Source organism: Micromys minutus (genome assembly GCF_963924665.1).
Source record: "Micromys minutus genome assembly, chromosome: X".
NCBI lineage: Eukaryota > Metazoa > Chordata > Mammalia > Rodentia > Muridae > Micromys > Micromys minutus.
Window position 1 is genome coordinate 14,522,071 of NC_137970.1, and position 68,644 is coordinate 14,590,714.

The 68,644-nt window shown below is 46.4% G+C and overlaps 4 protein-coding genes across 5 annotated transcripts; 3 read left to right on the forward strand and 1 right to left on the reverse strand.

The window, feature by feature from the left end:
- Positions 1-6,733: 6,733 nt before the first annotated feature.
- On the forward strand, positions 6,734-9,999 carry GATA1 (GATA binding protein 1; the record flags this gene model as incomplete). Its single annotated transcript, XM_080911024.1, has 5 exons — positions 6,734-6,953; positions 7,398-7,775; positions 7,877-8,022; positions 9,079-9,204; positions 9,628-9,999. The coding sequence occupies 5 exons, from the start codon at positions 6,734-6,736 to the stop codon at positions 9,997-9,999; spliced, it is 1,242 nt and encodes a 413-aa protein (XP_080767150.1).
- Positions 10,000-23,529: 13,530 nt separating this feature from the next.
- On the forward strand, positions 23,530-45,151 carry HDAC6 (histone deacetylase 6). Of its 2 annotated transcripts, XM_080910718.1 has the most exons (30): positions 23,530-23,645; positions 24,063-24,171; positions 24,260-24,388; positions 24,541-24,629; positions 26,511-26,595; positions 26,696-26,736; positions 27,704-27,800; positions 27,956-28,053; positions 29,212-29,316; positions 29,437-29,505; positions 35,411-35,537; positions 35,826-35,891; positions 35,985-36,044; positions 36,122-36,211; positions 37,253-37,359; positions 37,450-37,517; positions 37,726-37,894; positions 37,981-38,109; positions 38,269-38,437; positions 38,649-38,782; positions 39,375-39,443; positions 39,564-39,756; positions 41,273-41,422; positions 43,118-43,292; positions 43,405-43,587; positions 43,762-43,874; positions 43,959-44,060; positions 44,201-44,347; positions 44,431-44,559; positions 44,804-45,151. In XM_080910718.1, exons 2-30 carry the CDS (start codon positions 24,082-24,084, stop codon positions 44,870-44,872), a joined length of 3,252 nt encoding a protein of 1,083 aa, XP_080766844.1. In that variant the 5' UTR covers positions 23,530-23,645; positions 24,063-24,081; the 3' UTR covers positions 44,873-45,151. The 2 variants fall into 2 exon arrangements, with proteins under 2 accessions (XP_080766844.1, XP_080766843.1); XM_080910717.1 differs by having other exon boundaries at positions 43,405-43,874.
- Positions 45,152-50,117: 4,966 nt separating this feature from the next.
- Positions 50,118-50,801, forward strand: ERAS (ES cell expressed Ras; the record flags this gene model as incomplete). The annotated part of the gene is made up of 1 exon (XM_080909887.1): positions 50,118-50,801. One exon carries the CDS (start codon positions 50,118-50,120, stop codon positions 50,799-50,801), a length of 684 nt encoding a protein of 227 aa, XP_080766013.1.
- A 1,466-nt stretch (positions 50,802-52,267) lies between these two features.
- PCSK1N (proprotein convertase subtilisin/kexin type 1 inhibitor) lies at positions 52,268-55,516 on the reverse strand (the record flags this gene model as incomplete). The annotated part of the gene is made up of 3 exons (XM_080909655.1): positions 52,268-52,493; positions 52,855-53,321; positions 55,403-55,516. The coding sequence occupies 3 exons, from the start codon at positions 55,514-55,516 to the stop codon at positions 52,298-52,300; spliced, it is 777 nt and encodes a 258-aa protein (XP_080765781.1). The 3' UTR covers positions 52,268-52,297.
- Between the last annotated feature and the right edge of the window lie 13,128 nt (positions 55,517-68,644).

The following is a 68,644-nucleotide window of genomic DNA, read 5'->3' on the forward strand; positions in this document are numbered from 1 at the left end:
CAGAGGCCTTGGAGAGTCTCACTTCTGTGGCCCAACTCCAGTCTGGCAGGGGACAGTGGCGACAGACCACAAAGACTTGATGAGAATGTAATAAAATCATGCTTGGACAAAAAGAACTTAGCATAGCACCTGCGTGCTGCCAACACTGGTCTATCAGTAGGTTTCTGCAGGTAAACACTAGGCTGAATCAGGAGCTGGGGATGTAGCGTAGTTGGCAAAGCACATGCTTAGTGCATATATGCAAGGCCCTGAGTTATATTCCTGGCATAGGGTAAGGATGGGAATTGGTGCTTGCTATTCTGAGTTAGTAGGAAGAATTAGGGTTAAGGCTGTGGATATATAGCTTGCTAGTAAAGCTCTTACCTCGAATTCAAGAAGTATTAGGTTCTATTCCTAGCACTACAAAAATAATAGGAGTCTCAGACTAGAATTCAGATAGTGTTAGCTAACCACTGCTATTAGTATTAGAATCAGCATTAAAGCTCATTATATCAGCGTACAGTCAATATTAGCACCAGTAGACATCTCAGATTCATGTGGGTCCTCAATAAAAAATAGAATATTTGATATACTAAGGACTCAGATTCAGTCAGTTGGACCACTTAACATGGATTCAAAGACATGAACTGTCCCCAATACGGAAGGTAGTTGTCATTATTACCCCATGGCAGAAGGGAAAAATGGGAACTCATATATGACCCCATCTAGGTCTCCCCACGAGTAGCCGGGTGGCTTGTTGGAGAACTGTGGGCTAGCTGCCGGTCCGGAATCTGTGTCTTTACAAAGGAAAGCGGCGCATAGCCACTGTCACACAATTTAAACAAGCCTCCCATTTTTTTTTACTATTCTTTCATTTATTTCACTGTGGCTACTCATTTGTTTCATCAGATAAATAGCAACTGCGTGTACAATGTGTCTCTGAAGTTTGTTACTGGGCTCCTGATAGAGGAGAGGATAAATACCTCCTCACGGCTCTCTTGTGGCTCCCGTGCCAGTGTACAGTTTAGTAAGGAGACCAGTGTGAAGGTGACTACAATCACGTGTGCAAAGGTTTTCACTCATTGCGTGCAGCTCTGCTACAGCAATGTATGGGATTTTAATGAGGATGAAATTAATTAGATACTAATGATGAGGAAGAGCTGTCACAGCCCTGGAGGCCAGACATTTTGCATTCAAGAACCTGGAAGTCCAGTCTGATGTGGTTGCTGGTTCGTGTCTCTCTTCAGTGAGTGGACAGGCCTCCCATTTTTAAAGCCCACGGGGACAAGAGCTCTCAGAGAAACAAGATGAGATCGAGTCATCTGGAACAGGCTGGTAGGAGGGCTGGCCAACTGTACAAACTCAGAACTTCCTCCCTGCCTTTCCTTCAGTGGCTCTCAGTCTCCCAACTGTAGAACAGAAATGGTTAGGAGAGGCCTAGCTTATAGATTTCCAGGGCTATTGACAGGAAGTCTTATGAGGATCCAAGTACAGTGCTGTGTGTGTGTGTGTGTGTGTGTGTGTGTGTGTGTGTGTGATCATTTTATGCAGGAGCAGTGCTCACAATCTACTGTTGAAGGTTTGTTTGACTGAGGCACCAGTGGGCCAAGAGAAAAAGGTAGGGATGGGTCGTAAGCATCCAGTGACTAGGGTTGGAGGGGTATCGCTTCAATGCAGCTGACAGACATCCTCACACCGATGGCACCAGGCGGGAACACACACACAGACATGCACAGAGCTCACTCTCAGAAGCTGGCTCTGAGTCTCTCTCCCTCTCTACACTGTTTCTGTCTCCTTCATGCCTCTACCTGTGCCCTAGGTCTTTTGTCATTTCTCGGGTTTTCCTTCATCTGTCCATCTCTGCTTCATATTGTTTCTTTTACCTTTCCATGTTCATCTTAACATCTCAGTCTCTCTCTCTCTCTCCCCCTCACTCTCTCTCTTTCCCTTCCTCCTTCCCTCCCTCCCTCCTAGGTGTCATCCCTCTGCCTCCTACTTCTTCGTCTCTGCCTCCTCCCCACTATCTCTTTGTGTATTATCTTTGCTCCTGCCTCAGTCTTTTACTTAACCATCTGATCCCAATCCTCTGGGACTCACAGGGGAGTCCACTCTGGGTGTCACCTCAGTTTCCCTCCTCTAACAGATGGCAGGCAAGAAGTTGAGGCACTGTCCCTGTGTGCATACCCCACCCTGCCCCCCAACCCCAAGACAGCCTGTTACTGCGGCACCAACAGCCACAGTCGCCTCCATCTGATAAGACTTATCTGCTGCCCCAGAGCAGGCCAGAGCTGGCGTAAGCCCCAGCACAAGCACTAAGCATGTACACGTACCCTACTCCACCAGTCCTGGCCTAGTACCCCAGACTGGTTCATGGAGGTGGCCCATAGGCTCTGGTTGAAATGATCCCAAAAACTCTTGAGCCTCATTCTTCTCACCTGCAAAATGGGTACAGCTATAGCACCCCCCTTCTCCCAACATTCAGGAGGGCTCACACATTTACAGGTTGAGCCCGCACATAGCTTGGTACACAGTAGGCACTTTCCTCGCTGAAAAACCTAATAGAGCATGAGACTTATATCTTGACTAAGAGCTCATATGACTTGACCTGGACACTGGACTCCATAGAAGCCAAAGGCAAGGGGGATCCCACAATCTACAGAATAGACAGGAGGGTGGAGCAACTAGTACCTAAGAGGTCCTCACAAGGAGGCGGCACACCCCCTCCCCTGCACTGCCCCACCCACTGGGGCACCAGCCACTCCCTGGGGAGGAAAGAGGAGGGAGGGCGGGCTGGCAGGAGGGAGGGAGGAAGGGAGACTCAAAGGCCAAGGCCAGTGAGGACTCCCGTTGGGATCACACTGAGCTCACCACACCACTAAGGTGGCTGAACCCTCTGCGCCAACAATTCCAGGTCAGTCTCCATTCCCAAAGAACCTCCAGCAAGGCAATACCCAGCCTGCTCCCCAAGCCTGCTCCAGGCTTCCTGACCCAACGCTTGCCCCGAAAACATGGGTCGTCCTCCAATTCTTCCACAGCTTCCCAGACTTCTGTTTCCAATCTCCATCTCTCCTCACTTCTATCTGCCCAAATTTCTTCCCATTCTCCCATTCCTTCTTAGATAACTATGTCTTCTGACTGCTCACCTCTCCATCCTCCCAGGCCTACCTTCTCTAAGAAATCACATGCCTTCACCCTTCACCCCCACTATCTTATCTCAAATTGGAATTTTACTAATTGAAACTTGTCTATACCTCTCTGTTCTTCCTGCCCCCCTCAAAAACAAACAAACAACAACAAAAAAAAAACCCACCCTCACTTTGGCCCAAGAGTTGTATTTTTGCTCCCAAATTGAATACTTCTCTTTCTACCCCATTCTTTCTGGCTGGCCACCCCCATCTCTGATGTGTTAAACCCTAACTTTAGTCCCCATCCCCATTATGGCCTGTCACACCTCATGCTCCCTGCCTCTTCTCTCTGACCTCCCCAACTGTCTCCTTCCCCCTACCTATTGGCCAAAATGTGTTCGCTACTTTAGATACTAAGTTTGTTCCCCACAACTATTCTGTCACCATGTCACCCCTTCCCCATCTTCCCTAGGGCCTACTACCCCATTCTTTCCACACTTTCTCTACCCCAACTCTTGGCTTAACTTCTTCCACTCTTCCTGTGTTCCCAGAATTTGTCTCTAGATAACAGTGACAGTCCTGTCTGCCAATATCCATCTCTCTCCTAAAACCAATTGTTGCCCAGGGGAAAAAAACAAACAAAAAAAAAAACCCCAAAACTTCTCTCTCAAATTTTATCATGACCCCCAGAGCCCATTTCTAACCTTTAAGCTATATCTTTAACTTGGCAGCTGACTCTCAGACTTCACCTCTGGTTCCCTAACTTCATCTATTTTCCTAACTCATTTCTGAACCCAAAATGTATCTTGGAATTTCTAAGCCCAATTTTTTTCTCTACTTCTTAAACCCAGTTATTTCCTTCCCTTAAACTTCATAGCCATATACCCAAACTTCTGAATCTCAAACTACCTCTAATTAACCCTAAGTATCTCATCTGCTACCTAGGTCCTGCCTCTACTCCTTTGGCCCCATGGGAGCCTTGCTGAGGGCTGGGTAGGGCTGTTACCTGGGGTGAGGGGCTGGGCCCAGGGAGAGTTGTAGGTGCAGCAGCTGTGCCTCCTGGTTAGGGCAGCACTTTCTCTACTGAGGCAGCTGATAAGCAGCTTTCATATCCCCCAGCCTTGAGATAAACTTTATCTCTGTCGGGAGAGTGATAACTGAGGTGGAGGGTGGGCCCTTGCTTCAGGAGGGGTGGGCAGCTCTGCACCCACCAAAGGTGAGAAGTCCAGGGGCAGGCCATGAGGTTGGAGGGAGAACCTGAGGGTAGGCGAGAAGATGAGGACTTGGTGATAGGAAGCCAACATGAGACATAGTGAGGCACAGAGAGAAGAGGTGCAAAGAGAGAACTGGGGAGCAAGAGACAGAGGCACTGAGAGAGAAAGTAAGAGGCATAAAACATGTGAAGATAAAACAGATTCAAGAGAGAGGTGAGGGAGAAAGATAGGTAGATAGAGATAGATAGATAGATAGATAGATAGATAGATAGATAGATAACAGAATGATCACATGAGAAGGAGAAGACCATGGGCAGAAGAAAACAAAGAGGAGGCAGAAACAGAAAGGCAAGAAGGAAAAATAGGGGAGAATGAATCATGGGAAAACATGAAGAATTCGAGAGGAAAGGGGGAAAAGTAAACTGAGGGTTGAGAGGGAGAGCAGACACTGTCCAAAGAGGTGAGGATTCTCAGCTCAAAAGGTGATGGTGGACACAATCGGGAGATGTCTTATCCCCAGCACGGTCCCCAACCCTGGGCCCTCCTGGTGTTCTACTCTCACCCTTCCCTACAAGTAGGGCTATCAACCCGTCAGGGCAGAGGCACTGCCCCTGCTGCCAGGCTGTGTGTAAAAGGCACACCAAGGGATATAGGAATAGTAAGAATTCATGGCTCAGGAAAAGAAATAGGAGCAAGAGGTACTGGGAGACAGGAAGAGATACAGACTTGGAAAGATTGAGAGCCGTTCAGGAATACAGAGCCTAGGAAAAATACATAGTCTAGGAGAAAGCAAGAGAAACACAGAAGGCAAGCTGAGAAAGACACATAAATCTAAACAAATATGAATACATTTGGGAAGATATTAGAGAAAGATAGACATGGATGGCCAAAGAAGGCAGGCGTGGGGGAGAGGCGTGACACAAATTCATAAAAGCACAGAAAGAGAGGGCAAGACGCCCTAGACATCTAGGGAGGAGGCTCCAAGGAGAAATTACTTGCTGAATAAGAGTCTGGTGTCCAGCATCCATACTGGCATATGGTAGTGCTTATATGTGCTTTCAGCATAGTTTGGGGGACATGGGAGGTGGATGGTGAGGACCAACACCCAAGTTTGTCCTCTGACCTCCCTCCCTATCTATCTATCTATCTATCTATCTATCTATCTATCTATCTATCTATCTATCTACCTACCTACCTACCTACGTATCTATTGAGACTGCATAAGCACACAAAGATAAAATCTTTGTTTTCAAAGGTAAATTCTAGAAGCATAGAAAGGTAGGAAAAATAGTCAGCCCTAAAAGGAAACAGGGAGGGAGAGACCCAGGGAGACAGAGCTAAAGAAACAGCCATGCAGTATAGACAGAGGGAAAGATCAGCCATCAGCTCTTCAGGTATCTCCAATATGGCAGGTGGGGAAACTGAGGTCTGGGAGTGGTGAGACTTGAAGGTTCCTGAAAACAGAGCCTTCTCCCCACCCACCTGTCACTCTTCTCGGAGGAAGCCAGTAGCTTTGGGGTGATTTCAAAAGTTGGGCGGGGATGGCAGAGATAAGCTTGACCCCCCCCCCCCCCATAGAGCAGGGAGGAACTAATGGGGCCCTCAGTCTGCAGACACAACTGAGGTGGGGGAGGGGATAAAGCCGGAAACCACGGGGTTTCTGAGAAAGTCAGATGGCAAGATACAACAGATAGGGATGAAGTTGGGGAGCACAGAAGGGTGAACCCCAACCTCCTAAGGGAGCTGTCAAGGGCTCCAGGGGATCTTGGTCCTGCATTCTGCCTCTACAGAAGGAGAGAAAGGGAAAGAGAGAGAATAAAAAGAGGAAATAGAGGAGCAGGCCTTGGAAAATGGGAGAAAGAGAAGTGAAGGCTCGCCAGAGGAGGAGAGAGGAAGGTTAGAAGGAAAGTAAAAGAGGAAGGAAAGAGGAGACACAGAAAGAGGAAGAGAAATAAAGTACATCAAAAGGAGGGACAGGAGGAAAGAGGCGCAAGGGAAGAACAGAGAGGAAGGGAATACAGACAGTGGACATAGGAGGGGGAAGGAAAAAGAAGGGAGGAAGAGGACAGGGAGATGAGGGAGATGGGAGGAGGAATGGGAGAGGAAAAAGAGGGACTGGGGGGAAGCAAACTGAAGGAGTAATTGAGGGTGTGGGGAAGACAGACAAGTAAGGGATTAAGAGGATGGGAAAGAGCTCGGGAAGATGGACAGAAAAGGATGATGGAAAGAGAGACAGGAGAGATGGCAGCTGAGGGAGAGAGAAAATGAAAGCCGAGGAAAAGAATCTGAGATCCAGAAGATCTGAGATCAGACAGAGTCTCAGGTGACAGACGAAGAGGAAGAGGAAGGATGAAGAGGAGGATTTCTGTGTCTCACAACCCTTTCCGTCCTCACAGGTTAAACCCCAGTGTCCCCATGGATTTTCCTGGCCTAGGGGCCCTGGGGACCTCAGAACCCTTGCCCCAGTTTGTGGATTCTGCCCTGGTGTCCTCAACATCAGATTCAGCGGGTTTCTTTTCCTCTGGGCCTGAGGGGTTGGATGCAGCATCTTCCTCCACTTCCCCAAGTGCAGCCACAGCAGCAGCCACTGCACTGGCCTACTACAGAGAAGCTGAGGCCTACAGACACTCCCCAGGTAACTGCTGCCATGCCACTGGCTGGAAGCGGTCAGGGTTGCCATAGCGAAGGTTAGCTAGTTCACAGTTCTATGAGATCGGCTTGGGAAGAGTTAGAAGCTGTGTGGATGGATGTGCTGCCCATTTGTCCTGGGAACCAGTCCTCTCGGTCCGCCAAACTGGACCGAGCACACTGAGCATCCAGGCTGGACGTGTGTAGGAAGCTGCCTTATTTGCCATTTGCCCTGTAGCCTTCCACGCTCAATAGATCAAAAAGGGATGGAGGGGATTGTCCTTGCTATAGTGACCAGAGGCACACAGAACTCAGGAGTTACCCAGCAACCAGAGACTGTCGTAGGAAGACTGGAAAAACTAGCCACCGTGTTGAGACTGATGAATACCATTTCACTGTAAACCTTAGGTTTATTGCTGTTTTCTTTTCCCTCTCTGTACCCCTCCAACAGTCTTTCAGGTGTACCCACTGCTCAACAGTATGGAGGGCATCCCAGGGGGCTCACCTTATGCTAGCTGGGCCTATAGCAAGACGGCGCTCTACCCCGCCTCAAGTGTGTGTCCCAGCCATGAGGATGCCCCTTCCCAGGCCCTAGAAGACCCAGATGGGAAGAGCAGCAACACATTCTTGGAAACCCTGAAGACGGAGCGGCTAAGTCCAGACCTCTTGACCCTGGGGACCGCACTGCCTACATCACTCCCTGTCGCTAGCAGTGCTTATGGGGGAGCTGACTTTCCCAGTCCTTTCTTCTCTCCCACTGGGAGCCCTCTCAGCTCGGCAGCCTATTCTTCCCCCAAGTTTCATGGAAGCCTACCATTGGCCCCTTGTGGTGAGGCTCTCAGAAAAGGGACCAGGAGGAGGTTGAGTTGGGCTAGGTGGCTTGAGACAAAGCTAAGTTGAGCCTTGCTTCCTTTTCTCCCCATCTCCCAGAGGCCAGAGAGTGTGTGAACTGTGGAGCAACAGCCACTCCACTGTGGCGGAGGGACAGGACAGGTCACTACCTGTGCAATGCCTGTGGCTTATATCACAAGATGAATGGTCAGAACCGGCCTCTCATCCGGCCCAAGAAGCGAATGGTAAGACCTAGACCACAGGTTTGTCTGATAGGACAGGAGACTTGTTCCTGCCCAAGATAAGAACCCATATTCTCCCGTCCTACAAGAATCCCATCCAACTCATACTTGTCTCTGCACATAGCATACTTGCCCTCATCCATAGGGGACCATCCATCCCTTTCCTATGCAGGAATTCTGCTAACTACCTAGAACTCCCATCTGAGGTTTCAAACAGAAACCCTGTTCTCAATTTGCCTGAAAACTTTTACCTTCACTCTTAACAGAGGGGTGTTTACTTACGGTTCACATTGTAATCTTCCGGGATCCCTTTTTCCAGAAGTGATGACTTCGTTGAACTGGGCAACAAGAGTTTGTTCATTCTTTGTGTTTGGGTTGGAGCCCAAGGCCCCATGAATACTAGGCAGGCACTACAGCATCACACCCCTAGCTCCAGGAACTTTTATAGCTTCCAAAAAGATTCTTGTGATTTGTTTTTTTGTTTTGCTTTGTTGTCTGATTTGTTCGTTGGTTTGTTGGTTGGTTGGTTTGGTTTTTGTTTGAAATGGGGCCTTGTTATATAGTCCTGGGTGGTCTGGAACTATGTATACTGTACTGGTTTTTAATTTGTTATGGTCCTCCTCCTGTCTGTCTCTTGGTTATACCCATGTCTTCCTCCAAAGTATTCTGATATGTGGTCAAAGTCAAAAACTAGAGGTAGAAGAAGTCTCACATAGATTATAAAATGAACTCCTTGCTGGGCAGTGGTGGTACATGCCTTTAATCCCAGCACTTGGGAGGCAGAGGTAGGTGGATGTCTTATGAGCTTGAGGCCAGCCTGGTCTACAGAGCAAGTTCCAGGACAGCCAGAGCTACACAGTGAAACCCTGTCTCGTTAGATATATAGATATATACACACATAGATACGCAGATGGATGGATGAATAAACTTCTTATCCCAGATAGAAACCCTTGCCTTCAATATGACTGTCAACCCCTTCAGCTCTTTTCTCAGGCTGTAAGGCCCTGTCCCTGACTTCTACCTGCTCCAGCACTAATCTCCTGTTCTTTTGTCCCTCAGATTGTCAGCAAACGGGCAGGTACCCAATGCACTAACTGTCAAACGACTACCACAACACTCTGGCGGAGGAATGCCAGCGGAGAACCAGTGTGCAATGCCTGTGGCCTCTACTATAAGCTCCACCAGGTGTGCTATCCTCCAGGTTGCTTCCTGTCCTCACAGCGAGCTCCCGGCTCCTCGGCCTTTGCTTCCTCTCTTCGTTCCTCTTTCTCTTCTCAGAACTGGTATATTGTCTGCTCCTCGCCCTTTCCACAACTTCCACCTCAAGCTTCCTCCCATCCGTCCTCTCTCTCCTCCTTGCCCCTTCCACCACCTTTCAACTCCCATGGTCTAAGCCTTGGCTACCTCTTACCAGTGTACGGGGATGTTCTGAGCTGAGATCAGGGCCACTCAACCCCAGGTTTCACTTCCCCAGCCCACGCTGGGTATTTAACTCTAGCCATTGAACCAATTCCCCATTCTTAAAGTGGTGTTAAGAGGCTGTTCCTAGTCCAGATATATCTGTACAAAGGGCCAGAGCTGGTAACCCTGCGGTCTCCCTTTCTACAGGTGAACCGTCCACTGACCATGAGAAAAGATGGAATCCAGACGAGGAACCGAAAGGCATCTGGAAAAGGAAAAAAGAAGCGGGGGTCAAGTCTGGCAGGAGCAGGAGCGGCTGAAGGACCAGCTGGTGGCTTCATGGTGGTAGCTGGTAGCAGCAATAATGGGAATTGTGGGGAGGTGGCCTCAGGCTTGGCATTGGGCACTGCAGGTACTGCCCATCTTTACCAGGGCCTGGGACCTGTGGTGCTGTCAGGGCCTGTCAGCCATCTCATGCCTTTCCCTGGCCCTCTGCTGGGATCGCCTACGGCCTCCTTCCCCACAGGTCCTGTCCCGACCAGTGCCAGCACCACTGTAGTATCTCCACTCAGTTCTTGAAGATACACAAAATGGCCTTGTGGCAGAGGAGACACCCCTCCTCCACCTTTTCTTTTTCATTCTTTCTTTTTTTTTTTTTTTTGAGACAGGATCTTCTGTAGCTCAGGCTGCCTATGAACTATGTAGCTAAGGATGACCCCAAATTTCCCATTCTCCTGCCTCTACCTCCCGAATACTGAGATTAAAGGCATGCATTGTCATACCTGACATTTTCCTTTGTTTCAGTTTTGGTTTTTTGTTTTGAGACAGGGTTTCACTATGCAGCCTAGGCTGGCTTTTAATTCCCTATGTAGTCCAGGCTAAGCCCCAAGTTGAGATCCTCCTACCTCAGTTCCTGAGTGCTGGGATTACAGGCATCTGCAACCATGCCTGGTTCTTTCTCCTCTTCGAGCCACCAGCCTTTACAGCCCAATCATCTCCTTGCCCTGTACTCTCAAAGATGTAAACTAAAACCACCGAAAACCTGAACCTGAAGACATGCGCTGGTATTTGGCTAAATAAATGTCAGTGTCGAGTGAGTATGGAGTGGTTTCCATGGTTCTTGGGTGACAGCATCCAAGTGACATATATGACTACTGGACGAGGTTGCAGGTATAATACTTCACAACCAAAAATCATGACGCATAAATGGAATCATGTATTTTAAGTCTTGTGGACGGCATCCAGGTGGCTCCGTATGTCACTGTAAGATGGTGTATGACTGGCTAATTGTGGATGAGGTGGTGTGCGACAGCAAGGGTGTCACCAAGCTGTAGGTTAACAGCATGTGGAGCTGTTTGTACAATAACAGGTGAGGAGACATGTAAGGTTGTACAGGACTCCGGGCCATCGTTGACACAGTGTGACAACACAAACTTGACAGAAAATCTGATGACTAAGCACCTTTAAAACACTGAGCAAGAACTAAAGCGGGATTGTCATGAATTCAAGGACTACATAGTGAAATACACACACACACACACACACACACACAGAGAGAGAGAGAGAGAGAAAGAGAGAGAGAGAGAGAGAGAGAGAGAGAGAGAGAGAGGGAGGGAGGGAGATCTGATCTCAAAAATAAAAATAAATCACAATAATTTACATTCCTTTCAGAGACTGTCCAGAATGGCTATGGACCTATAAAAGTCATATATATGCCCCAAAAGAAGCTCAGCCCTCAGCTCTCACACCTTGCAGATACCCCTTATCTGAATAGCAAGTCTACTCAGAACTGCTGGTACATAGTTTCCTGGCCTTATTTTGATAAGAGATCCCAGGTTCATACCCTCTTATAGGAACAGCTGCCCTGACTGGTGCTGGAAGCACAGGCTAGCCATGAGACCCCATGGAACTAGGTCTCTTGTTTGCTCTTGTAAACTCTCTCTCCCTCCCTTTCTCCTTCTCTCTTCTTCTCTCCCTCCCTTTCTCCTTCTCTCTCTTTATCTCCCTCCCTCTCTTTCTTCAATCTCCATAGTTCCCTCCCTCCCTCCCTGTCTCCTTTCTTCCTCTCCCTCTGTCCATCCCTCTAACCATCTTTCCTTCTCTTTCTCTCCTCTGGTCACATGCAGCCCAGGTTGCCCTCAGACTTGGCATGCAGTTTAAGCTTCTGTCTAGTTGTTTTGTTTTTCTCAATTTTTCTGAGTCAGGGTTTCACTCTATGTCACCCAGTCTGGCTTTCTGCTCAGTAAGTATCCCAAATTCTAGCCTGGAACTCATGGTAATCCTCCTGCCTCAGCCTTGCAGGTGCTGGGGACTTTGAGCATGAGCCACTGTGCCTGGAAATTCTCAAATTCACAGGAACCCATCCTGATCTGGATAGGAGCAGCGGTCCCTACCTTCTCCCATTTAGGAATCTCTGACCGCAGGACGGAAGGATTCGCTGTACCACTCACCCATGAAGGGGATGCCTTTCCAGACCCCAGGGAGCCTCAAATCTCTCTGATTATGTTCAGACTTCAGGCAGGGACATCCCTGCCATACCACTAGGCTGCCTTTCTGCCCTCCATGAAGTATTCTAAATATAACCCACTTGTGATAAACTGATTTCTGACTTTTACAGATCTGACTTTTCTCTACAGAAATTTCCAGGAGCTCTGATCGTGTAGAGGCCATTGCTTTCATTGTCAGCAATAAGTCCTGAATTTCCAACTTTACTGTACTGCAGGAACCTAGGATCCAACGTATAACACAGACTTTGGTTTAGAACTTGTTTCAAAAAGTCCTTTCTTAATTGGGCATAGTGATGCTTGACTGTGATCCCAGCACTCAGGTGGCAGAGGCAGGCAGATCTCTATAGATACAAAGTCAGCCTAGTCTAGGCCATCTAAGGCTACATAGTGAGACCCTGTCTCAAAACAAAAAGGCTAGAGAGATGGCTCAGCAGTCCAGAAGACTCAGGTTTGATTCCCAGCACCCACGAGCACCTTTAACACCATTTCCAGGCCACTTGAGACCCTCTTCAGATCTTCAATACCAGGCATGCACATAGAGCTCAGACATACAGGCAGGCAAAACACTATGCACATAAAATGAGTTAATTTGTTGATTGCAAAAAGCCAGCTTGGTCTATATAGCAAGATCCTATCAGAAATACTAGCAGACATACCTGCCAGTCTTTTTTTTTTTTTTTTTTTTTTTTTTTTAGTTGCTGTCAATAAAAAATTTACTTATTTTTTTTAAAATCCAAATGCTGGCATTGTCCAGAATTTTTTAAAATTCTTTTTTAAAGATTTATTATATATGAGTACACTGTAGCTGTCTTCAGACACACCAGAAGAGGGCATCAGATCCCATTACAGATGGTTGTGAGCCACCATGTGGTTGCTGGGATTTGAACTCAGGACCACTAGAAGAGCAGCAAGTGCTCCTAACCACTGAGCCATCTCTCCAGCCCATCCAGAAAAAAATTAACAGGTTTATTTATAATTGTTATAAAGTTGAACCGTTGAAATGTCATTGAAACATTCTGCTTACATTAATGCTTTACATCTTGCATTTATATTAAAAATTCACACACAAATGAACGTGGAGAAACTGCCAATACCCGATTCTGTCCCCTGTGTTTCCACTCGCAATCATATACTTGGGGACCTTTGACCCCATGGAAAAAATATCTAGCATTCAGAACTACTGATAACAGGAAGAAGAGGAAAATTTTTATTATAAAGTGTGTCCCCTCATAGTGGACTCTTAAGCACGTTCTCTGCGTATACGGCACACTAACTGGATATCTTTTGGCATAACTCTTACACGTTTGGCACAGATAGCACCCAGGTTGGTATCTTCAAAAAGGCCAACCAGACAGGCCTCACTTGCCTCCTGCAAAGCACCAATGGCTGCGCTCTGGAAGCGCAGATCTGTTTTGAAGTCCTGAGCAATTTCTCGCACCAGAGCTGAAAGGGGAGCTTGCAAATCAGAAGTTCGGTGGACTTCCGATAGCGTCTGATTTCGCTAAGTGCCACAGTGCCAGGCCTGTAACGATGAGGTTTCTTCACCCCTCCAGCAGAGGGCGCACTCTTGAGAGCGGCTTTTTGTAGCCAGTTGTTTCCTGGGTGCTTTACCACACCTGTGGATTTGCGGGCAGTCTGCTTTGTACAAGTCATGGTATGGGCACCTCCTTACTTACACTCAGCAAGGGAGAGGCGGCGCTGGTTTTAGAGAGTGGCGGTGGCACAGCAAAGGCTGCGAACACCGAACCCTGCCAGTCTTAAGCACCAAAGCTTCACCTGGCATAAGACCTTCTGCCTACTGCATGGCTACTGTGTGATAATGCCACACAAGGCTCCCTGTCCTGACCTATACATGGAGCCAGACCTTCCAGCTGTCTCAGGACATCTGACCAGAGTATGTAGAAAATACATTTTCTGAACCTCAACAGAAACTTTTTCCAAAAGAAACTCTTCACTCTTTTACAGAAATCTGTGCTCTCATATTTTCTAGAAACTTGACTCTCTCTAGAAATGGTCCCCTATCAAGAATGGAGCTCACTGAAAGAGCACTTGCTAAGAATGTGCAAGGTCATGGGCTGCATTTATGCTGTGGTAAAGAAAAGCCACAGGACTAGTTAGCAGTGTTAATTACTAGAATCAATTGTATTTAAGCAAGAGGCCTTTCAAAGGCCTGGGTGTGTATCTCAGTTGACAGAGTGCCTAAGTGTTCAGTCCTCAGCACCACACCTACACACACAAGCACAGAAAGGCATCGTGGCAAATGCCTGCAATTCCAGCACTTGGATACAGAAGAGGCAAGAGGATCAGAAACAGGAACTTTGAGTTTTCTGAAGCAAGCCTGGCCATGGCCTTATCCCGAAAGGCTTGCTTTAATCTGTATGGGGCTCCACTGTCTTGTTTCATTTTTCATTTTGAAAGACTTTCTTTGTGTCCTGGAACTCACTCTGTAGACCAGGGTGGCCTCAAACTCAGAGATCTGTCTGCTTTGCCTCCTGAGTGCTGGGATTAAAGGCGTGTGTCACCACTGCCATAGTCCCGTGGGCCCATTGTTTTGAATCAACAAAAGAAACACAGCCTTGAAAGTAACCACAGTCCAAACTCTGTACAGGACAGTATGATTCCCAGCCGGCACCTTCACCCGGAGCTGTAGAGAAACTGTTTGCCTTTGAACTCAATAGGAACATTCAGTCAAACTTTTAGAGGGATCTAAGGAGTGAATGAATATGAAAACACCAAAACTGTCTTGTTCTTGTTAAATAATCCATATTCTAAGCTGGGTATAATGGCACACACTTGAAGTCCAAACCACTTGGCTTCTGGGTTTTGTTGTTATTGTCTCGAATGTCCTGGGGTCTCGTATGTCCTAGGTGAAATACTAGTAGTAACTACATCTCCAAGTATAAAATGTCTTTTCTTTTCTCCCCCCTCTCTTCCTCCCTCTCTCTCCTATTCTTTCTTCTAGTATATGCTAAGTAAATTACATGCTAAACCATATCCCTAATAAATGTTCTAGCTACTCAGGAGGCTGAGGCAGAAGGATCCCTGAGGCTAAAAATTTAAGGCTAGCCTGGACAACATGGTGACATTTCACTTCTTTTAAAACAAAACCATGGCTGAGGTACATCAGTTAGTTAACTGCTTGACTTACAAAGACCAGGACCTCAATTTGATCCCCAGAACTCCGGTAAAACAGGCCATCCAACGGAAGCATACTTACAATCCCAGTACGGATGGAAACACGGAAACCCCTGGAGCTTCCTGGCAAACACACTTAGCCTACTTGGGAAGTTCCCAGCCAGTGAGAGAGACTCATAAAAATGTGCTGTGTCAAACAATGCCTGAGGTTGTGCTCTGGGCTTTGCACACATGGGAATTCACCTCTACTCGCAGTAATACACATACACAGACACATAGGAATGCATGCCAGGAAAAAAAGACACAAGTCACAATCTGAGTTGCCATAAACATGTGTCTAGAACCTGCATTAGAACCTTCAGCTTGACACACACAGGATTTTGTAATCAGTTTACCTCCAGGAACTTAGTTCCAACACCGTACAGAAACACCTGGATTTTAAAAAACAATTCTTGTCCGACGAATCTTTGGGATATTTTTACACCAGCCTGTCCCTGTGGGTTGTAAGAAATGCCTATGTTGTGAACTATTTTGTGTCGGGCATAAAGGTTTTTAAATGCAGAAGAGTTCAAGCAAGAGCACTGTTTGCCTTGTGGTACCATGGACGGTCCATGGAAGCAAATGTCAGCGCGCAGTAGTATGTTTTTAGAAGCATCCCCTGGATTAATAACATATGAACAGATATTAACAGAAACATGCACAAATTTCATTCTCCTAAAAGGGTCCATAACCCTCTGGGTTAAAGTCTTCATGTGACACCTGGATTATTATATGGTAACCCTTTGGCTTAACCAACCACTGAAAGCCACTCTTCTGACTTTAAAAGGAATGATCTTATATCTTAGTATGTATAGAAAAATCGTTTTTTCATATTCTTTCCTCTTCCTCAAATTCATCTTTGTTTGTCTGTTTTTCTCTAGACAAGGTTTTTCTATGAAACAGCTCTGGCTGTTCTGGAACTCACTGTAGACCAGGCTAGCCTTGAACTGGTCTCTGCCTGAGTGCTTGGATTAAAGGAGTGCACCCCCCCAACATGGCTCTAATTTACCAGCTAATATAGTCATTCTCCTGAGACCAGACAGGAAACACATACTTGAGCCTATAGAGAAATTCTTCCCTTTGCAGTGAAAGAATTCCTGTCCCAGGGTTGAGGGCAAAGCATGCTTGAATGTCTAGCATGCTTGAATCCCTGGGTCCTATCCCTGCATAAAAGAAAACAAACATCAGTCACTGTGATTTTATATCAATAGAATCATTTTTAAAGATTGACTTGGAATTCTGTGCAGACGGTCATCTAACACTTCCAGGTCTGGGCCACCAAAGCTTCTTATGAGAGCTTCTGCCTTCTGCTTCCCTACCCACCAAATTAACAGTGAAAACTCCAAGTATATTGATGAAAGTAGCCATAGAAGGAAATTTGTCTGGGTCTGTGAATTACCAGCAGTCAACATTCTCTTTGGGTTTTATATGTGAAAGAAATATTTACTTGTTGTACTGGCTGCTTTTTCCCTGTAATTTATATAATTTTAAACACATTACATCCCAATTACATCCTAGCTCCCTCCTCTCCTCCTAGCCCCACCCTTGGAAATTCCTCCCCCTGGTTTTGTGTCATATTAACATTGGCGTTGAAGAAAACTAGAGTTATCACAGAGAAAGGAGCCTCAGTTGAGGAAATGCCTCCATGAGACCCAATTTCTCAATTAGTGATCAAGAGGGAGGACCCAGCCCATTGTGGGTGGTGCCATCCCTGGGCTGGTAGACCTGGGTTCTATAAGACAGCAGGCTGAGCAATCCAGGGAAAGCAAGCCAGTAAGTGAAATCCCTCCATGGCCTCTGCATCAGCTCCTGCCTCCAGGTTCCAGCTCTGTTTGAAATCCTCTTCTGACTTCCTCTAATGATGGATTAAGATTTGGAAATATCAGCCAAATAATCTCTCCTTCCCCAGCTTGATTTTTGGTCATGGTGCTTCATCTCAGCAATAGAAACCCCAAGACACTTATCAAGTCCTTGAGTTTCTTTTAGCAACTAGCATAGCATAATACTTATCCCAATTAATACCAATACCTTGATCAGAAACTGCACAAACCCCACTCCCCTTTTTAAAGATTTATTTATTTATTATATATAAATACATAAGTATACTGCATCTGTCTTCAGACACACCAGAAGAGGGCATCAGATCCCATTACAGGTGGTTGTGAGCCACCATGTGGTTGCTGGGATTTGAACTCAGGACCTCTAGAAAGAGCAGTCAGTGCTCTTAACCACTGAGCCATCTCTCTAGCCCCCTACTCTTATTTTTAAGATCAAGCTAACCTTGATCTTATAATGTAGCGAAGGATGACCTTGAACCTTCTGCCTCTACCTCTCAAGGGATTCCAGGCATATAAAGCTTCAGCTTTTGAAAATTCTAGGCAAGCACTCTATCAACTGAGGTACATCCCCTGAGCCCAATGTCTCTGATCACAACCATGAAATCTATACAGACATACTGAAGGTAACCTGGAAATTGATCACCTGAGTTCTTTCTAGAACATGGAGCTAAAGATGGCTCACACACTAAAGTACCTGTGATAAAAGCATGAAATTTTGAGTTGGATCTCCAGAACTTATATTTGTTTAAAGCCAGGGTCTAGGGGGGAAGGCTTAGTGGGTAAAGGTACCAGTTACAGATCCTTAATGATCTGAAGTCAATCCCCGAGACCCATGGATAAATTGTCTCCTGACTTCTACAAGTGTGACGTGGCACACTCATAAATGCATACATGCACAGGCATACATAAACAAAAATGACTGGAATGCCATTTTAAAAAACCAGTACAGCATGTGCCCATAATCTCCACACCAGGGAGACAAAACTAGGAAGATTTCCGAGGCCTGCTGGCCAGCCTATCTAGAGAAGTCAGAAAGCTCAAATTCAGACTCTGTCTTGCCAGGGGCTAGTGGAGCATACCTTTAATCCTAGCTCTTGGGAAGCAGATGAATGCAGATCTCTGAATTCAAATCCAGCCTGGTCTACAGAAAGATCTAGGTGTTCCAAGACAGTAAGCACTCCATAGAAAGACCTCAATGAGAAAAAAAAAAGACTCAGAAATAAGGTGGAGAGGGTGGGGGACTGGAGAGACAGCTTCATGGTTAAGAGTACTTGCTGCAAAACCCTAAGGGGCCTGGGTTCACATACAAGCACTCATATGACACAGGGGTCTGGTCTCATGAATGCCTGTAACCTGAGTGCTGAGGTAAGGTATGGGGCTTGCTGATGCTAGCCTATTTATGCATATGGGTATGTGTATGTGTATATGTGTGTATGATATTATATATACATATATATATATAATATATATATCTTCCAGATTCAGGGAGAACCCCTGTCTCAAAGGAATAAAGTAGACTATGTGACATATAACAACTGTACCAACACACTACACTCAGAGATACACACAGAGAAAAGCAGTTTGAAAAAAGTAAGGTAGAGACTGAAGGCACCCAAAGTTGACTTCTTGGCCTCCTCCACATGCATACGCATGTGCACACACACACATGAAATGTCATTCTGAATTTTCAAAGGAGCCAATACCATGGACTTGTCTTCTGCAGAACATATGCACAGAAGCCTGTTTGACTCAGTAAAATAGAGAGTGCAAGAAGACTCCCTGACTTTGTTCTTCTCAGTGGCATGTTTGACTCCATGAAGAATAGCAGATTAATGTGATCCTATCCATAAGTCCCTGTCCTCACAAAAGGAATACCTGTCCTCAAGGAGAAGTGGTACTTTTGCTATCTGAGTTAGGATTACTTTTGCTGTGATGAAACACCATGACCAAAGGCAACTTGGGGAGCAGAGGGTTTATTTCGCTCACAGTTCCATATCATCATCAAAAGCAGTGAGGGCAGAACTCACACACACAGTGCAGGAACCTGAAACAGGAGCTGATGCAGAGGCTATGGAAGGAATGGTGCTGTTCATCATGGTTTGCTCAGTCTGCTTTCAGGTTGTACCCAGAACCACTAGCTCGGGGATGGCACCACCTACAAGGAGCTGATCCCTCCCCATCAATCATTAATTAAGAAAATGTCCTACAAGGTTCCCTACAGCCTGCTTTTTTATTTACTTTGTTTATATAAGTGCTCTATCTGCATGATAATTAATACCTTATAGGCTTGCCTACAACCTGCTTTTTTTAAAATTTAATTTATGTATATGGGTGCTCTATCTGCATGATATGCCCTCATTATACCCAGAAGAGGGCATCAGATATCATTACAGATGGTTGTGAGCCACCATGTGGTTGCTGGGAATTGAACTCAGGACCTCTGGAAGAGCAGTCAGTGCTCTTAACCTCTGAGCCATCTCTCCAGACCTGTTAGTCTCTTCTTAATCACCATTTCTTTCTGATCTCCAGCTGAGCAGCACTGAATATCCCAGCAAGGCAAAGGGTTCATTTAAGCGGTTTTTCTCTCTTGTTAAATCTTAAGCCCCAACTGACCAGAACCATAGAATATTAATTCAAAATAACAAATGGCCCCAGGAGTGTCTTTAAACTTCTGTCACTTCACAAGCCAGATCTCTATCCTTGGCATTGTCCTCAAAGTCTCATCTTCCAACCTTTTACAGAACAGCTCATCAAACATTGAACACCCTTCTCAAAATGACATGGTCAAGGTTGGCACAGCAATGCCCCACTCCTAAGACCAACTTGTCTGAATTAGGGTTACTGTTGTTGTGAGGAAACACCATGACCAAAGGCAACCTGGGGAGGAAAGAGTTTATTTCTCTCACAGTTACACATTCATCATCAAAAGCAGGGAGGACAGGAACTTATAGGGCAGGAACCTGGAGGCAGGAGCTATGCAGAGGCCATGGAGGGGTGCTGTTTACTGGTTTGTTCAGCCTGCTTTTTTTTTTATAGAACCCAGGACCACCAGCCAAGGAGTGGCTCAGTCCACAATGGGCTGGGGTCTCCTCATCAATAACTAATTAAGAAGATGCCTTCAGAGAGGCCTGCAATGCCAGCCAGAACAACAATCCATTGCCTATCCCATTATCAGAATGGCTTCATTTAGCACCAGATGAGAGCAGATACTGAGACCTGCAGGCAAACATTAGGCGGCTCTAAAAACCCCAAGGAAGAGGGGGAGGAGGGGTTGTAGGAGCCAGAGGAGTTAAGGACACCATGAGAACACTTCCCACAAAATCAACTAAGCAGGGCTCATAGGGACTCAGAGACACTGAACCAACAACCAGGGAGCCTGCAACAAGAACTGTAGTAAAGAGGCACAGCATTAGGAAGTTGAGAACCAACTGCTCAGTAATTTTTATGTCGCAGTGACCCCCCCCAACCATAAAATTGTTTTAGTTGCTACTTCATAACTGTAACTTTGCTACTGTCATGAATGGTAACGTAAATATTTTTGGAGCTAGAGGTTTGTCAAGGGTGTCACAACCCACAGGTTGAGAAGCACTGTTTGAAACTGTTGAACTAGAGAGATGGTTCAGTGCTTGATTCCCAGCATCCACATCAAAAGATTCATAAACACTTGTAACTCCGCCTCCTGGAGGATCCGATGTTCTTTCTTGGCCTCCTTAGGCTCTGACATACACACAGGCAAAATACATAAAATATACTGGGCATGGTGGCACAGGCCTTTAATCCAGCACCTGGGAGACAGGAGCAGGTGGATCTCCGAGTTTGAGGCCAGCCTGGTCTACAGAGTGAGTTCCAGAACAGGTGGGACTACATGTGTTAGGAAAAGGATGAGGAGAATGGGGAGGGTATGGCCCATGGAGGTGTGGCGAGGCCTGGGGACAAGGGAGATGCCTCTGGGGGGCCCATGTTGGGAATCCCTTTCCCCTAAGGGACCAGCCACACGAAGGTATAGTATAGAATAGAGTTTATTCAGGTCATGGAAGAGTTAAGAGGGTAGTAGAGGCAGAGAGAGAGAGAAGAGAGGAGTAGAGGCTGGCCATGAGTACGTGGAGGGAGAGGGGGGAAGGGAAAGGGAAGAGGAGAGGTAAGGGGGGGAGAACAAGACTTCAAGAGGCCAAGAGAGAGAGGGGAGGTGGCAAGCAGCCCCTTTTATAGTGGCAGGTCACTGGGGTGAATCATGCCTGGCTACTGCCAGGTAACTGAGGGGTGGGGTTTTCAGAATCCCAACATTCCCCCCCTTTTGGTTTAATTAAAAAAGAAAAATTAGAGGTGATGGTGGACCAGGAATAGGGTCGTTGTGATCTCTGACTGCTTCACAATTGTTTGGGGGCGACGTTTCTGAAGTCTAGAAAAGTGGGAGTAGGGATGTTTGTTCAGTCTTAGAGTTGGCTGTTTCCTTGCTGTCCAGGGTCAGTGGAGCCATCTGAGAATAGGTCAGAAGGAACAGGTCCAGTAGAAGTAGCTGTGTCTGCGAGAGAATATTGAAGCATCTGGAGGTTGCTTCTCTGGAGCTGTTCTAGATGTAGTAAGTGCCTGGACTTGCAAGATGCTAGAACACACATATGTATACATTATAGGTAGAGATTAAGTACATTTGGAAGAAAGAAAAACTTTGCAGGAGCAGTCCTAGTGCTGCCATTCCTCCCCTTTTCTTATCGTAAAAAGGAGAAAAAAAGGTAAGGGGGAGGCCGATGGTGAACGGGGAATAGGGGCAGTGAGAGGTCTCATTGGCTACTTCCTGCTGTCTTGGGGCATCAGAGAGACTCTGTCTCAAAGAATTTTTAAAAAGTTAACAAATATAATTTTAAAAAACGAATGGTTGTTGCTTTTTGTTTTCAGAAAGATTAATTAACTGGGCACAGTGGTGCCCAGCTACTTGGAAAGCTGAGACTAGAAGTTCGAGGCAGTCTGGACGTGAAAGCTGGGTCCTTTTTAAAAGAAAGGAAGGAAGGAAGGAAGTGTATCATAAAGATTAAATGTGGCTGCAAAGCCTAAACTATTTGCAATGTGAGCTTTAGTAATGTTTTCTGAGCTCAGTTGTATAGGAAACTTTTTTGAGTGTACAGGGAAATGTGACTTCAGTGTCTCCAATGATCTTCAATCTCTTGTTTGGCAGAAGTCACCCTCCCAGAATGTCTTTATGTATTATTATTTTCTTCAGTGTGTGTAGATTTAGATAGCCCTTCAGGAAAACGTGTGCTGAGAACATGCAGGGCTGAAAGTGGCATTTGCAAAAAGTTCAGAGGGTCTGGCTACTGGGTTACAGGACTGTCAATCTATTTGCTAGTCAGTGATGGAGAACCCTAGATGGTTTCTTTCTGGTCTCAGCCTACAGGTCCTTAGGAAATAATGTCCTTGAGAGGGGGAGATCAGGACAACTCAGCCACCTGTGGGACTGATACTCAGATACTTACTGGACGTCTCAAAGAGTCACGGGGACAAAATTTCCTTTCTCAGTCCACCATATGATATTATTTGAATACTCGGTGGAGGGGTACAGGTAGTTGAGCTCGCACTCAAGAGAAACAGATCTTTGAAAGGCCATTCTGGCCTTGGTACTAGCATCTCAATTTTTCAGGTAAGGAAACAGGATAGAGCTATGACCTGTCAAGATCTAAATCTAAGTCTACAGAGCAGTCTTAACAATGTGAACTACCTCACAATGTGAACCACTCATGCCCTACCCCTGCCCCACCTCGCAGAGACTTCTTCCAGTCCCTTACTCCTTTCCGCGACAGAATGTTAATAGCTAACATTTGAGGATGCTTCTTGCATACCATCGGAGTGACTACTAGCTCAGAAAATTATCAACATTTACCATCGCACTCATTTTGGCTGCCACAAGCCAAAGTCTATTATTAGCGTTTATCTCAAACTAGTCATCCGCAGGCGCGAGCTACGTCATCGCCAAATGCAGCTTGGAGAAGACGTCTCTTCCGAACACCCTAGCTTCTTGGATTTGCTCTCGAATCACTACACAACTGATGCGGATCCGTAGGTCTCCTAGGATGACTAGCCTGGAATTGAGAATGGCAGCCGTAGCCATCAAAACCTCGGCAGCGGTGGATGCGGGGGTGGGGAGTGGGGAGGGTGTTAGCGCTAGGGGCAGATCCGGGTCTCGAACCCGAGAGTTCAACACCACGCAGGCGCAGTATGACCAGTTCCACGGGCACGCTCGCGAGAGGTGTGGTTTGCACCCGAAGCGTTGTGGGCGGACTAGATCCGTGCTGAGGGCTGGACGTGGGCGGGGAAATTAAAACGCTCAGCCCAATGGAAAAAAGGGATCAGGTGCCCGGGGCCACACAGGTCGCCGGGAATTTGGCGGCGGGAGACAAGGGCGGAGTTTGAAAAGGAGGCAGCGCTTTTTCAAGTAGGGACGAAAGGGTTGGCCAGCGTCGATAGCTGGGCGGGATTTGGGCGGAGTCTTGGAACCGGCTGAGGGAGCTTGGTTAAACGTTAGGCGGCTGGGAAGGGGGTGGGGTCTGGGGATTCTGCTCGAAAGGGGCAGTCCTCTGAGCCTCGGGGCAAGGGGAAAAGCTCGGGGCGAGATCTGCGGGAGTGAGGTGCGGTTCGGCCTTACAGGAGGTGGAGTTGAGTGAGTCTTTAAGGGTGTTGCCGAGGCTGCGGCAGCCTGGTCTGGCGGACTAGAAAGGTGGGTGATTTATCTGGGGAGATAGGCTTAAGCGGGCAGGTTGTAGAAGCCAAGCGTTCCGGGCGCTGATTAGAGGTATGAAAGGATGTGGGAAGTGGAGGTGTGGGGGGCGGTGATTAGATAGGGCAGGCCTTAGAAGAGCCTGATTGAGCCTGGGGTAACCTCGTTTAGTGAATAGGCAAAATGAGGAAAGAGAATCGGGTGAAAACAGCGAGGTCCGTGGGGAACGGACAGGACCAGGTTTCCTCTAGCAGAAGATGGCCTTGGGGGGCGGGGTTTAGAAGACTCGGGAATGGAACGGGGTGAAGGCTTAGATCTAGCTTAGGGGGCGGGGTCTGGGAAGGGGCAGAGATGTGGGGTCCTCTGGACACTCCAGCTGCCCCACTACCAACTACACCTTTGCTACAACCGTTCCAGGAGCGAAGGCTCTTCAGCCATGACCTCCACCGGCCAAGATTCTTCTACCAGGCATCGAAAGAGTAGGCTCAGTTCCCAGTCGCCCCTTCAGGACTCCAGCGCCACCTTGGTGAGGCCCCAGACCGGCTCTTCTGGGAAGGTGGGGGGCGAAGCCATCCATCCATGTCCAGACTCTGATTTTTCTCTCTGATTGGCAGAAGCGTGGTGGTAAGAAGAGTGCTGTACCCCACTCCAGCCCCAACCTAGCAGAGGTAAAGAAGAAAGGCAAAATGAAGAAGCTCAGCCAACCAGCTGAAGAAGACCTAATCGTGGGGCTTCAAGGGCTGGTGAGAGGCCTGGCTGCAGTTTGGCCTTCTTTACCAAACAAAACAGTGATTCTCCCAGCCCCAACACCCCCCCTCCAGTCCTGGATGGTATGCGGTGTTTTCTCTGATTGGAGCCCTGATTGAAACTGTTTTTCTTTTCTTCTCCCCCGCAGGATCTGAACCCTGAGACAAGAGTTCCAGTTGGTACTGGATTGGTTTTTGATGAACAGCTAAATGACTTCCACTGCCTTTGGGATGACAGGTGAGGCTGGGACCTCCACAATTGTCCCTAAACTATAAAGTTTACACAACTGCCCTCTCTTCCCACAAACAAGAGTGGATCTTTTCTTATTCTAGCCCGTAGTCTGATTGAAAGCAGGTGATTTAGGAAGGTGGGGATCCTTCTTGAAAGAGTTCTTTTTTAAGCCAATAAATGGTTACAAGTGTCTACTGTGTGCCAAGAATTGGTGATATATGTGTTTCAATCAACATAGAAAAGTCCCTTCTCAACTGACCAGGGAGCACGAGGGGAGATTAAACAGCCAGCAGCAGTATAAACTGTTCAATGAAGACAAAATGATTGGGAAATCCATGTGGCTTTGCTTTGAGACAGAATCTGGCTCTGTAGCCTGGGCTATCCTGGAACCCACTATGTAGTCTACGTCAGCCTCAAACCTTTGATGAGCCTCCTGTCTTAGTCACTTGAGGGCCGAGATTTACAGGCACGAGCTACTACACTTGGCTGGAAGTGATTGGTAGAGGCTCTGGCCTAGCTAGCACAAGCCTTCCTTGGGAATGAGAGACATTTATGCTGAAATATACCTCTCATGTGTTCTACAACTCAAAAAATCTGTATATTCTTTTTGGCTCTATCTTCAAAAAAAATATAGATAGATAGATAGATAGATAGATATTTGATATAGATATAGTCACTGTCTGACTTCTTTCCACTGGTCCCGTGCTACCAGCCCCCACATTGAAGCCTAAAAAAATACATTTGAGACTATGTTTCCTTTCTTAAAATACTTCAAGGCCAGAGCATTGTTCTTAAGGTAAAGCTGGAATTCTTTCTCCTGGCCTCTAAGGTTTCACGTGATTTGGCTCCCTGTCCCCCTTTGTGACCTGTTCAGCCAGACCTCTCCTGTGTGCTTCAGTTCACTTCACCCACACTGGCCCTGGCTGCCTTCTCTTCTTTCAGTACGCCAGGCACCCTCTAGCCTTGGGTCTTTACCCTTGACTGATTCCTCTTTCAACTTTCACAACTATGGAGAATCACAGAAGCCTTTGACGGGCCACTACCTTTCTCACATCTGATCTTAGCTATTTTACTAGCCTCCACCATTGTCTGTTAATCATTACACTGGGATTTACAAATATAGTAGCTGTCTCCCATCTCCCCGTATCCTGACCTAAAACTAACTCAGGATGTCAAGAGGCTTTCTTTATGGTACATTTGTTGAGGATACAGCAGTAAACAAAGCTGCCTTCAAAAGCAGTCAAGAGGTGACCTCTACAGTGTTAAGAGCAGTGGGCCTCAGGTGGGAGGGAGAATAAAGTTTGAGTGACAGGGGTGCTTCCTTCTGGATACAATAGCTAAGAGAGGTCATGCTAACATTTGAGTAAAGATACAGTGGGTGGGGGGAGGCTAAAGGACTTAGCCATGAGTCATCACTGAGAAGAGTGTTCCAGGCCTGAAAGACAGTTGAAGTCCTCAGGCCTGGCTGAAGGAAATGTGGTTTAATTGAAGGCCAAGGAGCAGAGCTGGGGAAACAAGGTGAAAGAGGAAGGGCGTGGTAAGGAAGAGCCAGAATAGGGATGGGGCCAGATTTGTGTTTTAGGGCCTTCTAGGTGTGATGAAAAATTTGGTTTCTGACAGCTCTGACTGGAGCATCCTGGGAAGGCTTGAGTGGTAGTATGGGGGACAGTAGTCTAAGACTTCACTGGTGCTGATGTTGCAGCTAAGGGATGAGGGGCTATGGGAGGGTGGGTGGGAGATGGGACAAGAGCAGACATGCTACCTAGTGTTTTTGCCTATCTGTGTGTGTGTGTGTGTGTGTGTGTAAGTGTGTGTAAGAGAGAGAGAGAGAGAGAGAGAGAGAGAGAGAGAGAGAGAGAGAGAGATATTCCACCTCCACCTCTCCAGCTTTCCTGAAAATCCTGAGCGGCTCCATGCCATCAAAGAGCAGCTGATCCTGGAGGGCCTCCTGGGCCGCTGTGTGTCCTTTCAGGTGAATCCTCCACAGCCTTCGGATGGTGGGTGGGGGACTGGACTGGCACGACCTAGGCATGGCCCATGATCTAACCCCTTTTCTCCTTGTGCCTCCCCAGGCCCGGTTTGCTGAGAAGGAGGAGCTGATGTTGGTTCACAGGTGAAAACTTAGGAACTTGCTTGGTAGGGCAGGGTGGAGGTACCCAGACCCGACTAGGACAGACCAAATGCTTTGGGAAAGAATCCCATAGACTCTGGCCAGCCTTGGGCAAGTCCTTGAGCCTCTCTGAATCTGTCCTTGCTTTAAAAAAAAGATGATACATGCCTATAATCTATCATTTCGGATATAAAGTCAAGAGAAATCAGAAAATCAGGTTTAACTTGGGTTTATGAGACCCTGTCTAAAAAAGGCCTCCCAGCCTCTAAAGAAAAGAAATCTGGGGGCTGGGGAGATGGCTCAGTGGTTAAAAGCACTGACTGCTCTTCTAGAGGTCCTGAGTTCAATTCCCAGTAACCACATGGTGGCTCACAGCCATCTGTAATGAGATCTGATGCCCTATTCTGGTGTGTATGAAGACAGCTACAGTGTACTCACATGTATAAAATAAATCTAAAAAAAAAAAAAAATCTAAGTCCTTCATGAGGGTCAATGTGAGTATCAGGTACCTGACAGCATCTTAAGCCTGTGAAGGGCTAGTGTTATTAGAATCTGGTTACTTAACTGATGGTAGTTCTCGCAAGAATGGCCAGGAGGGTCCTGGGGACTATAGAGACTCAAAGGAAGGGGCCTGGTACAGTGTGGCTCACAGGAAAACTAGTTTGGCAGAGAGAATATCTGAGCTGAGTTCTGATAGGCAAAAAAGTCCAGCGAAAAGAAGGCCTGAGGAAAGAAGATTCAACTGAACTGTAACCAGAGGCCTTGAGGTACAAGTTGGTGGCTGTCGCAGGGAACTAAATATATAACTGGAGATGGGGAAGGCTGAGGAAGAAAGAGGGATTGTAGCCCAAATCCCAGTTGAACCCCTAGGTTGACTGGAGGCCTGATTTGAAGAGAAGTCTGGTTTGTAGAAGGTATGGCTGGGGAGGGACCAGGGCTGTAAAAGCTCTTCTCTATCTTGTGTCCCCAGCCTGGAATACATTGATCTGATGGAGACAACCCAGTACATGAATGAAGGAGAACTCCGAGTCCTAGCAGGCACCTATGATTCAGTTTACCTGCATCCGGTATGGAAAGAACTGTGGGGTCAGGGTGTGGCAGCAACTCTGGGGTATCTCATATCCATGCCAACCTCACTGTGGGAACGAGAAGCTAACCAGATAGGGCAATGCTTTCTCTCTCTCTCTCTAACTCTTTCTCTCTGGTTTTTCATGGTCTCCAGAACTCATATTCATGTGCCTGCCTGGCTACAGGCTCTGTCCTCAGGCTGGTAGATGCAGTCATGGGGACTGAGATTCGGAATGGCATGGCCCTTATCAGGTAGGACTCTCAAACATTTGGCTTCTTACATTTTTTTCCAAAAGTATTTCCTCATAGTGGTGCATGGATGTGCATGTCTGTGATACCAGTATTTTGGTGGTGGATGTTAAAGGAGTTCAGGGCTAGCCTCAGCTATGTATATATTTGAGGCCAGCCTGGGCTATATAAAAAAAAGTCCTCCAAATGTAAAATGTGTTAACTCAGGTACTGTATCTTCATGTTGTTCAATAAAATTCTCTCTGCTTTTTGTTGATGGGCTCCTGAAAGAGTAATCTCACAGATAGTTTTACTCAATTAGTAACAAGTACCACCGTTCACTGATTCAGGGGGCTATATTTCTTTTCTAATTTGAACTTCTTGAAATTCAGATGTGCCCAACAATGCGTGACATCTCAAGCTTCAGCCCGTGGCATTTTCTGTTTCATTGTTGCCCATGGAAGGTCAGAACATTTTGCCACAGCTGACTGCCTAGAATTGATAAAAATGTAGAAGATAGCTTTTGTCCTCCTCAGTCGCTTCTTAACCACCATGGGCAGTGAACACATGACACACTTCCTTCTATACCGTGCTTAAAAAAATCAAAACCTCGGACACCTTTGAAAGCTGTCTCTTACAGTGTTTGGGTTATACTTGAATGAGATACCATTGTGCAAACATACTTTTAGTCACCTCCATGCTGGTGGGAATTTTGGTTTCTTCTGTCTTTGCTGCTTCAAATACCATAGCGAACACCATCAGCACATTTCTAAAGATAGCACTTTTTTTTTTTACACAGATCTCAGCTAAGCCCATGTCATAACATGACTGGGTATGAAAGAGTATGCACGGATAGCTTCTTTTATTTTATTTTATTTTATTTTATTTTATTTTATTTTTTCGAGCCTAGAGCTCGCTGTACATTCTAGGCAGAGGCCTTGAACTATAGATTGCCCTGCTTCAATTTCTTTCTTTGAGTGTCAGTATTGTAGGCATGTGCCACAGTGTCAAATGGCTGTGCGGGTAGTTTTTGATGATTGTGTTGGCTGGGGTGATGCAGCTTCAAAAGCCACATTTACTCAGTTGTTGGCAGACTTACAGAATTTCTACAGAAGAACTGGGGACATGGGAGAGTCTGTCTCTGTAGAGGAAGGCTCCCAAGTCCTTCCCTTTCCTGCTTAGGCCTCCTGGACACCATGCTCAGCGCAGCCTTATGGATGGATATTGCATGTTCAACCATCTGGCTGTGGCTGCCCGCTATGCGCAAAAGAAGCACCGCATTCAGAGGTCAGTAGCAAATGACAGATGGAATGTGGGTAGCGTGGAATTGAGGGGATGGGGGGATGCTGTGGTTCAGGTTGTTCTGTATTACACTTAGCACAGTGCTCCCTTCTCTCCCGCTCACAGGATTCTCATCGTGGACTGGGATGTGCACCATGGTCAAGGAACACAGTTCATCTTCGACCAGGACCCCAGGTACATCCCGTGTCCCACCCTAAGTGCTGGATTCTTAACTACTATTCACTATCACGCCCAGCCACAGGGGCTAGGAAGCCATTCACATTCAGTTGTCCTGGAACCAGGAAGTGTACTGCTTCCTTATTGTCTACTGTCTCCTAATTTTAATCTGAAGCAGGAACTATGCTGTTCCCATTTCACTGATGGCCAAACTGACCCTTAGAGGTTACAGTGTCAGGCAGAGAAGTGAAAGACGTAGGGTTTGACTTAGTATTTGGAGATCTTGTTCAGCAATTTACCCCTGAGCTGGTGGGGACCTCGGATTAGTGCTTTTTTTTTTTAATTATGACAACATGGGGCTGGAGAGATGACTCAGTGGTTAAGAGCACTGACTGCTCTTCCAGAGGTCCTGAGTTCAATTCCCAGCAACCACATGGTGGCTCACAACCATCTGTAATTCAAAAATAAAAAAACTAAAAATAACAACCAATTATGACAACACTTCAAACTATTGTTAGAAGGTAAATAGTCAGGTGGCAAGGTGACTCAGCAGGTAAAGGTGCTTGCCCAACAACCAGAGTTTGATCCCCTAGGACCCACATGGTAGAAGGAAAGAACCAATTCCTGCAGGTTGTTCTCTGGTCTCCATATACATACAATAGTATGAACACGTCCCCCAATGACATCTTAGATTATAGCTTCAGTTTGCGTGCATATATAAATATTGATTATTAGTAATGATACACCACCAAAACTTCACATGTTCACTGGCAACTTTATTTCATAGAGCAGTGTCCTGGGGACACAGCATGTTGGTGCCATAAAAGCATTTTATCCTTTGTAAACCCTGTGAAGAAAGATGCATATACCTTTAATCCCAGAATTGGAGAGGGCAAGGCATTGGATTCCTGTGATGAGGCCAGCCTGGTCTATAGATCAAGTTCCGGGACAGCCAAGGCTACACAGAGAAACCCCGTATCAAAACAACAAGCAAACAAAAAAGGCCATAGAGTATTTCATTGCATTACTACTCCTGGAATACCTGGTTTTTGCTATTATAGACAATCCTACTGTAAATACTGGTATAAGTATATAGGTTTTATCTCTAGTTATGTCTGTGCAATGAATTTCTTTGTTGTTGTGGTTTTTTTTTTTTTTTTTTTTTTTTTTTTTCCCAGATAAGAGTTTCTCTGTGTAGCCTTGGCTGCCTTGGAACTTGATCTACAGACCAGGCTGGCCCCAAACTCACAGAGATCCTCCTGCCTCTGCCTCCTGAGTGCTGGGATTAAGAGCATACTCTACCACCACCAGCATGTACAATGAATTTCTAATAGGAGATTGCTGAGTCAGATAGCTCAACATACTTTAAGATCTGGTACATGCTGCCAAATTTTACTCCAGAAGGGTACCAGTGTACCCACTTCCTACAGAAAAAAAAACAGTTCTTGCTGCTAGGTGGCTTTAGTTGTTTTATCCGGCCTTTTATCCAGTTGATTATATAGAATCTACTTGTCCCCAGTAGATCTTCCACTCTTGTGGCCTCTAGTGCTGTTTGCGTGCTTTCTTCTTTAAACATTGATTTCCTATTTTCCTGCCCTTGGCACTCGACACATGTCTTTTCCCCTTGTGTCAGGATTGCCTGTCTTGCTTTCTGAACGGCTTTCAGTTAGCTCTTTCCTCTGGGTGCTATCCCATGTGAACTCTAGGTTCCATTAGCTTCTCTTTCGTGGTGGCTTCACATTTTATATCTGCTGCCTTACACCCCTCTTCATCTTTGCAGATGTTCTTAGATCTTTGATAATTATTTTCTCTGCTTTCTCGGACTCCTGGGTTGATCCTTTATGATTTTTTTTTTTTTTTTGAGACTCTGGCTCCAGCTAGCCTCTAACTCTGTATAGCTATAAATGGGGAATAGGGGGTATTTCTCTTTGACACTCCAGGCTGTCTGGGATGACAGTTCCTTCCCTTCTGCCCATGAAGTCTACATGCTGGATGTTCAGTCATTAGGGTCTCAAGTCTGCCTCTCCCACTTGGATGCCAGGGAGCCTAGAACCTTGTCCACATCTGCCTCCTCTAAATAGATTTCTTTTGTTTCTTTGGTACACATTTTTTAAGGTAAAGGTTCATCTAGTCCACTTTATTCTTACAGTTTTAACTTAATTTTCATTTTCCTTCTCTCTTTCCAGTTCTGACATCCTGCTCTAAACCCTCAGTCCTAAGGGCTGCTCTAAGTTTTTTGTTTTGGTTTTGTTTGCTTGCTTGCTTTGTTTAGTTTTGTTACTTTGAATTTCTTCCTGCTCTTCCTGACTCTACCTCCTGTGCTCTAGGATTAGACCATGTCCCACCAGGCCTGGTTTATATGACACTAGAGATTAAAAACCTAAGGCCACATGCATTCTACCAGCTAGGTTATGTCTCCAGCCCTGCATGGCTTTTTACAAATAAGTCTTTACTGTTTTTAAAAAAATGTCTATACTGTTTTGCCTGCCTTTATGTCTGCACCCTGTGCATAACTAGTGCCCTCAGAAGCCAAAAAAGGGCATCAGATTCCTTGGAACTTGACTTAACAGACAATGTGTGTCCTGAGAATCAAACTCAGGTCCTCTGGAAGAGTAAACTATCCTCCAAACCCCTGCCATGGCTTATTTTACATTTTCTATCACTTTTTTAACTTTTGCTCAGTGTCCTGAGAAATGGCCTTAATTCTCTTTGAATTATGTACTTGGACATTTTTTTTGTTTGTTTGTTTGAGATACAGTCTTTTTTTATCAATCAGACTTATATCAATAAATTCCCACTCCACAAAACGTACACACAATAAACTCATAGCCAATCGATATTGGTACAAATTGTGCACCTCGGTAAGACAAATTGTCCTATAATAATCCATCCCTTATATTCATGGTTACCTGTGGCTCTTTAAAGCTACATGGAGGCACATCATCTTCTTTCTCCTCCATCTTGGCTTCTCTGAGATACAGTCTTACTGGTATAGTCCAAGCTGACTTTGATATTCCTCTCTGTAGTCCAGGCTAGCCACTGACTGAGATCCTCCTACCTCAGGCACCATCCCTAGCTGACTTTTTTTTTTTTTGTTTTTGATCAGCACAAGCATTTTCATTCTTGTTTTTATACTCTATCTCATTCCTGATCTTGCTTTTATAGAGGAAGAATTAAAAGTGCCTTATCCTGGTGGTGAGTCAAGCCTTTAATTGAAGCACTCTGGAGGCAGGGACAGGTGGATCTTTTGAGTTTGAGGCTAGCCTGGTCTACTCAGTAAGTTCTAGAACAGCCAGGTCTCCACAATGAAACCCTGTCTAGGAAAAAAGTTCTACATTGTTAAGTCTCTTCATTCTGAGGCTGATTGTCTTCTTGGGTCTTCTCTTTTTTTAAAGATTTATTTATTTATTATATATGAGTACACTGTAGCCGTCTTCAGACACATCAGAAGAGGGCATCAGATCCCAATACAGATGGTTGTGAGCCACCATGTGGTTGCTGGGAATTGAACTCAGGACCTCTGGAAGAGCAGTCAATGCTCTTAACCACCAAGCCATCTCTCCAGCCTGAGGGTCTTCTCCTTATACTGGCTCTTTTCCTCAAATATTTTCCTTGGGCTGGTTATACCTCAAACTGAAGGGCTATGCTTAGGACCATTGGGATTACTGTACTGTGCTGTTTATAGATCTGAATTCCTAAAAAGCATTTGCTCAGAATGGAGGCAAGATATCTACTGATACAGATCTTAAGTTTAGGGACTGTGGGAAGAGATCCAGATATTAGGTTGGAGTTTACAAGTGCCAGGGGAAAATAGAAACAAAGAATGCCTTTGGGCACGGGGGTCACACTTTTTTTTTCTTCAAAGCTGAAGACCGAACCTAGTGCCTTGTGCTTGCTAGGCAAGCGCTCTCTACCACTGAGCTAAATCCCCAACCCTTCAACATGTTTTTTAAATTAATTTTTATGTGTTTGTGATATGCCTACGTGTATGTATGAATACCATAAGAAGAGAGAGTCGGATGCTCTGAACTAGAATTGCAGGTGATTGTGAGCCACCATGTTGGTGCTACAAACTGAACCCAGTCCTCTCTGCAAAAGCTCTTAACCTCTGAGCCATCTCTCCAGACCCCCAACGTTTCTTTCTTTTTTTTTTTTTTAATATCCCAGCCTTGCCAAAGGTATCTATTTCACCTCCTTTCTAATATAGTTTCTGACCTTTTTTATTTTTGAGATCTCTGCTATTTTAATACTTCACTAATTTTTCTGGCCATATCTTTTGATTTCTCCCACTGTGTTCTTTTTGTTCATTTGTGGCTTCCGGGATTAAGTTTTCCCATGTTAATAAGTTTATTGCTCAATTTTTTTCATCTATATCTATACCCACTACTCCTGGTTTATTTCTGATAAATTCTAGAATGCATCTTGAAAAATGGGGTTTTTTTTTTAGGAAAGTATTAATCATTGAGGATTTTTTTACCATGAGCAAGACTTTGGGTTCCATCCCCAGCATTAAAGAAATAATAATGTAAATACCATGTCTGAGAAATGAGTAAGACCTAGATAAGCTTTTTCAGGGGAAAAGTAAAGCATGTTCTCATTATATAATTTAAATTATCCTTAAAATCTCAATCTTCCTGCCTCAGTTTCCCAAGTGCTATGGTTATAGATGTTTCTTCAACTTTTCTCTTAGTCCCTCAGGAAAATTACAAACTGCCATGGTGGTTCTCTGTGAGTTCAAGGCCAGCCTGGTCTACATAGAAAGTTCCAGAACAGCCAGAGCTCTATAATAGAGACCCCATATCAAAACAAAAACAGAAAATCACCCTTTACCCATTCAAGACTTGAGCTTTGTACAGGGAACTTTATCCCCCAATTCCAAGACTTCTTTTTTTTTTTTTAATTTATTTTATGTATTGAGTACTCTGTAGCTGTCTTCAGACACATCAGAAGAGGGCATCAGATCCCATTACAGATGGTTGTGAGCCACCATGTGGTTGCTGGGATTTGAACTCAGGACCTCTGGAAGAGCAGTCAGTGCTCTTAACCACTGAGCCATCTCTCCAGCCCAATTCCAATACTTCTAAGAACCTTTTTTATATCCTTTAAACTTCACAGCTGCATTGTCAACATATTCGAGGATGTCTCTGTTGAATTAGTTTAGATTCTTTGCTTTTATCATTTCCTACAAAAAGGAGAGGGGATCCATAGAGTATTGGAACAAGACAGGGTGAAGTTGATCAGCTAGATGCTAACTGGATAGACAGATAGACAAGAGAAAGATTTTTCACCCAAAACAGAGTTAATTATCAAACCGTCTCTTGTGCTTTCTGTTGGAATCTGTCTATTATGTCCTTTTAGACTCAACATGAATATCATGCCTTTTTAGCTAGTACCTATTCATCATGCCTCTTCACCCAGAACATGTGTGTACATTCTCTCAGTCTGAACTTGTAGATTTTATCTTTTTTGTCAGAACCTGCACATTATGTCATTTTAACATCAGTTTTGTGTGTTGGTCCCTCTCAACTATGAAATAGAAGTAGTAGAGGTGACTTTGTAAAGTATTAAGGAAAAAGGACTATTGTCACTGAATTATAGTAGGCTTAGACAGCATCCTTTACTTTAGCACACACACAAAACCAAGTCCCATCTTTCCTTATCCCTAGCCTCTACATCTCTCCATTTCTTTCAGTGGAGTCAAGTTATGGGCTTGAGGCTCTTTATGTAAATAATTCCTTTAAAAAAGAAAAACTTAGGAGAGAATGAATGGAGTAGCTAGTAAAAACTTGTTGAAGCAAGCCCTGCAGCTGTAGGTTGACAATCATGTATTTGGCCCTTTCAATTTCCGTGTTCTTTTCTATGCTGGGGATTGGGTTAACACAAGCTACTCAATCCCTCAACATTTCTTTTCCTCTGCCTCTAGTGTGCTCTACTTCTCCATCCACCGCTATGAGCACGGTCGGTTCTGGCCCCACCTTAAGGCTTCTAACTGGTCCACTACAGGTTTTGGCCAAGGCCAAGGATATACCATCAATGTACCTTGGAACCAGGTCAGTGTCTGCCCATATAAAGTGAGCCTAGCCCGCCTTCCCACGGGCTCAAGAAAGTGACTGATTATCCTGTCACATCTTTTTTTTTTTTTAAGTATAGAATAGAGTTTATTCAGGACATGGGAGGGGAGTTAACAGGGTAGTAGGGGCAGAGGGAGAGAGAAGAGAAATAGAGAAGTATAGGCCGGCCATGAGCACGTGGAGAAAGAGGGGTGAAGGAAATGGGGAGAGGAAGAGCAGGGGTGTGGGAGAGCAAGAGAGCATCACATCTTGTTTCTCTGTCTGCAGGTGGGGATGCGGGATGCTGACTACCTCGCCGCTTTCCTGCACATTCTGCTACCAGTTGCCTTTGAGGTCTTGGAGATCTGGGACATATGGGGTGAGGGGTAACACCAAGGGATGCTCCATGACGGCAGGTATTCTCACATAGTATGTCTCCTTCCTCAGTTTCAGCCTCAACTGGTCCTCGTGGCCGCTGGATTTGATGCCCTCCATGGAGACCCCAAGGTAGGGCAGGTTCTCTGGGGTGTTAGGCAAACAAAGGGGAGCACACTGAGCTTCATGTCACTCTTATGTCCCCTCAGGGAGAGATGTCTGCCACTCCAGCAGGATTTGCCCACCTAACCCATTTGCTTATGGGCTTGGCAGGAGGCAAGTTGATTCTGTCTCTGGAGGTGAGGAACTCACCTTTATCTTACCTTGTAGATACTAAGAAGCTTAGGATTTTTGTATTTGTTTATTTGGTGTGTGTGCGCGCGCGCACGTGCACACTATGCATGTGGGCAAATGACAACATGTGGGGGTTGGTTCTCTCCCTTCACCATATAGATTCTTTGGGGGGATTGAACTCAGGCTTGGGTGGCAAGCCCTCTTATCCTCTGATCCATCTCACTGGCCCACATGAAGGCTTAAGAACAGGTCTTTTGGGCTTGGTGATGGAGTTAAAAGGTAGAATACTTAGCTAATATATTACAAGGGGTGCCATCCTTAGAACCACTAAAATCAAGAGCTTTTGTATATGTAAGGAGTTCCTTGGGGCTGAAAAGATGACTCAGTTGTTGAGAGCACTTGCAGAGGACCTGGGTTTGATTTCTAGCATGATGGCTCACAGACATCCATAACTCCAGTTCCAGGAGATTCCACGGGGCTCATACATACATACACATATACACATACACATACATATATATAATGTGTATATGGAGGTTAAAAACTTTATAATCATAAATTAAATAAAACAATTCTTTTTAAAATATTAATGGAATTTTTTTTAGGATTTATTTCTGTGTTTATTTCTATGAGTACACTGTTAGCTGTCTTCAGACACACCAGAAGAGGGCATCAGACCCCATTACAGATGGTTGTGAGCCACCATGTGGTTGCTGGGAATTGAACTCAGGACCTCTGGGAGAGCAGTGAGTGTTCTTAACCACTGAGCCATCTCTCCAACCCCAGTCTGGGATTTTTTTAAACTGTTTTTCTTGGCTCAGCCTTACCACTTCATAAACTCTTTGTGCCTCTGCTTCCCTTATATCAAGTCGGCGATGTGATAATGACAGTCACTCTTCATCAGTTTACAGTGAATTAAATGAAGTAATTCTCTAAATTTCTTGTTGATTGACATAGTATGCACCCAAATACTGTTACTATTATCAGTATCTTTCCCTGGTAAGATCTGGCCCTCTGCTTACCTCCCCCAACAACTCCTTCCCCAGGGTGGCTATAACCTCCATGCCCTGGCTAAGGGCGTCAGTAGCTCGCTCCACACCCTTCTTGGAGACCCTTGTCCCATGTTGGAGTCCCCTGTTGTACCTTGTGCAAGGTGAGCCTGGGGGAACAGGGAGGGAAGGAGAACCCTTCCTGCCTGCTGGGAGGGGCAGTTTAGTCACATTTCTGCTTTCTCCATCCCCAGTGCCCAGACTTCCATCTCCTGCACTCTAGAAGCCCTTGAACCCTTCTGGGAGGTCCTTGAGAGATCAGGTAGGTGGGGGATGGGCGTGAGAACCATTAGACAAGGAATGAGCTATTGGAGAATATTCCCTTCCAGATCTCCCCTTGCTTTCCCGGGATGCCTTGGTGGAAAAGGGCCATGTGAATTTTCAGTCTTAATACCCGGGTCACATTTTGTCTCAGAGTGTGATGGGATCCAGATTCAGGAAGTAGGGTGGCCTGAGTCTCCTCTTTACAGTTGAGCACCAGGAGGAAGATAAAATGGAAGAAGCCATGCTAGAGGAGGAAGAGGAGGAAGGCCTCTGGAAGGCCGCTGCTCTGCCAATGGATACATGGCCACTGCTCCAGAACCGCACCGGGGTGGTGTATGACGAAAGAATGATGGGTCACTGCAACCTATGGGACAAGTATGTGCTCAGAGGCCTGGGTTAGAAGTGTTTGAGTCACTCTCCTTAGTCACTAAAGCCTTGTCTCTGCTTTCTCCTGCTATCAGTCATCATCCTGAGACACCTCAGCGCATCTTACGTATCATGTGTCACCTGGAGGAAGTGGGCCTCGCAGCACGCTGTCTCCTCCTACCCGCTCGGCCTGCCACGGACGCTGAGCTCCTTACCTGCCACAGGTCAGACACTGTGCTACGGGTAGGCCAGCTGAAGGACCATAGGGAATTTCTAGGAGCAGGACCTAGGGCTATCCAAGATTGGTTGAGCTACTACTACGCACCTAGACTGGTCCAAGTTCTGTGGGGATGAGCTGGTAATTCTTATTCCTCTGTCTTCAGTGCTGAGTATGTGGAGCGTATCCGGGCCACAGAAAAGATGAAAACTCGGGATCTGCACCGTGAAGGGGCCAACTTTGACTCCATCTACATCTGCCCCAGCACCTTTGCCTGTGCGCAGCTGGCCACAGGCGCTGCCTGCCGCCTGGTAGAAGCTGTGCTTTCAGGAGAGGTGTGTCTGCTCTGCACCGCCAGTACAGTTTAGCCGAAGAAATGAGGTCCTGAGAAAATAGGGAGGAACCACCCGCTCCCACTTCGGGAGGCCAGAGGCAGGAGGGGAACGACAGAGTGGATGGCCTAGTGGCTGGTAGACAGGAGAAAGGGAGGAATGGGAAGGGTGAGCCTGGGGGCCAGAGATACAATCTCCCTGATCCTCTTTATAGGTTTTGAATGGCATTGCAATAGTGCGCCCTCCAGGGCATCATGCGGAGCCAGATGCTGCTTGTGGTTTTTGCTTTTTCAATTCTGTAGCTGTGGCTGCCCGTCACGCACAAATCATTGCTGGACGTGCCCTGCGGTAAGGCCCGTCCCCTCCCCAGAGACCCCAAAACCTGATCTTTACAGGGACCTGACTACTCCCCCATTCAGTCTTACTTGGCAGACCCATGCTCACCCCTGAGAGCTTACACAGAAACAAGCGCAGGTCCACTGGGCAGCCCTTGACTACAGAAGACCCAGGATGGGTGTGTTAAGTACCACCCAGTCATGGCACCTAGATGCTTAATAAACTAGGCTCCAGGGTATCATACCAGTATTCCTGTTCCCTAACAGGTTATCCCAGCAGAACCCAGGCCTGGGCTCCTAGTACTTCCTCCAAAAGGCCTAAGATTTGGCATGTGATCCTTAGCCATTCAGGCCTGGAACCCTGTTCCCTAGTCAGTCCCTAGAAGAATCTAGGGCCTAGCCTTAATTACTTGTTCAGACCTATAGGTTCAGGAAGCCAAGGTTGGGCCTACATCCTTACAATAATATTAGTGTTTTCTCATTTTATCCATCGTCCTGTTACCTAGCAACAGATGCTTCTGAAGACCCTAGAAATCTAGCTAGCAGTGGCCCACTCCTAGGCCTAAATGTCCCACACTGCTAAAAAGAGCTGTCTCCCTCCCCAGGATCCTAATCGTGGATTGGGATGTTCATCATGGTAATGGAACGCAGCACATATTCGAGAGTGACCCCAGGTGAGTGATGGGACTGTGGGCAGGAGGATCGTACGGGAGGGTGCTGAAGCATCCTGAAGGGATGTTCGTTAACCCCTAACCTGCTGTGGCCCCCTTTTTATCCCACCCTCTCCATGACAGTGTATTATACGTGTCCCTGCACCGGTATGACCGTGGTACTTTCTTCCCCATGGGGGATGAGGGTGCCTGTAGCCAAGTAGGCCGAGACACAGGTACAGGCTTCACTGTCAATGTGCCGTGGAATGGGCCCCGCATGGGTGATGCTGATTACCTGGCTACGTGGCATCGTCTGGTACTTCCCATTGCCTATGAGGTAAGGCTCAGGTCATCGTATGACAGTGGTGTAAGTGGCAGCACACATCTGCCTCCTTGACGTGTGTGTTTGACTACTGTTCATATGGTGGCTGTTGGGACAGGGTGGTGATGATGGCCTTACATATCTGTCTGCCCATGCACGTATAGCTGCCTGTGAGTGGCCTATCTCTGTGACATTTTATATGTGAACAGTTGTCTTTGCTATGTGTATATGTACATGTGTGTGCCTACTGAATCTGTCTGCTGTCCTGTGCTTGGCTGTTAGGGTACGCTAAGAGATGCTGTTGTGGAATTGTGTCAGAAGCATGAGATCAGATATGTTATGGATACATGTGTATAATGTTGCATTGTGGCTGTCATTGAATGCTGTGTCTAGTGATAGCCTGAGAAAGATTCTCGGTGGGAAGTTGTAGTCTTCCATATCTAACTGGGTCCACATGTCTATATATGGGTCTCTCTGGCTGCTTTGAATCAGGGGTGGCCTGGCCTGGCTGTGTGTGAGGTGAGGACAGGGCAGTGGCATGTGTGTGACTGATAAACTCTGCAAGCCTGAACGTCGGGTTGTGCTTTTACATCTGCATGCATGTGACTGTGCACAGGCGGCAGAGACTGCCCTTTACGTGTAAGTATAGCCATTGTCTCCTGTGGGCACGAGCAGTGTGTCTGTAACCATGGTAACTGCGCTGACGGTATATACATCTTTGTGCCCGTGCACAGGTAGTTGTGTATTGTTGTTCCCATGAGAAACCAAGTGTTTGTGTGTAAGTGGTAGGCCTTCCAGCCCTGTCAGTGTAAACTGTTTGGTTGGGAGTGGGGGTATATGGCACTTTTATTAGTCTATAGTCTGTGTGTATAAAAGCCTATATCATGTGCATGTGTGTCCTGTATTTGACCCTTGTATGTAAGAGAGGTTAGGTCTCTGTTTCTCCATTTCTCTTGTCACTATCTCCTGCCTTCTGAGTCTCCATGTTTCTTTCTCTTCTGTGAGCCATATCTATCTCATGACTCTATATCATGCCCTCTTCTGACAATTTATAGTGTCTCCTAGGAGATTTTTTAACCTTTATTTATGTTATATGTATGCATGTTTTGCCTACATATATATGTGTACCACATGTGTGCTTCATGCCTATGGAAGCAAAAAAAAAAAAAAAAAAAAAAAAAAATGCATCTAATCTCCTGGGACTGGTGTAAGACAGTTGTCAACTGCCATGTGGTTGCTGGGAATTGAACTCAGGTTCTGTGGAAGAACAGCCAGAGCTCTTAACCACTGAGCCATCTCTCCAGCCTCCTTCCCAGTGTCTTGAATTTCTGGCAGGTATACTCTTGTCTCTTTCCAGGCCAGCCATGTCTGTTTCTCCGAGTGTCCCTATCTTCTGTTCCTGCTGTTCAGATCTCTGGTCTCGAATCCTCTGGGTTGTGACTTGAGTTCTGATACTGTCATTTGCCCTTGTTCCCATCACTTACTGCCTCCCCAAGCCCTAAGGCTATCTTCTCTTTTTTCCTTACCACAGTTTAACCCAGAACTAGTGCTGATTTCAGCTGGCTTTGATGCTGCACAAGGGGACCCACTGGGGGGCTGCCAAGTGACACCTGAGGGTTATGCCCACCTTACCCACCTGCTGATGGGCCTTGCCAGTGGCCGTATTATTCTTATTCTAGAGGTAACTCTTTTAAGGTCCCTTTCCATGGTGGGAGGGCAGTTTGGAAGAGTTAGCCAGGACAGTTTCTAATATCTCCTTTGAATACAGATCTACCTGGGATGGTGGTTCCAAATGAGATTTTAATAAGGGTAGTAGCAGTATTAGGAACTTTACTGAGCACCCACTACACGCGAAGTAGGCTTCTCTGGACTTTCTTTTTTTTAAATATTTATTTATTTAATGTATGTGAGTACACTGTCATTGTCTTCAGACACAACAGAAGAGGGCATCAGATCTCATTACAGATGGTTGTGAGCCACCATGTGGTTGCTGAGATTTGAACTCAGGACCTCTGGAAGAGCAGTCAGTGCTCTTAACCACTGAGCCATCTCTCCAGCCCCTTCTCTGGACTTTCTGTCTTACAAGTTTGCTTGACAAAACAGCACTGTAAGATGAAGTCTAACTCTTTTCCTGTCAAGATCAACTAGCTGGGTCCAGTGATACAGACGTATAATCCCAGCACTTTGGAGGAAGGAGGAGGCCAGCCTGGGCTATAGGAAACACTGTTTTAAAAAGCCTTCCCCCATCAAAACAAATCAGGGAGTTGAGGTCACACATTTAATAATGGCCGAACTGAGGCTTGAGCATCTGTCTCTGGTGGTCTGGTTCTCACCATCATCCACATTTGTTAGAGAGACAAAGTAAATTCACTGACCTTTTGTGACAGGTATCCCTCCCCTTGCGCATGGGTTTCCTGGTCCTACAGATGGCACTAGCTAATCATGGAAACGTTCCTGGCCTATAAAGATACCCTGGCATACAGTGTGCACTGTAAAGATGCCCCGTCTTCCTACTGTTACATCTTTCCAACATGAACTTAACCCTCAGCAAGCTTGGGTGCTGTTTTCATAGACGAGGATAATAAGTCACAGAGAAACTAAGTGGCTCACAAGAAGTCCTACTTACAGTTTGCCCAGAACTGCTTATGGAAGGCTAAGGGTGGTGGTTAAGAAGGTCAACTAGTGTGAACAACCGGTCGTTCGGTGGTAGAACTTGTATGGCATGTACCAAGGGCCTAGTTCCATGGTAATGCTAGCAACAGCATGGACCATTTTTGTCAGCCAAGGTTCAAATACCAGCACTGCTTCCTCAGCTGTTGTGATCTGCAGACAATTCACCTCCCTGTTCTGACTGAGCCTTGGTTTCCTTACATGTAAAATGAATAGAAACAGGTTTCTAGCAAGTAGGAAGAAATTCAAGTCAGGGGATCCTACAGAGAGAAAACTAGTTGTTCCCACCCCAGGTCACAGCAGGGCCTGTTGGGGATCTGCCTGAGCTGTGGTCAGATGTGTGCTTTCTCTACCGTGAGGTTCCTGGACATGGGGAGACAGAGCAGAACACACTGAGCACTGTCATGAGGACTAGGGTGATGTGCATGAGGGAGTTAAAGTGGGGTCATAGTAAATAAATGTGAGCTATTGTTTTTTAATACTCTGATCTGTATCGTCATTGCATGTGACAGCCACCATTTACACCCCCCCCCCAAGCCACCTCACATGGTGAATTTGCTCTTCTTTTACAAATGTGTGAGACTCAGTTCCTGGTACTGACCTACACTCTAGAAAAAGGAAGAGAAGTAATTGGGAGAGTCAGAATATCTAACCTTCCAAATTCCCTGAAGAACCATTATGGAACCCTTTCCTCTCCTTTACAAAGGGTGGCTACAACTTGGCGTCCATCTCTGAATCCATGGCTGCCTGCACCCATTCCCTCCTTGGAGACCCACCACCCCAGCTTACCATGCTGCGACCTCCACAGTCGGGAGCTCTGGCTTCAATCAGTGAGGTCATCCAAGTTCATCGCAAATACTGGCGCAGTTTGCGCTTGATGAGTAGGTGGACCCGAGAATGTGGGAACTCAAAAGACGGGGGGGGGGGGGGGGGGGGTGGCTAGAGGCCAGAAGAGATGGCAGCCACACTTACGTGTCTTTTCCATTGTTCCAGAGATGGAAGACAAGGAAGAATGCTCTAGTTCTAGGCTTGCCATCAAGACGCCGCCCCAAACGGCCAGTCCTGTTTCAGCTAAGGGAATGAGCACAGCAATGGTTTCCGAAGCAGCCTTCCCTACAAAAGAGTCTATTCTAGGCCAGGCTAAATCAAAGACAGCTAAAGCAGTGCTTGCTCAGGGTGAGTCCCCCGAACAAGCTAAGGGAACTCCACTGGAGCTGGCCACCTCAAAGGAGACTGTGGGAGGAACCCAAATGGACCAGTGTGCCTCAGCAGCAGCTACAGAAAACCAACCTAACCAGACCACCTCAGAGGAGGCTTTGGGAGAAACTGATTCAATCCAAACTTCTCCAGCCTCATATGCAGACAAGCCGACAGCGGGAACTTCACCTCTGGAGGGAGCCACAGCCCAGCAGTCCCCTGAGTTTGGGCTTCTCAGCACTTTGGAGCCGAGTAGTGATGCTCAGGTAAAGCCCGCCCAAGCTGGGAAGAGGATAGAAGGGCTAGGAAGGGAGCTTCCTCACATACATCTTTTCCTTCTGTGTTTCCAGGAAGTCTATGAATCCGAGGAGGGCCTACTAGGAGAAGCAGCTGGGGGTCAGGAAATGACCAGCTTGATGCTGACACAAGGATTTGGGGACTTTATGGTCCAGGTGAGCTCAGGGAGAGTCTGGAGTTACGGCTGCTGCTGCTTGTCCATTCATGCCTCCAGATAGGAGTATATGATATGTAATTGGGGAGAGGGGTGTAACCCTGTCCTTACTCCCATTTTCCTGTTTCCTGCCTACTCTAGGATGTATTTTATGCTGTGACCCCACTATCCTGGTGTCCCCATTTGATGGCAGTATGCCCCATTCCTGCAGCAGGCCTAGATGTGTCCCAACCTTGTAAGACCTGTGGAACATTCCAGGAGAACTGGGTGTGTCTGACTTGCTATCAGGTATGGAACAAAAGAAGAGGATGGGGTAGAGGTTGGCCCAGCAGCAAACTTCAGCTGTGACAATCACTTTCCAACAACCTCAGGTGTACTGCAGTCGGTATGTCAATGCCCATATGGTGTGCCACCATGAAGCCTCTGAACATCCGCTGGTCCTCAGCTGTGTTGACCTGTCTACCTGGTGTTATCTCTGTCAGGCTTACGTCCACCACGAGGTGAGCCTGGGCAGGGTGTTTAACAAATGCACAGTGAACCCTGGCCTCCTCTGCCCTATATCCCTTCTATTATTTGGTAAGGGGAAAACACGGACTCCTTTGCTTGGCTGCCCCATGGATATTTGTTGGAGGGCATAGGAGAAACAGTAGTTGAAAGCTACTCCTCCCATGGTGAACAACCTCTTTGTGGATGAAATAGAGCCAATCCTCACTTTGACCTACTTTGTCCTCACTTCTTCCTCAGGATCTCCAAGATGTGAAGAACGCTGCACACCAGAACAAGTTTGGGGAGAACATGCCCCACTCACACTAAGTCCCAGACGACGCTGCCTGTTTACCTTCTGAGGCCTCAGGCAGAGCAGCTCAGTTCACTACAGTTTGTACCTTGGATGAGGGTGGCCTCACTTTAACCCATCTTGAATATCCTTTGCGAGGCACTTATTTAAGTGCTAATCCTTTTCAGAGGACTCTAATGTTTAGTTTGAGATGTGCCCCTGTCCACTGCCTGTTGGAGGAATACCACTACTCTACCCAGAAGGGAAAAAGGACAGCTTAGTAGCCCTAGGAAGGCGCTAAGATCACAAGGATGACACTGGAGGAGATAATTGGCAGTGGTGACAGGCCTGCATATTTAATAAAGTTGAAGTTGTTACAAAACCTGAAGAAAGCCTTTTTTTTTTAATTTTGAGAAACTGCCATTCCCAGCCAGCACAACTGAGGGAAGGGAGAAAAGAAGAAAGGAGAGAGGTCTTCATCAACTCTGTCTATCCATGGCCCCCAAACTTAGAAAGCAGAGGCAGTTGGAACTCCTTGAATTCAAGGCCAGCCTGGTTTACATAGTAGAGTTCTAGACCAGTCAGAAATACTTGATAAAAAGACTAGAAAACTGTGAGGAAGTGGCCTCCCTGGGCCTATTTTCCCACCAACCTCATTGATTTGGGGAGGGTAAGGATGGGTTCGATTTTAACTTGAATATGTAGGTTATGGGTTGCATCCATTAACCAGAGTTGGATAACTGGAGGGCTTTTCTGGAATTTTATTCCATATCATGAAAATTGTTTTGGCTGATTAGGGATTTTGTAGACTGCTACTTTATCATCCCAGAGACTCACCTTATCAAAAAGGAGGGCATCTTTTAGAGTCTCATACAAATCAGGCCAATTTCAAACTCTGACCATGTACATCTCTTTGTTTATTTGTCTAAGACAATTTGTGTTTTATCTGCATGTATGTATTTGCACCATATACATGTCTAATGCTACAGAGGCCAGAAGAAGATGACAGAAATCCAACCCGAGTCCTGTGGAAGAGCAAGTGCTCTTAACTATTGAACCATCTCTCCAGCCCTGACTTTGCACTTTTGACCCACTAATGCTGGGATCGCAGGAAAGTGCTACTTCATATATTTTAGGTAGTGCCTGCATGCCTAGCAAGTGCTACCAATGTCTAAATCCAGTCCAGTCCCTTTGGGGAAGCTTATAGATATTCCACCTTATATTTCATTGCTCAGAATTCTGTGATTGTTGTAGCTGCAAGAGAGTCTGAGGAATGTATAACTTGCACTTCTGCCTCAGATAAATTCTTTCTGTCCTAACAAAATAGCCCTTTGCAACTATTACTGTTCGGGATGCACCCAACCTACCCCACAGACACTCAGAAACCCCGTTGAAGTTGTATAAATTCCCTGGATCAAAAGACGCTCATAAAATGCTTTCCAAAATATGGTCTTCCAGGTCAAATCCTGACATAGCACTATACACTCCAAAGTGGGGTCTTCCAGGTCAAATCCTGACATAGTGCCATACACAAATGGCCCAAGCTGAACCAACCCTACAGCAGTTCAAGGGAAGGAGGGGCGGGGCAGAGGGGGTGTGGTGTGGAGAGAGGGGCAGGTGGAGGCCCCGCCCACATTTGCTCTTACATTGTGTGATGGGTGAGGGGAAAGGCGAGTAGGGTGGGGGTGGGGGGGTCAGGGTTCGGGCAGGTGGGAGGGGGCAAGCTCACATCTCCGCCCTCCGCTGCGGCTGGTGGTAGGGAGCATCCTAACCCCCAACTGTCCAGTCAGACCCGCCTGCTACCCCTCAGCAGACTGCTACTCCTTGGGAACACAGGTAAGCAGGGCTCTGGCATTCGCGGGCCAGACACCTTCCTCAGCGCGGGCCAGATACCTTCCTCAGCGCGGGCCAGATACCTTCCTCAGCGCAGGCCAGACACCTTCCTCAGCGCGGGCCAGACACCTTCCTCAGCCTTGCCTTGTGTGGGGAGTGAGCCTCGCACTAGGTTCACTTAGACGAGTGCGCTGAGTGAAAAGCGGACTTTCTAGAGGTGGGAAGAGGAGAAAGGAGCACCCGGGCCACAGACCTAACTTGAGTCTGAAGTGGGAGGAACACGGGCAGATTGAGGTTACCTTACCCTTCTCCAGTCCCGAGTTTACACCTCACCTGACTTCTGACAGGGAAAAGCACAGAGACCAGGCGAGTTGTCCAAGCTAAGCCCAAGAAGGAGGCTACAGGGTCTCTTATTTGAAGCGACTCCGTACCCTTCCCTCTCTCTGACCCTGTGTGCCCACCATGTTTCTGCTTGTCTTCCTTGGGGCTCCTCCTGCTTTCCTGGGTCGGAGATGCAAGTCCAGAAGACTGATTCAAAGCTGCTCAAAACCCCTGAGCTCTTTGTGGGGTGCCCCAGCAGTACTCCACATAGTTAGGGGCTCCGTAATTTGAGCAGAAAGCTGAGGTGCCGTCTTGTGGTGTCTGTACCATGCCTGCTTGGAGCCAGTCCCCTCGCTCTTTTCTCTGTTCCTTGCGAATAAAGGCCACGGAGACTAAGGCCTCAGCCTTCGTCGGGTGTTATAAAGATGAGGGTTAGTGTGGCCATACCGAGGGCTCACTCAGCCTCTCCCAGGCTACCGTAACCCGCCAGCAGTTTAGGGAGGAGACCTCAGATTCATCCCCACTTCCGATCATAGCACCCCAAGATCTGCAGCTGCTCCAGTCCCAAATTTAAGAGTCCTTCTTTCTATCTTGAAAGGAAGCTGTTCGGTTCCACTTTCAGAGTATATTCGAACCTGACTTCTCCTTTCCACCCGGTCTACTGCCGCGCCCCCCCCCCCCCACCCGTCCCTCACTGAGGTCATCTCCATCTTTTCTCTGGTCGAGCCTCCAGACTGTTTCCCCCTCTCTGTGTCCCCAAACACTGTGGTACTCCAAAGTTCTATCCTCTGCCCACTTCTCACCCCTACCCCTTTGTGGGCCAGCACCTTTGGCGGCCCTTTGAGAGGATCCCTCTACCTAAGATCTTCCCCCAACCCCCACCACACCTCACTATCTAAAAGTGCAGAATCTCCTCAGGACCCCTGGAATCCACTACCTGCCCCTGAACTGTGGCTCCTCCTGCGTTCCTTCCCATTTCTAGAGAAAACAGGATATGGAGGTGCATTCAGTGAGTTAATGACTTGCTATTAATAGCTAACACAAATTGAGCACCTGCTGTGTGCCTAACCCTCTTCTACTATGCAAGATAATTTGCTTACTTAACATATTTATTGTCTCTTTTCAACCAGAATCTCTAGAAAGCTCCTGGAGTTGAGTCTGTTTTGTTCTGGGCCACTTCACCAGCTTGGCATACTGGGAGAGTTTTAGGAAAGTTAGCTAAGATTAAATAATAACATACCTAACCTCAAGAACTTGTTATCTCGTACCAAACAACTTGAGATTATGGAGTGTGGAATAGAACATAAAAACGTAAAAAGTTGATGTGATATTAATTCACAGCAGATAAGAGTGGTTTTGTTGGGGGTGGGGTTCTGAGGTTTTAGTTGCTGTTGTTGGCTTTGGTTATTTTGAGTAAAGGTCTTAATATGTCTTTGCCTGGCCTGCAACTCACAGAGATTCACCTACCTCCGCTTTGTACGTGCTAGAATAAACCTGCGCGTGACCATGGAATCTAGCAAAAGAACTTAGGTTACTATAGTCGGGTTTTTTTATTACTATTTTATATTTTTATTTATATATTTATTTATATATATATACTTCATTTATTTTTATTTATCATTATTACCCACTGAGCCATCTTGCTGGTCCTGTGTCCAATTTTATATCGTACTGAGGATTGAAACTGGAACTTCAGGCCCCTGCTCACAACAGGTGGCTGGCTACTTGACGGTCTAATTTGGTTTTTTTTTTTTGTTGTTGTTTTGTTTTGTTTTGTTTTGTTTTTCCCCCGCTTTGAGATAGGATCTGGCTTCTAACTTGTTATGTAACCAAGGGTGACCTTGAACTTCAGATCTTTCCTCTCCCACCTGAATCCTGTAGATGGGAGCCACCCTGCTGTTTTTGAGGTACTGAGGACTGAACTTAGGGCTCCATGTGTGCTATGTAAGATACCAACTGAGCTGTAGCTCTTCAGCCTTGATCTTTCTACTCTAAGGTCTTCTTCCCCTTGGGTGGGGAAGTTCCAAGCAACAACCATCACCAGGCAGGCACTCCTGTGCCGGAGCTGGAGTTCAGAAACCAAATCCCACTCTCCTTGTACAGTGGAGAGAGACTGCTAAGAGACATCTTTTTTCCCAGGGGATAAAGATGTTTAAAAATTTTTAAAAACTTCCTCAAATTCATACATATCGATGGTTATACAACTCACTGTACATTCCAAAGTTCACTGATTCGCACATTTTAACCCAGTGGATGCAGGGGCACACGTTAATATCAATAGGAGCGCTTGAAAAATCTCTGGTGGGCTGGAGAGATGGCTCAGCGCTTAAGAACAGCGACTGTTCTTCCAGAGGTCCTGAGTTCAATTTCCAGCAACCACATGGTGGCTCACAACCATCTGTAATGAGATCTGATGCCCTCTTCCGATGTGTCTAAGACACCAACAGTGTGCTCACATACATAAAAACAATAAATAGATTTTTTAAAAAGAGAGAGAGAGAAATCTCTGGTAAGATGGCTTAGAGATAAAGGTGTTTGCCACCAAACCTGACTACTCCCTAACTACCTTGGAAGAGAGCCTACTCCCATAGGTTGTCCTTTGACCTCCAGACGCACAGCTCCACCCCCTGAAAGGGTTAAGTTGCCTCCATCAACCCAAATCTAACCCTCCCATGTACAACATAAATGTAACTTGAAAGTTATTTGTAATTTAAAAATTGTGTGTGTGCATGAAAAAAAAAAGCCTGCTTGGTGTTGAAGGAGTAGCTTGATGAGAGAGGCTGTGTGGTCTTGATCCCTAGGCTTGTCAAAAGAAAAACTCTGCCTGCTCTCTCTAAAAGGGTAGTGGGGCATGGTGGCACACACCTTTAATTGGGAAGGCAGAAGCAGGGGGATTGCTGAAACTTTAAGGTCAGCCTAACCTGAAGGACAAGTTCCAAGCAAGCCAGCACTACAGGAGACCCGTCTCCCCTCACACCAAAATAAGGAGAAAACAGTATAGTATTTACTTAACCATGTTGATTCAATGACACCTGGGGTTTCCTTTCTTCCAGCCAGTCTCACCTGATTTCCCATTCCAGGCTCACTCTCAGCGCCTGCTGTTACACCTCTTCCTTGAGCTGCTGGGGGATGGCGTTGCCAACAAAGTCTAGCGTCTTGGACCTGAGCCCCAGCACACAATACACCAGATCGCCAGAGGAAAGCCACGAAGCTTGGGCACAATGCAAAGATGCTGGCAGGCAGCTACCGGAGTACAAGGCAGTGGTGGTGGGTGCAAGTGGTGTTGGTAAAAGTGCCCTCACGATCCAGATGACCCACCACTGCTTCGTGAAAGACCATGACCCCACTATCCAGGATTCCTACTGGAAGGAGGTGGCCCTGGACAGTGGAGGCTACATTCTAAATGTGCTAGATACAGCTGGGCAGGATATTCACCGGGCCCTGCGTGACCAGTGCTTGGCCGCTGGTGATGGTGTGCTGGGCGTCTTTGCTCTTGATGACCCCTCGTCTCTGGACCAGTTGCAGCAGATATGGTCCACCTGGAACCCTCACCACAAGCAGCCTCTGGTACTAGTGGGCAACAAGTGTGACCTGGTGACCACTGCTGGGGATGCTCACGCTGCCGCAGCGGTCCTTGCTCACAAGTTGGGAGCCCCCTTAGTGAAGACTTCGGCCAAGACCCGGCAAGGTGTAGAGGAAGCCTTTGCTCTGCTCGTCCATGAAATTCAGAGGGCGCAGGAGGCTGTGGCCGAGTCAGGCAAGAAGACCCGACACCACAAAGCCGTGTGTAGCTGTGGCTGCTCTGTAGCCTGAGGACCTTAGTCCAGCAAACTGACCCTTGTCTCCTGTCAAGGTGACAGTTCTCTTGTCCTAAGATTGCCCTCGCCCACCAAATAAGTTACCACGGAAACCTTTTTATCCTCATTTGGTGAGGAGTTAGGTGGTAACATGGGGTGTCCCTCGTTGGCTGTGTTCTGTGAAACTATGCAAAATTAAATAAATGTTCTCAGGATTCAAAGCCTCCTCTACACTTTTTCTTTTCTCCCTTTTCTGAGGCAGGCTCTTACTATGCACTAACTATGTAGCCCTGCCTGCCTGCCCCTGCCTCCTGAGTCTGTGCCACCACTACCAGGCTTGCTTTGCTTTGTTTTGAGAATGTTTGAAGAATTCTTTCATTTGACGAGTTTGGGGGACCCGAGCATGTTGGGGGCAGCACCAGAGAGCTAGAGACAGGAAGAGTAATCCCTTAAGAGTTTGGTGCCAGCCTGGGCTATACAGTGAGTTCCAGGATGACCAAAGCTACGTACTAAGACTCTAGGAGAAAGAAGGCTTATCGGTTAGGATTTTTTTTTTTTTTTTTGGAACAGGGTTTTTCTGTGTAACTCTCCAGGAACTCACTTTGTAGACCAGGCTGGCCTTCAATGCACAGAGATTCACCTGCCACTGCCTCCCTAGTGCTGGAATTAAAAAACTTGTGCCACCACACCCAGCAGCAGTTAAGAATGTTTTAAAAAAGAAAGCCAGGTGTGGCAGTCACCCTTAATCCCAACTCTCAGGGAAGCAGGCAGGTGGATCTCTTGAGTTTGAGGCCAGCCTGGTCTACAGGGTTTCCGGACAGCCAGGATTACATATTAAGACTGGGTATCAAAAAAAAAAAAAAAAAAAAAAAAAAAATCGAGAAACTGCCCAACTGTGTTTTGGATACAAGGAAGATACCTAAAAACAAAACAACTTCCATCCTTGTAGGACAGAAGACAGTGACCAGGAAGGTTAAGAAAAGACTATGCAGTGACACCCGTGCAGAAACTTGCACACATCGAGGACAGAACCAGGGCAAAGACCATGGTTGGGGTGAATATTCAAAACCCTGTGTAAGCAGTGCTGGCTGTCTGGGCTGATCCACCAGGGGCCCTCACAGGAAGCCTGGTCCTGGTGGGCAAAAAGTGTAGCCATACTGAAATAATGCTGAAAGTGACCTCAGAGCCTCCCAGGGAACCCATCTCAGTGAGGCCTAGAAGGGTAGGCCAGGCACTTGGTGAGTCCTGCAAAGCAGAGTAGGCAGGCATGGATTCCTTGTCAGTACAGCATCAAACAGCTACTGTGCTCGCCTCCAAGGACAACCACTATCTTGTCACCCAGCCCACTGGCCTTTAGTGCACACCGCTCAGACAAACAGCTGCTATAGATTGCATTTATTGAGGGCCCAGGGGATGGGAGGTGGCCGGGGTAAGTAGCCTTGGACGTGCTAGCAGGGAGTCAGGGTTGCTGGGGCGCTCCTGGGTTCCAGGGCGTGCAGAATGCAGCAGCGCTCAGGGAGGCAGAAGGCGCCTTGCCGGCGCTTGGGGCGAGGGGTTCTCCAGGCGTTTGACGCGGAGCAGAGCCCCCAGAACGTTCTCAGGAGGCACCTCTTGACCCAAATCCTGGTCCACAGCTCGGCGGAGGCGGCGCGGGGCGGGAGCAGCCTCTGGCTCCGAACTTCCGGTGAGGATCCGCCCTAGCAGGTACCTGCCAGAAGCGGAGTGAGGGTGCATCGTCACCGGTGTGGTTCAGAATCCGGACAAAGCAACTTTGTAAGCCCGTAAGGCTGCAACCATCACTCGAGCCTGCGGAACTCACCACTACTTCCCGAGGAAGTCAAAAGTCCGCCTGCCACAATGACCACTCCCTGCAGAAACCGATCCACCCACCCTGAGAGCCCTACTCCTGCATTGTCCCACCAGTCCACGGGCTTCCGTCCCCTGTACTCAGGACCCATCACTTCACTTCTCAGGCTCCAGGACAGCGTTTTGGTGACCTTACCCCCAGTGCGTGAAGCGGGTCCTGCAGCGCCCCCGCCCTTGCCCTCCCTTCCCCTGGGTCCCCGCACCTCAGCAGCTCAGGGTCCACGTCAGGAGTCTCGTCGCCCGCATCCTCGACGTCTGGGCCGGTGGGGCCATCGTCATACACTGGGGGCCGGGGTCGCAGCGCAGCGGCAGGGGCGGGGACAAGCTGGGCCGCCAGGGCAGCCGGGTCTAGGCGAGCTCGGAGCAGAGCACGGGCGAGCTGTGCAGCAGGAGCATCCGGGTCGTCGTCCGGGGCCGAGGGCGGGTCCGAGGCACGCGGGGAGCCCCAGGCCCTCAGCAGCTGCGCCAGGACGCGCGCCTGCTGATCCTCCGCTTCCTGCGCCTCGGCGCGCGCGCGTTCCTGTCTCTCGGCCTCCAGCAGGTGCGCCAGCGCCCGCGCCAGCTCCTGCACCGCACCCGCCGCCTCTCCTCGGGGCACGGCCCGACGCAAGCGGCGGGGAGTGCTCGTCTCAGCCAAGGGCGCGGATGCTGCGCTCAGACTGCGGGGCTCCTGCAAGAAGATGAGGTGGAGGGAAAAATGCCGTCATTGTCCCTCTGGCCAGAGATGCCCAACTACGGGTGGGGCTCCATGGATTTTCAATGACCACCTCCAACTCACTGGTCATTGAAAATTCACTGGGCCCCTCCAAAATTCCCAAGGTCCTGAAAACCCCTAAATATTTCTAAGGACTCTTCAGACACTAGAACACCTCTAGGATTCGCACAATCTCAGAACTTGTCCTGAGTCCTCTGGATGCCACCATTAGTTTCTCCTCTCCATCTTTTTTTTGCTGGAGGGGGGCGTCTAATACCAGGTTTGGAATAACACTATAACATTTCATTGTTGGATATTAAATTTGCAAAAATAAGCCCAGTGTGTGTGTGTGAGGGGGCGCACCCTTAATCCTAGCCTACACAGGCAGAAAGATCATCTACAAATCGAGTTCTAGGACAGCCTGGGCCACACGTAGAAATCCTATCTCGAGAAACAAAACAAAAAACATTTTGCAAAAATCATTTTGAAAGGGAAATTGTGTCTCAAAAGATGAATGGGTTGTGTCTGACCAGCTCCTAGGCTGTCACATTCAGCCTACAGGGTGTAAATTCTTGAACCCTCACAGCAGTATTTTATAATAGCATAAAAGTAGGGGGAAGGAAGGAAAGAACAGCATGGAAATAAACAATGACATACTAGGATACTCATGATACACACATAGGAGATGATATTGTGTACCAATAAATGGACTTTAACCATACACCTCAATATAAATGAATCTCCCACCAAAGCAAAACCAAAAAATAAAAAGGTTCTAAGGGCTGATATGCAGAAAGGCCTCAATTCAAAACCACATGCACCACACCAACACACACATACACACACACACACACACACAGAGAGGCAAATTCTAGATTCCCACTGCAGATGACCTAAGCCTATGAAAACCAAGGACTTCTTAGTGACCCCTAGTGACCACCAGAAAGCAGATGCCTAGCTCGAGTCCATTTCTTGGCTGTTTGAAAAGCAGGAGGAACGAAACAATGGATCGTTTAAAGACAAGCTGCAAATAAAAGTATGGACTCAGTGGGCAGAAAATACAAGGTAATGTCTGTGGGGGGGCTATCAAATGGTTTTAAAATCCTCCTTTGTGCTTTAGACAGCTGTGAAGAGGTAGAGAAACAAGCTACTCCATGTGCCCTTGATGAGCATCCACCGCCCTCAGTGCTAGGGAAAATCGCTCACCAGCAACACACACACACACACACACACACACAACTCATCACTGCCATATCCACTGCAAGGAACTGCATAGATGGTCTTTTCTCGTGCCTGTGTGCACATTCCTGTTGGAGAAATGATCTTCAGTTACACTCTCTGAGCCACCAGGTGCAAGGATGCGCATCATCTTTAAAAACACAATGCAGAGACATCATGGCTCCTTTCCCTGCAATGACACAGCTCCATAACGAAGCGAAAAGGAAACTTGTCTCATGGATGCACATAGGAGAACCTGAGCAATCAGTCTACCCAAACCACCATGAAATAGGTACCCCAAGGTACAAGGATCACTCCTTCCAAAATGAAAACGAACACAGAAACACACTAGTACACAGAAAGAAACGCCCATATACTACGTCATCATCCATAAGAATTCACAAATCTACACATGGTACAGCTGAGAAAGCAACCAGACCCCCCCCCCCAAAAAAAAGTCAAACAGAAGCATCTCCAGTATTGTAGGGCGTTCAGGGTCAGTCAAATCAAAGGACACACTGAAAGAACACAATACCTATACACTTCGGTCATCACATCACAAGCTTAGATATCTTTTCTGAATATACCCTAGTGCCACGAACAGCTCCACAGGCCACCGGAGGATCGAGATCAGACCAGGCCTCGGATACGGAGGGATGGGCAGGGTGCATCTGCTGGCTGAGCAACATCATCCTCACATTCAGAAACTGCGCCTGGCCTGCGCGGGGGCTGCCCAGGCCACCCTTGCTAAATTCTATGCACATACCTGCGAAAATGCCTCACCAACACTTTCCCCCATCTTCCTCCCCACCCCCACCCCCTGCTGTCTGGGGTCGCACCTTCACCGGCCTCGCTGACAGGGTGGGGGGCAGCCTCAGAAGGCCCAAAAGCAGCAGCACCAAAAGGCCGACGCCCCCGGCCCTCGGCCCGCAGAGCAGCGGCGACCCCGCCATGCTGCCCCAACGAGCCGGGCTCCGGACGGGCGGACTGGCTGTCAAGTGCGCAGCGATGGGTATTAGGCACAGCCAAGGCGCTCTGCGTCTGCGCACATCCAGGAGCCAAGCCCCCTCCTGTTCTCCCACTCTACGCAGGCGCAGAATTAGGGCTCTGGCCTCTTCATCCTGCACGTCGCCATGGAGATGTCCAAGGGGCAAAGTGGAGAACAGAAGTCTGCACTGGCGGTTGCCATGGTAGTAAGGGCAGTTGCTAGGGCAATAGACCTTGCTGTTGAATTACCAGACAGACAAGGGAAATTGACTCAGTGGGTTGAAATAAGGCTCTGGTCTCTGTCCTTGGGGAGACAACAGATTATACTGTGTTTGATGGATAAACAATTACTGGTTGCATGCCTTGGACCACGATGTTCACAGAGAGAAATGAATCCAGATGACATGACCATGGGCAGCTCAGTCCATATTGTTATGGGTTAGCCTCATGTCCGAATAAAGCTATTACTAGCCACTGCAACCTCAAAATGATACTTAAAGATCTATAGGCAGGATGTTAAGTAGGAGCTCAGGGGCTCACTAAATGTCTCTTTACATTCTCTCACTGTGCTCTCGTTTGCCACAGGTATGCTTTGGCAACTGCTCACCCTACTCACATACAACAAATAAGGCAATAAGGTTTGTCTTTTAATAATGCAACAAAAGGGTGGGCGAGCCAGGCCTGGTGGCTTAGACCTGCCATCCCCAACCAGTTGGGAGGCTAAGGGAGAAGGATCTTAAGTTCAAGGCCTGTCTGGTTATATCTAGTTCAACAGTCTAGGGATGTAGCTCACCTGGTACAGTTTTTGCAAAGGCCTGGGTTTGATTCTGGGCACTCCACAACTAGGTGTCGTAGTGCTAGCCTCAGCTATGATGTAGGTTTCTTTCTTTCCCTTTTTCTTTCTTTTTCTTTTTTGACAGGGTCTCACTACATAGCCCTAGCTGTCCAGGAACTTTCTATATAGTCCAGGCTGGCCTCGAACTCATAGAGATTTGCAGGTCTGTGCCTCACGAGGACTGGGATTAAAGGCATTAAAACACGGTGCCCCACACAGAGCAGGTTCTAAACCAGCATAGACACACAAATAGTTTAAGGCCAGTCTGTATAATATGAGATCCCTTCTCAAAACGTACAAAGGGGGATTTGAGCAGGCAGCTCCATCATAGGGTTTTTGCCTAGCGAGCATCCCCACTGGGGCAAGAGGAAAGGGGTCTGGAGGCAGGAGGCCAAGCTCAGTGGTAAAGCACTTGCCCAGCACAAACCAGAGTTCCACGCCACCACCATAGAACAAGATTAAATGTCCTTAACCCAAGTATGGTTGGCACATTCCTGTAACCATGGCACCTGGAAGGCTGAGGCAGGAGGGTTGTAAGTTTAAGGCCAGTTTGGGCCACACAGGGAGTTCAAGGGCAGCCAAGGATGTATAGCAGTAATTGTCTCAAACAAATTAGGAGAAGTAGAGATATAACCATAACCAGAAAACTAGAAATAAAACAAATAAATAAAATGAATCATCAGCTGAGCATGCCTTCACAGACCTTCAATCCCAGCACTCAGAAGGCAGAAGCAGGCAGACCTCTGTTGAGTTCCTGGTCAACCTAGTCTACATAGAGAGTTCCAAGGCAGTTTAGGCTACAAAGAGAAACCATGTCTTAATGAACAACCAAACAACAAACACAAAAATGCAAAACACTGCAATGATCCATCAGAGGCTGGGAATGTAGCTCACTGGGGGAGCATGTCTATAGCTGGATTTGAACACTAGCACCAAGTAAAAGAAGAAAACCCAGGGGCTGGAGAGATGGCTCAGTGGTTAAGAACCCTGACTGCTGCTCCAGAGGTCCTGAGTTCAATTCCCAGCAACCATATCATAGAGGTTCATAAGCATCTGTAATGGGATCCAATGCCTTCTTCTGCTGTGTCTGAAGACAGCTACAGTGAACTATTATACATAAAATAAATAAATAATTCGAAGAAGACCCAGAGACTCTGATAAAATCCCAAAATCCCAAAGGGGGAAAAACTGGAGAAAGCCATTCTGAGAGTGCTTCTTTCTGGATACAGAACCAGTGGCTGCTATTTTCTCTTTTACAGTTATCTGGAAAATAAGGTTGTGATCAATACACACTGCTGTGATAATCAGGAGGAAACTTTATATTTTCATTTAGAATTGAAACTAAAGAAAAAGTGAAAATGAGATTAAAGCAAAGTATGATGACATGACATCGATCAATTGTGAAGCAAAGCCAGGAATGGAGGCATTAATCCTAGCACTCGGGAAGCAGAAGCAGGAAGAGTTCTGGTAGTTCAAGGCCAGCCTGGTCTACATGGAGAGTTTCAGGTCAGCCTATGCAGAAAGACCTATCTCAAAAAATAAAAATAAAAACAAATAAAATAAACAATGAAAGTGAAGAAAAGAGCCAGTCCCACTGGGACACTCCTATGACTCCAGCACTTGGGAAGCTAAGGCTGGAGGATGGTGGGTTTCAGCCTCGCCTAAAGTGTATATAAGACCCTGTCGAAAAGGGAAAAAAAGTGGGCAAAAGAAAGATGTATCTCGGGGGCTGGAGCGATGGCTCAGCGGTCAAGAGAGCACTGGCTGCTCTTCCAGAGGTCTTGAGTTCAATTCCCAGCAGCCACATGGTGGTTCATAACCATCTGTAATGGGATCTGATGCGCTCTTCTGGTGTGTCTGAAGATAATGACAGTGTACTCATACATAAAATAAATAAATCTTAAAAAAAAAGAAAGATGCATCTCTGTGGCCTAGGGCATATCTAATCCATTGCTTGGCCTGTATGTTTCCAGGATCACAGATGCCATCACAATGCAAATCCTTTCCTGGCTACTTTTATGAAAGTCTGGCTTGGTAGTACACATCGGAAATCCAGCACTTGGAAGGCCGAGGCAGAAGGACTGTTGCTGTTGCAAGTCTATGGTTAGTTAGGGCTACATAAGAGCAAGGCCAGCCGGAGCTGCATAGGGAGACTCTGCCTCAAATCACATACAAAAACGTATATCTCCTTGTGGACTTGCGGATTAAACACCAATATAACAGACACACACTTGAGATGGCTTTCATTTCCCCTACCTCTTTTTTTTTTTTTTTTTTTTTTGAGACAGAGTTTCTCTGTATCGTCCCTGGATGGCCTGGAACTTGCTCTATAGACCAGTCTGGCATCAAAGTCACAGATCCACCTGACCCTAACAGTGTGTACCACGACAGGCCTGGCAACTTGTGGCATCTTAAATAGCAAAGGTTAGAAGCCCGCTGGCTAGACTACGGGAGCTAAGGGGTACCCTTCACTGGGCATCCAGTATGAGACTGAAGTTCTCTGTTCTTTATGTTTTATAATTGTAAACACCTTGGAAATAACTACTTCCCTGGTCATACCTCAGATGACTCTGTAGTCCCAGCCAACACTGTGACTTCAGTTTGAGAGACCCTTAGTAGAAAACACAATTAAACCAGCCCTGACTTCTGTCTCTCCCTTCTTCCCTACTCCCACTCCTCTCTGGAAGAATGGGAGTAGGACCCCAGGCTTTGCACTTATTAAGCAAATGCTCTCCTATTGAGCTCCAATTTCCCATCCTAGCCCTAAGCTCTTACCCCTCACCAAGGAAATCTGCCTATTTACTTTGTAGTGCTGGGGATGGAACTCAAGGTTTCTTCTATGTCCTGACTACAATTTGAAATTTGTAGTAAGCTGGGAAGCGGTGGCATTTAAAAACTGTGATATCAGCTGGCCAGTGGTGGCACATGCTTTTAATCCAAACACTCAGGAGGCAGAGGCAGGCAGATCTCAAGTTAGAGGCCAACCTGGTCTACAGAGCAAGTTACAATACACAGAGAAACCATATCTCAGAAACCAAAGCAAAACAACCCCCTCAAATCTACATATTGGAGCTAGAGAGATGACTCCACAGTTAAGAGCACTTTCTGCTCTTGTACAGAACCCACATGGTGGCTCAGAATCTCCAATTCTAGGGAAGCTGGTGCCCTTTCCTGGCTCCCACAGGCGCTGAATGCATGTTGTACACATATGTGAAGGCACTCATATGCATAAAATAAAAATTAACATTTAAAAAAATCTACATATTACCCTCATATAAAATGTCCAGGATACAGGAAATCTATAGATAATTGATTTGTGGTTGTCTAGTTTTTTTTTTTTAACTTCATTGAAATATTTAAAATTGCTTTGAACACAAAGACATTTCATTAAACTTTGATGAAACAATTACATATTATGAAAATTATCTTGAAAGGGTTCTTACCAAAAAGTAATTCTACTATGGATGTGGAGACATAGATGAGAGTCGAGAAAAGGAAGAACTGAGGGCGGAACAGGAAGTAATAGGTGTGACTACGAAGGAAATCCATTCAGAAAAAGAAAACGTTCTTGTTCTTCACTTTTCACGACTATTATGTGCTTATACAATCTCTTCAAAGGGACTGGAGAGATGGTGTAGCTGATTAGCAGCACTCACTGCCTTGCAGAGGACCCAAGCTCAGTTCCTACTACCTGTGCTGGGCAGCTCACAGCTGCGTGTGACTCCAGCTCCGGGGGACTCAGCATCCTCCTCTGGCCTCTGTAGAAACCCCCCTCCCACACACACTACAAAATTAGATAGAAAATACTTTAAAATTATGTATGAGTGTTCATGTACTTTGTGTGCCACATTCATGTCTAGGGCTTGCAAAGGTCAAAACAGAATCAGATCCTCTGGAACTGGAGAGACAGAAAGTTGTAAGCCATCATGGGGTGCTGGGAACAGAAAAACCAGGTCCTCTGCAAGAGCAACAAGTACTCTTAAAAAAACAAAACAAAACAAAACTGATCCCATCCTGACTGGTGGAAGATGGAATCTGAAAGTTGTTTTGATTTGCATTTCCTTCATGCCTAAGGACTTTGAACATTTCTTTAACTGCTTCTCAGCTATTTGAGATTCCTCTGTTGAGAATTCTGTTTAGCTCTGTGCCCCATTTTTAAATTGGGTTATTTGGGTTGTTGGTATCTACCTTCTTGAGTTGTTTATAAATTTTGGATATTAGTCCTCTGTCAGATATAGGGTTGGTAAAGATCCTTTTCCAATATGTAGGCTGCTGTTTTGTCCTCTTGACAGTGAGTGTCCTTTGTCTTACAGAAGTTTTTTGGTTTGTTGAAGATGCTTTTTTTTTCATTGTGTGGTTTCTGCTTTCTTTATCAAAAACAAAGTGTCCGTAGGTTGGGTGTCCTCTGTTGAGAATTCTGTTCAGCTCTGTACCCCATTTTTAAAATAGAATTATTTCGGAGTCTTCAATTCTATTCCATTAATCAATGAGTCTGTTTCTGTGCCGATATCATTCAAGTTTTATCACTATTGCTCTGTAGTACAGCTTGAGGTCAGAGATGGTGATTCCTCTAGAAGTTCTTTTATTGTTCAGGATTCTTTTTGCTATCCTAGATTTTTTGTTTTTCCATATGAAGTTGAGACTTGCCCTTTCAAGGTCTATAAAAACTGTTTTGGAATTTTGATGGGGATTGTATTAAACCTATAGATTGCTTTTGATAAAATGGCCATTTTCACTATGTTAATCCCATACCAATCCCTGACAGTGTTAGTGATACTCTGTGATGCTTGCAGACAGGAGCATGGCTGTCCTCTGAGAGGCTCCACCCAGCAGCTGACTCAGACAGATTCAGACACCCACAGCCAAACAGTGGATGGACCTTGGGGACTCTTATGGAAGAATAGGAGGAAGGATAGCAGCCTCTAAGGGGACAGGAACTCCACAGGAAAACCAACAGACTCAACTAACCTGGACCCTTGGGGCTTTCAGAGTCTGAACCACCAACCAAAGAATATAGACTGGACCTAGGCCTCCCTGCACATGTGTAGCGGATGTGCAGCTTGGTCTTCATGTAGGTCGTGAACAACTGGAGCGAGGGCTGTCCCCAAAAGAGCCTGTATGTGGGACATGCTCTACTAGCTGGGCTGCCTTGTCTGGCCTCAGTGGGAGAAGATGCGCCTACTCTCCCAGACTTGATGAGCCAGGGTGTGAGGATACCCAGGGGCGCCTCCTCCCACTCAGAGGAAAAGGGGAGGGGCGATGGGAGGAGGATTGTGGCAGGGGTGAACCCAGGGGGCAGTGAGTTGACTGGTAGGGGGCTGGTGGGTGGGATGTAAAGTTATTAAAACAAACAAATAAAACACTGCTCCCTCTCTTCAGCTACTTCCCTAAATAAAACATTTCTAAATCCCTTAAAGAATGAAAAGTGTTCTTGCCATTCTGCCCAGGTTGGCCCTAAATTACCAAACTCAAGTAGTGCTCCTTCCTAGCCTACATACTTGGAACTACAAGCTGGTGACACACCATAGTAGGTCACAACACTACATTTGCACATGCACAAGCAAGCACCCCGGGGATCAGACTCCGATTTTTGAGGATACTAAACAAGCACTCTATCACTGCTGGGTCTCCAGTTTTATATTCTCAGCCTGGAATAGTGCTTCACACCTGTAATTTCAGAACTTGAGAAGCAGAGGCAGAAGAGTGCCTTTCTTTAGAAGACTAGTCAGGGCTATATAGTTCCAGGCCAACCAGGGCTAGGGCAAAATGCCGCTTCTTTTCCAAACTGATACACATTATTTTGTGGTACTAGGGGATTGGATCCAACCTAGGCCTCACACTTTCTAGGCAAGCCCTCAGCACGACTATACAATTATAATACAATCTCAAAGTCTAGTTGGTTATTTTTTTGTATTGTGGGGATCCAAACCTGGGGTCTCCTGCCTGTAAGATAAGCATCCTACCGCTGAGTTACACCTCCAAACCTCTACCTGAATATTAAAAAAAATCAATAAATGTATAATTAATGTATGGATTCTTGTAAGAAAGTATACTTGACAATTCCAATTAGCATTATAAATAGCTCAGGAAAGGAAGTACCCCAAGTATCTATGGGTAGATAAGTAAGGTTCACACTTAAAGTAGTGAGATTAAGTTTGGGGATTTAACTCAGAGGTAGAGCACTTGCTTAGTGCTCTTGAGGCCCTAGATCCCATCTACAACACTGCAGTAAAAACAATTTAAAATAAGCTTCTGGAGCTTGGGAAATAGTGCAGTTGAAAGAATGCTTGTCTAACACCCCTGAAGTCTTTTGTCCCTAGCACCACACAAATGGTTTGCCAGGGTGGTGTGTTGTGATCTCCAGGTGCACTGTGACACCCAGGAGGTAGAGGCAGGAGGATTATCAGCACCACAAGGCCATCCCCAGCTGCATAGGTAGTTAGAGGTCTGCCTGCACTACAGGGGTTGTTTTAAAACATACCCACAAGAGTTCCGGAGATGGGCAATGGTGTTGGTTGCTTTTAACAGTGTAATCTTGTTTCATGCCTTAAGCTCAACTCTACACTTTAAAATCACACTCTATGGTTGTGATTTTGTAAAATGCATTTTTTTTGTCTTGGCCTCTGTTTTCCCAGGATACAGCTTCTAAAATCCTTGGAATATTCAGAATGATTATCTCTTTATATGCTAATGAGTAAGCTGTTGACTGACCACCTTCAGGGTGAGGACTGGGTGGCTGACCAGATAGAACTGGAGAGCTGGAACTTGGGGCTTGCCTCCAACTTCTCTAGAGAGTGGCTAAAGGTAATGTTTATCATCCATGGTTATAATGAATTGTGCTCATAAACTGAGGCCAAAAAAAAAAAAAAAAGAAAAGAAAAGACTAGATTCGAAGGGGTTGTGCTTAGGTGGACACATAGTAATTCCTTGAGTCTGGCACCCCTGGAGAGGGCAGGCAATCTCTTTGCCCCTGCTCCCACCCTATTCATCCTTTGGTTTTATTCAGTAGCTTTTGTACCATCTATTATAACAAGTAGACATAGATAAAGCATTGCCCTAGCAGGCTAAGCCGACTGAGGAGGGCCTGGGGAGTTTGCTGATAGCGTGTCAACCAAATGTAAAGGTCAGGACTTCTGAGAGCTCACAGCAGAGTGCTGTCTGACACTATTCTACCTATCTTTCCCCAGGGAACCCCCTGCCATTGTGCATGGGGTGGGGACAATCAAAAACAAGGAAAAGCCCCAGGTCTTTGTAATTAACATAAGTGTGTGTATGTGTTTGTGTGTTAGGGGTGGGGTCTATTGGCACTGAGGTGACAGGGGCAAGATAAAGCTGGGTCTGAGTCCATTGTACTTGGATAGAAATGAATAAAAGACAGCTACCTGGGAACTGGCAGAAGGCATCTGGTCCTAAGTGTTTTGTTCTCATTGCTAAGGGGGAGTATAAGAATCTGAATAGGGAGACCCTCAAGGTATTTTGCCCAGCCACATCAGACAGGACAGATGTGGCCCGATCTATAATATTTGAACTGAAGGAAAAGTCAAGTTCACCATGGACTTCATGTGCCTACTGCTTAAAGGACTTCCAACATGCAATGCAAATTTGCAACAGAAGGTGAACCAGGCAAAAGCAGGTTTCCTCAGCCTCCAGTGAGAAGGTCTTACCTCATGTTTCCTGACTCTAAAATCAGTTGGGGTGCCTAGAGTGACTTGGAAATGCAAGGTCATAGAGAACCCTGAAGTCGGACTGAAGTGAGTGAAGTGAGCCAGAGCAGACTATGCTTAGTCCATTAGGAGGACAAGAGTGCTCAGTGATGAGGACGCCTGACTAGGGACCAGAAGCTCAAACCTCCTCTCCTGTGATGTGGTGAAAAAGAACAAGAGCTGCCCGTGGAGTTCAGGCAGTGAGGAGGCAGGGGAGCAGAGGAACAGGAGGGGCAGGAGAGGACAGGAAAAACAGCTAAGAAACATGTAGAAGACAGAGAGGACTCAGAGGCCAAACCCTACCTGTAATCATTCTGCACAGGGTGAGGAAAGCATTCTCCAGAAAGTGTGGAGTTTTACTCGAATCCAAATTCCTGACATCAGAAAAGATGCCAGGAGCCACTTTCAAAGAAACCAAGCCCTCCCTTTTTTAACCTCCTAAAGTGAAGAAAACTCTTGTTTTTCTCTGTGGTCTTTCCACTCTGACTAAAGGAGGCTCTCTTTCCATTGTTTACTGGAAGAAGCTGCGGGAAAAGGCAGGGTGAGGAGCTCCCTGCGGGGCCTGGTCACCAATCCTAAGCAATGTCCCTGGCTGTTAGGAACTAACACATACATAGCCACTTCCTTCATTGTAAAGTTGGGGTGAATGTCTAAGCAAGATGGCAAGGGTTGATAAGTAAGGAATTCTGGACATTTCTCCAGCTACAGGGAGAAGAGTCACATGTCATAAGTAAAACGACCATATCTGACAATATGCTTGCAAAAAAAAAAAAAAAAAAAAAAAAAAAAAAAAAAGCAAAACAAAACAAAACAAAAAAAACAACCAAATTTAGACCTTGCTTTACTCTGTGTGTGAAAAGAAACCTCTGGCGGGTGAAAAGATCTAATAAAAAATTAAATTTTGATGTTAAAAAAAGAATCTAAATAGGGCTTTTCCTCTAAGAGTCTCAGGAAGACTAGAATGTTAAATTTCAGTCTAATTTTTTTTTTAACTTAGGACAATTTTTAAATGAACACTCTGAATAATCACTCAGAGCTGGGGTGCCACGCAGTTGGTAGGACGCTTGGGACCTGCCTCAGTGTCAGTACGTGCCCTCATCTGGCCTCTCTCGCTATCATTCTCCATGTTCCTCTCCCCCTCCCTCCTCTTGTTTTTTCTGTGTCCAGCCCTTCAGTGCCTTTTCCCTGAGCATGTGGATAGATTCTCACTCCAGAGACAAGTGGTAGACCCTACTGCCCTCCCTTGATTCTTTCTATCTTTTTAATGACCATAGCGATCTTTTTAAAAATATGTGTGTGCACGTCTCTGTGCACATACAAAACACACATGTAGAGACATATGACAACTCGTGAGAACTGGTTCTTTTTTTTTCCCACTCTATGGGTCCTGAGAAATTGAACTTAAGTCAGAAGCTTCAGGAAGGAAAAAATGGAAAGCCTCAGAAATCCTAGACAGAAACAGATGGGCATAAAGGAGATCAAGGAATTATAGGTGAGGGGACTAGGGTATAGTTCGGTGGGGAAACACTTGTCTAGTGTAAGTTTTACTTAACTCTTGAGACAGTCTATAGCTCTGACAGGTCTGTAATTGGCTATGTAGATCAAACTGACCTCAAACTTACAGATATCTGCATACCACTGCCTCTTGAAGGCCGGGATAAAAGGTATCTATCTGCCACTATTCCTGGTAAGCATGTGATAGAGGAGGCCTGTTGTAAGGTGAGTTCAGCCCCTGAACCCAAAGGGCAAGTAAGTGCCTCTATGCCACTGTGATTTTCTCTCCATTTGCTGTCCCCCTTTAGTTGTATACACGTACTGGTGTTTCTCCACAACTGTCACCAGCATCACACAGGAAAAAGAGAAAGAGAGAGAGAGAGAGAGAGAGAGAGAGAGACAGCTGGGGACATAGCTCAGTTGGTAGAGTGTTTGCCTACGACACAGGAGGCCCTGGGGTTGATTTTCACACCACATGAGCAGAACACGGTCATACAAACCTTATAATTCCAGCCTTCAGGAAACAGAAGACAGGACTGAAAGTCCAAGGTCATTGTCCACTATGTATTTAGTTAAAGGCCAGCCTGGACTAGGGACTTTTTAAAGACCAAAAGAAAATTTGAAGGAACCAGAAAGATGCTGGTGTGGGCTGGAGAGATGGCTCAGTGGTCAAGAGCACTGCCTGTTCTTCCAGAGCTCCTGAGTTCAAATCCCAGCAACCACATGGTGGCTCACAACCATCTGTAATGAGATCTGATGCCCTCTTCTGGTATGTCTGAAGATAGCAACAGTGTACTCGTATATAATAAATAAATCTTTAAAAGAAAAAAAGATGCTGGTGAGACATACCTGCTGAGGTTCCCAGCTACAAAATAGGCAGATGCTGCATGAGGAGGCCTGCGGCATTATGAGTGCAGCCCCTGAACACAAAGGATAAGCAGGCACTTCTATGTCACCTGCATTCTGTTCGTCACATGCCTTTTTCCCCAGTGGATATTAACTGTACAAAACAAAACCTCATAGGAATTACTGTGGACTTTGCAAACATGCATGTAGCATGCTTCGGCCATGTACCCCCTTATTATTCTTCCTGGACATTCCCTCTCCTCTCCCTCATTCCTATCTTCTTCCCTAACAGTCTCTGTCCTAATTGCATGTTGGTTTTTTGTTCTGCAGTCTATACAAGAGATAAATTGAATACTTGCCCAGGCTTATTTTGTATAACAGTATTTCAGTTCCATCCAATTCCCTACAAACTATGTAATTTCATTTATAGATGACTACTGCTCTAGTCATATTCATGTATATGCGCATGTACATTTTATCTTCTCTTCTGCTGATGGGCACGTAATGCATATTCATCAAGGTTATGAATGATGCTACAATAAATATGAATGTGAGGGTATCTCTCTGGTATGTTGGTTCTTTTCTTTTTAACCATCGAACAATGAGTTTATTTGTACTCTAAAATACACCTAAATATTAATATGCACCTTCCTATCAGGTGACCTCACGGGTCATGGTAGGTATGTTGGTTCTTTTAGGCATATGCCTAGTAGTAGAGCTGGGTCATACGGTAGATCTATTTGTTTTGAGTAATACCAATACTGTATAAGGAGTCCCCCACCATTTGATGACAGTAACTTATACTTCAGAAAGATGGAATCCCAGTGTAATTTTGATTTGCTTTTCCCTGAGAGTGGAAGATACTGAACTTTCCCCTGCATTTCGTTCTTTTCAAACAGGACCTCATTATGTAGGCTTCGAAAATTTTATATATTATCCATGAGCTCATGTGTACTGCAGTGGTCACAGTGAAAAATGAAAAAAAAAAAAAACAATCCTGGTTCTCTGGAACTTTCTGTGCTTCTATATGGCATTCGAACTGCAGTAGAGACAATGTTTATCCCATCCATGTAGGGGTTTATACAGACAATGTTTATCCCATCCATGTAGGGGTTTATACAGAATGTCAGACCCTGGGAGCTGTTCATCCAGGATTATCTTTCCCATACTTCCCCTCTCCCCAAATGAAAATGCATTTCTGGATATGCTATGGTCAGCCTTACAAACACAAACCGGTTGCCAGGGGCTGGGTTGGTAAAGGCACTTGCCATAGAACCTTACGACCTGAATTTGATCCTGGAAACCAACAGAGTGGAAGGAGGGTGAGCCCCGCACATGTACACCATGGCACGTGTACCCCCACTCTCGATAATTGAGTCCTTTTAAAATATCAGGGTGGGCCTGTGGATCTCTGAGTTTGAGCTCAGTCTACAGAGCAAGTTCCGAGATGGCCAGAGCTACACAGAGAAACCATGGCTCAAAAAACAAAACAAATCTGCAATTCTGGCACTTGGAAGACAGAAGGATGAGGACTTTGAAGTCAGTCTAGACAATAATAGTGAGACCTTATTTAAAAAAACAAAACTGGTGCTCCATAGCACTTAGGAAACGAAGGCAGGAAGATCAGTTCACAGGACAAGCCACTGTTATATATCAAGTTGGAGGCCAGCCTGGGCTACCTGAGACCCTGTCTTGAAAGACAAACAGCAAGCAAGGTGTGGAAGCACACCCCTTTAATCCCAGTACTTATCCATAGCCCATTCACACTGTTGCAGTCACAGTGGAAACTTCTATGCCTCTACATGGCAACTGGACCCCAGCAGAGACCATGTTTATCCCACCCACTCAAGGGTTGACACAGCATGTCAGATCCTGAGAGCTGTCCATCAGGATAATGAAGAAGGCAGGCTGATCTCTGAGTTCTAGGGGCCAGTACGGTCCATGTGAGTTCCAGGAGAGCCAGGGCTACAAAGTTGAGGCCTTGTCTTGAAAATAAACCGAAAACAGAAAAGTAAGTGGCTAGGGATGTGGAGAAGGTCTTAGTAGAGGTGAAGGGAAAGATACTATCAAAATACATATGAAAAAATGAAATAAAAATAACGTAAAATGTACCTAGTAACAGTAACAAAAAACAGTAAATGTAAAAAGATCTAGACAGCAGCAAATGAGGAAATGACAGGGACAGTCTTTTTTTGAGAGAGCAGTGTCCCTGATGC

What these genes read in the sequence shown, in the direction of transcription:
- HDAC6 (XM_080910717.1), top strand. Translation starts at nt 24,082, where the DNA reads ATGACCTCCACCGGCCAAGATTCTTCTACCAGGCATCGAAAGAGTAGG. An exon ending in ATCTTCGACCAGGACCCCAG is followed by an intron (nt 29,506 to 35,410) that starts GTACATCCCGTG and finishes CTCTGCCTCTAG; the next exon opens with TGTGCTCTACTTCTCCATCC. An exon ending in ATTGCTGGACGTGCCCTGCG is followed by an intron (nt 38,783 to 39,374) that starts GTAAGGCCCGTC and finishes CTCCCTCCCCAG; the next exon opens with GATCCTAATCGTGGATTGGG.